This window comes from Eleginops maclovinus, chromosome 8 (genome assembly GCF_036324505.1).
Source record: "Eleginops maclovinus isolate JMC-PN-2008 ecotype Puerto Natales chromosome 8, JC_Emac_rtc_rv5, whole genome shotgun sequence".
NCBI classification, from domain to species: Eukaryota; Metazoa; Chordata; class Actinopteri; order Perciformes; family Eleginopidae; genus Eleginops; species Eleginops maclovinus.
Window position 1 is genome coordinate 1,745,776 of NC_086356.1, and position 71,026 is coordinate 1,816,801.

Sequence of the window (71,026 nt, forward strand, 5' to 3'; positions counted from 1 at the left end):
ATTGAGAGTGAGCTTTCACATTACATTTGCTGTCCAGAAATCAGATTTGACACACATTTGATCCAGCGTTAGTATGAAAGTATCGACTATAGGGCAGCTTTAATACACAGCTGTGTGACACTACATTTCCTCGGGTCAGGTTTCTTTTCGGCGTATCGGATGAGGACAGAATATTCCTGCCTGGAAACTACTCTCTCTCTTCCTTTATATAAATATTGCTGTCTGAGCCTCCAGATTGATCCGGGGTGATGTGCTGAGCTGTGCTTTAAGACTTCTTCAAGAGGCTTTTTAATTGATGGAATCTGTCCTGTCAGATTTCATGGCTCTTCCATCACTCACTCCTCTCCGGGCTTCACTCTATCCACCTTGTTCCATCACTGCCACATTTATTTTTGTAGCCTCAGCTCAACTTGAGCCTCGAATAAAAAGGATCTCCTCCCGTTTCAGAGCAGGAAGATCCTCTTGTCACACCTGAAAGCAGCGTGTCGGGTGGAGGTAGATGGAGCGATAAGTCCTCCCCTGACCAGACGGACAGCCGTATATAATATACTGATATTTCTCTTCCTCACGTTTCTCTCTGAGCCGTCATCTCTTCCCTTTCCTGCAACATGAGGAAGGTCTTCAGAGCAGACACCCTCACCTTCAGGTTGCCAATCTCTCCAGATGAAGCTGCCGTTAACATTTCCTTTATTCTCCCCCTGCTCTGCTTCTCTCATCCTTTCCCCCTGTCTTCTTCTTCCTCTTCCTCTCCTTCTCCTTCTGTTTCTTCTTCCTCTTCCGCTCCTTCTGTTTCTTCTTCTTCTTCCTCTTCTTCCTCTTCCTCTCCTTCACCTTCTGTTTCTTCTTCCTCTTCCTCTCCTTCACCTTCTGTTTCTTCTTCCTCTCCTTCTCCTTCTGTTACTTCTTCTTCTTCCTCTCCTTCAACTTCCTCTTCTTCTTCTCCTCCCCTCTTCATCGTCCTTCTTCATATCCTGCTCCTCCTCGTACTTCTTCTTCTCCTTGTCATTCTCTGACTTGTTGTCCCCCTTCTTCTTGTTATTCTTCTCCTCCTCTTTCTCCCCTCTGTCGTCCTTCTTCTTCCTCCTCTTCTTCTCCTTCTTCTTCAACTCCTTATTATCCTTCTTCTTTTCTTCCCCTCTTCATAATCCTCCTCCCTTCCTCTTCTTCTTCTCCTCCCCTCTTCGGCCTTCTTCATTGTCCTCCTCCCTTCCTCTTCCTCTCCTCTGCCTCCTCCTCCTCTTCCTCTCGGTTTCTTAACTGATGAGGTTTTGATCCACACCATAAATAAATCACTGAGAATAACCGGATACCTCTGGATCATTCACGCGTTGTACAGTCATTTAAACGTAGTTTGTTTGAGAATCAGGTCAATACGGACGCCGTTGTAGCTCCAGGAAACACCTTATTATCGCTCCAGCGTAATAAATAATAAATGAGTGTGTAGGCGAGGAAGCACAGAGCAATCAGTCCACACACACACACACTGCAGTACACAGTTAAAGAGGCTGATGATGGATCCTGGCTTCAGTCATTTGGTTATGCTTTCTCAGAGTTATGGTATAATTTGGAGGTGTTTACACGAGAGTTTTAATAATCAGAGATTACACATAATGCAATTTCTTTCTGAGACGAACATCAACAACCACATCAAAAACTACCTGGAACACCTGTAGCATACACAGGGCTCCTCGTTAATCGCCCACTAGAGGATCACATGGGAAGTACAGAGTCCTGGTAACACGATTTAATAACAACAGAGTTTGTAGGAGACAAAATTACGGAGGCCCACAACACTTCCATTTGGAGAAAGACGCAGCAGATTCAGAAAGGATGCAAATATAGAAACACAAATGTTCCAGCGTTTACTACAAGCTGCGTGCAAGGAGCACAAAACACAAAGGAGACCAGGGGACACTAAAGAGTGACGCACACAGCTGGGACCGGAACGCTTGGTGACGTTCAGGATCATAAAGGGTCGATCTCTGATTGGACGCTTGCACTGATCTGATGCTTCTTAACCTGAGAGCAGTTTAACAGCGGAGTGAAGACATCAAACTGAGGGAATCGCTGTTGATTTATTGATGCATCCTCTAAAAAAATGGTATGCATTTATAGGAAACATTTGATCATTATCTCCAATTCAGTTTTATTATGAACAATAAAATGAAGAGACAGATTTAATGTCTGTCAGCAACATTTAAGGAAAAGGTCGCCCATTGTTCTTAAAAGTCCTTGCTTCCTCTCTCTTCCGTTGGTTTCCCTGCATCTCTCTGTGCATCCCTGGTGGGAAGGACTAAGCGGCAAGGAAAAGATGCAAGTGAAGGAAGCAGGGAGGCAAGTGAAGAGAAGTAGGATGCAGGTAAAGTTGGACAACTGTCACTTCCTTACTACGACAACACCCAATTTAAACACATTTTGCTGTATGAAAACACACACACACACACACACACACACACACACACACACACACACACACACACACACACACACACACACACACACACACACACACACACACACACACACACACACACACACACACACACACACACACACACACACACACACACACACACACACACACACACACACACACACACAGAGAACAAAGTGTCACTGCTGCTAATAAACAAACAAATAGATGAAGTGCGTATTTTCCTTCGTAATCCATAATAAATAAATTGCCTCAACTGAAATGATATGATACTTTTCTCATGTGTCAGGCTTTACAGGTTTAATCTGAAGGTACTTAAGGAATAGTTTTGCATGTATGCACTCCCAATTATCATCCTTATTCCTCCTCAGTCTGCAAAATTTACTTTTTTCCACCAATTTGTTGCTTCAAATCTCCCAGCAGAATGAGTATGCATTAGCTCTGTGTGTGTGCGTGTGTGTGTGTGTGTGTGTGTGTGTGTGTGTGTGTGTGTGTGTGTGTGTGTGTGTGTGTGTGTGTGTGTGTGTGTGTGTGTGTGTGTGTTGCTGTATTTGATGCATCTGTGTGTGTAAAATAAGAGACACAAAGGAAAGGGGGAGGGAGGGAGTGGGCACACGGGAGCACGGCTTAAATTGGTGTTCTTGCTCACCTCATTAAATCTGAGAGAGGGAGTCTCTGTGTGTGTGTGTGTGTGTGTGTGTGTGTGTGTGTGTGTGTGTGTGTGTGTGTGTGTGTGTGTGTGTGTGTGTGTGTGTGTGTGTGTGATAGGTCTTAATAAATAATAACTGTGTTAAGTGATCAAACCTGCAGCAGCGGTGTGTGTGTGCGCAGCGAGCGGTCGTGCGATAATATCAGGAGCAGTGGCGGCTGGTGAAAAAAAATCTTGGTGGGGCTAGTGTGCCAACAGATTTCCCTGCCTAATCTAGCATAAGCATTCAAATGAACAGTCGGAAAATGACTACAGTTCCACAATAATAATTTAATTTCACAGTTTCCAGCTTCACAGAAAAAGTTACAATGTACAGCTATATTAGACTTTATGCTATCAAATACTATACAATACAATCAAGGGATAAATTAACAACAAGGGTATGATTTCAGCTGAATCTATACAAATCAACAGTGAGTGAGTGAATGAGTGAGTGTGGGTTGAGAAGAGAGAATGAAACAGAACTTTCCTATTAAAATGTAACATATACAAAGAATTTAGAACCAAGTTATTTTCAAAAAAAATTACATAAACAGATTATTTTAATACCCTCTCTCAAGGAAAAATGCATTTACTTGGAGAAAACAGCATCAGTGCCATACAGTTGTCATTGCATGTCACAGCCTGAGAGAAACAACAAAGTGTCGTCGCGCGTATTTTTTCCCCACGTAGCGTAGGACAGAGTCTGGGAGTCGCACTACGAAAAAAAACTATCGCTGGCTCCTTATGTAGCTACAGCAATCCTAAACCTTCACGCATTTTACGTAGCAGTTGGGGCTAAATTTCCAGCGCCCCGCCGCCGTTAAATTTGGCGACGTTGATAGGCCAATTATTCATAATTTCCCCCTAGCAACCATAACCGGATTGGCTGTTTAGCTGCCGGTCAGGGGCACTTTGCCGATCGCCCCATGAGAGAATGATACACTGTCTGTCAGTGGAAATTCACTGTTTAATGAGTGTTAGTTGGTGGAAATGTTGTTTAAATGATTTAAATTGCATGTAGGCACACACACTATTAAGTAAAACTGACATTGATTTAAAAAAAATATTTTTTCCCCTCAACAGCTGGTGGGGCAGAGCCCCAGCGCCCCCTATGGGCCAGCCGCCTCTGATCAGGAGTCATGTGATCACATTGTTAAAATGAGTCCTAGCTGTGTGCGACACTTTATAGCGTCCCCGTTTCATTTGCATGTGTTTTGGCACATCTGTGTTTTTGTATTTGCATATAGTTTCCTCCTAAAGTTTTGGTCTGTTGTGATGCGTTTGCACCTGCGGGCCACCGTACCTGTTTGAGTACTAGATGCATTTTTAAAGCTTATCAGACCGAAACACTGAACAGCAGTTTATTATTTCAGTGGCACAGGATTTTATAGTTCGTGCTGCACCCGGCCGTCAGACAGAGCAGAACGACAATCCTACCGAGCCGTAAAAACCCCCAAAAGTGACGTGATGCAGAACGACAGCGTGATACACCGAGACACGCACTGCGCTCTCTGGGCTCAGATCTGGTACTGAAGTAAAGTACAAGTACTCAAATCTGGTACTGAAGTAAAGTACAAGTACTCAGATCTGGTACTGAAGTAAAGTACAAGTACTCAGATCTGGTACTTGAGTAAAAGTAGAAGTACTCAGATCTTGTACTTGAGTAAAGTAGAAGTACTCAGATCTTGTACTTGAGTAAAGTAGAAGTACTCAGGTCTTGTACTTGAGTAAAGTAGAAGTACTCAGGTCTTGTACTTGAGTAAAGTAGAAGTACTCAGATCTTGTACTTGAGTAAAGTAGAAGTACTCAGATCTTGTACTTGAGTAAAGTAGAAGTACTCAGATCTTGTACTTGAGTAAAGTAGAAGTACTCAGGTCTTGTACTTGAGTAAAGTAGAAGTACTCAGATCTTGTACTTCAGTAAAGTAGAAGTACTCAAGTCTTGTACTTGAGTAAAGTAGAAGTACTCAGATCTTGTACTTGAGTAAAGTAGAAGTACTCAGGTCTTGTACTTGAGTAAAGTAGAAGTACCAGAGTGTAGGAATACTCTGTCACAGTGAAAGTATTCTAAATGTTCCTCCAGTGAAAGTAGAAAGTACTCTCCTCTAAATGTACTTAAAGTAGCGACAGTAAAAGTAGTCATTGTCTGATTGGTCCATTTCAGAATAATATCTCTGATATGTTTTATAATGATTGATCATTAAAGTGTTCTCAGAGCTGGTAAAGGTGCAGCTAGTTTGAATGGCTTTGTATACTGCAGGGTAGCTGCTGGATTTACTGCAGGTGAACTACAGTCTGATTTAAGAATGTAGTGGAGGGAAAGTACGAAGTAGCAAAACATTGAAATACTCAAATAAAGTCTCTCAAATTGCTCTAAAGTACAGAGTAAATGTCCTCAGTTACTTCCCGACACACCGTGCACGTACCTGTAGATGATGCAGGCGCAGTCCCTGCAGGTCCCACAGTTCTCAATGTCCTGTCCGGTTCGGTATGAATGTCTTCTGTGGAGAAGCATTGAGATGACATATCAGGGGTAAAAGAGAGGTGTCGTGCGTGTGCGTGTGTGTGCGAGCTCAGAAACCAGCCTCACCATAACAACATAGTGTCTTTGACCCCAACCATGAATACAAATCAGAGGTACTTCACTACAAAAACTGGAAATCTTTATATATTTGTAGTCAGAGTATGTCTTGATTTGATGCGAGACTTATAACTTAAGAAGAGGGTGTTGTTTTTAGACAATGCATCTTAAATATCTCAAAGACTTTTGAAAACATCTTGTTTTTCATTTGTATTGGAAAATCACCAACTTTTGAGCATTTATGGCTCATTTTCTAACACAACTTCTCCTGATTCTGGTCAATATAGTTCAGAATATGTTTTCCCAGCTCATTATAAGCTCTGATTTATCTAAATATCTCGTCTTAATTCAAGAAACGTCACAAAGCACATCTTCACTTGTTCTATTGGCAGATTTATTCACTTATTACAAGAGAAAACACTTTGTTTTTATTATTCTTTTACTTGATTTTGGAGCAGCATTTTATCCAGAGCAGGGTCCCACAATTTAAATTGAGACTCCTTTGTGCACCGGTCCATCCTCAAATTAAATACAGAGTTAAATCCCAGATCAAATGTACGATAGAGGGTCTTTTCAGGGACTGATGTTAAGTTTCTGTATCATGTCTCAGTATTTGTCCTTGTTTGATGATGAAAATGGAGCTGCTGTGATGATAGTTTTATCATTAAGACATATTCCTCCAAACACTCCAATCTATTCCTCTCTGAAATCACCCCTGATCATTCTTTAATGAGCAATCCCCCTTCCAACACGCTCTGGCTCTTACGTAAGACAATGAGTCACTGAATGCCTGCAGGCACAATGCAATGCTTATAAAGTAAAAATCAAGTCTGCATGCATTCTCTGACTTCCTATGCAGGGACACGTGAAGATATGTCGCTTCACGAGACGCTCACATGTTCAAAAGGTCTGCAGAGGATACCGTTGGCATTGAAGCATGTTTTGGATTAGGCCGCTCAGATTTCAGTCCTCGGATTCATAGACATCCATCCATGTTTATCTCGTCCTATCCGAGAGCTCTCACGTCGTTTCCAGTGCGATAAGGCGGAGGGAAATTACTAAGCAGCTTACAATGTAGGAAGCAGATTAATTAAAGACTTGATGAGAATGGTGAAGGGTTTACACTGGTTGGAAAGCAGCAACATGACGACAGCTGATTCCTATCTGTCTGCCGCTGAGAAGTGGGTGCAACTGAGCTCCCAAAACGCTCCCCGAGGTCTGACATGACATAAATTCTGCAGCATGTCAGGAGCTGAGGCTGAGACGGAGGGCTGACTGACGTGAGACTTCATAAAAATAACTACAGACGCTCCTCTGCCTCCTGCGCTGTGTTCAATCTTGTTTTTCCTCTGCCTGCTGTTTGCTACTCTTGTCTTCTCCTACCAAATTGACATTGTTTTCTGTCTGTGCCAAAGTATTTACAATGCTGGCCTTGGCTATAAATAGAGGGGAGAAGCCTAGGCACCACAAACATCTATCTGTAATCATATTCAGCACAGCGTTGTGGATATTCCCAATTTGAAGGATATTCTTCTGCCTACAACAACCCACATGTGCTCTCCTCTCCAGCAGAGAGAAGGCACTCTGTGATCACATTATAATGTCTGCTCCTCCTCTGTTTCCGTGCGGAGGGATCCAGATTCTAACTTGAGAAATGAACTGTCTGGGAATAAAACAGCAGGCATTTAGGCTGCATGCTGACATTTACTTTCCAAGTCTCCCAAATACCAGGGACTCATAATTCACCTGGTCCAACTGTTCAGCGTTCTCTTCTCCACTGTTTTCTAGCTTGATCTATCTATCCATCCATCCATCCATCCTTCCATCCATCCATCTATATATCCTTCCATCCATCCACAGATGGTGTACCCCACTCCCCTTGGCCCCGGGCCCCCCGTTAGCTCTGGGTTTAGAGTTCCATTAGCCCACGGCTTGCAGACATTTCACATTTATAACTTCAAACGCGTGTTGGTTCGTCTTTTGTTCCTCGGGCGTTCACACAAACACTTAAACTCTGACAAACCCTGCTGAAATCCCCCCGGGCTGTGCAACATTTCACAGCGCCGCTAACGCTACCTTTGAACGACACCTCGGACATGAGTAAGGAGAAGCCAGAGGTGGGCAAAGATCTGAATTTTGAAATACTAAACTGTACTAAAGGACACAAAAAGTGGTATGAATTATAAAAGATCAAGGTGTTCATGGACCTATTAGTGTGGGTGTGGTGTTTCAGGTGTTGGAAATATAATCCAGGAAGGCCTGTTTACGGTGACAGGTGCAAAACACTTCAATCAGGCTGCAGTTTCAGCTCTTAAAATCTGACAGGTGCAAAAAACCTTTTACACCTGTCAGCCACCGTACCTGATTGAGAAGTGGATCCAATTTTAAAGCTTATCAGAACTGAAACTGAAAAGCAGCAGTTCATAATACAACGACATGGGATTGGAAAGATCTGGAGAGTTATCTAACATGCATTGTTTATCTTTTGTCATTGGGGTAAACAGCAACAAACTACTCTCTGCATCATCGGCTCTCTCCACAGTGTTTAGTGGTTAGCCAAATTCGGTCTAAATGTTGCCTCAGGTCAGTCCTGTGCCGAGTAAATCAAGCATGAAAATCCTTCAGAGCAACTGAAGTCAGGAGAGGGATGTTTACGATCTTATGGTAATAAAGGGAGCACGCTGTTGTGTAAGTTCTGATTGAGCTCTGTATTACCTTATAATTAAGCAGTGTGAAGGGACAACAAATGAAATACTGCCTCACCCGTCTCTCTCGGCCTCTTTCTTCTCAAGGTCTTGAATGACATCCAGCAGGACCTTGATGGTGTTCTGGCTGGTCTCCAGGACCCCTTCCAGGCTCTGCAGCTGGGTCTGCAGGGTGCGGATATCATGCAGTGGGCCGTTCGGACCTAGGAGCTTTTCTGTCACTTTAGCCGGGTCCAGTTTGCACCTGGCCCCCGACACCAGGCCACCCAGTATCTCCTGGACTTGTCTTAGTGTGTCGGCCTGGGTGGCGGTCAGGGGCCCCGCTGTGGGTCGGCCCCCGGCAGCAGAGCAGCCCCTTCCTCCGGAGCAGTTTGGAGGCAGCGCTCTGTTGGGGGTGCCAGGCCTGGCGTTGGGTCCTGAGCAGAGCATTTTGTGCAGCACCCCGAGCTGAGCCTGGGCTGAGCTGAGGCAGCTGGACTTAAAACAGGCCTTGGCAGGAGAGGAAGAGGAGGAGGAGGAGGTCGGTTTCTCCCCCTTCATCACAGCGACAGGTGGAGTTCGAGCTCTGTGCTTCAGAGAACTGGATCTCCCACAGAGTCTGGGGGAGTCTGTATGTTTCACATCTTCCTTTTTCTCCACGTCCTTATCCTTCTTTTCCGCCTTGCTGTCTGCCCTGAGCATGGGAGTCCGAGTCGCACCGGGAGGATCATTTCCCTTTTTGCGCGGCGTGTAAGGCGGAGGTGGAGGCGGGGGAGGAGGTGGAAGTCGGATGCCCCTCTTATCCTGAGCCTGAGCGGGGGGAGTGTACGGCGGCGCGGCGCGAAACGTGGAAGAGTAAAGAGGGACAGCTTTAGTCGGGGTTGCATTTGGAAGATTGGACAGTTTCACCAGTGGAGGAGATGTGCAGGATCTGAGTTTGGGCACCGGGGAGGAGTAAGGGGTGATTCCTGTGAGGGAGGCGTTCTGCAGAGGGATGTTGCAATGGGACACAGTTTGTATGAGAGTGGCGTACGAAGGCGTAGTTTGGTGAGGTGCATGGAGACTAACTGAATGAGTGGTGGAGTAATACGTGATGGAGGTGCAGGACATGGCGGTCTGAGTTACAAATGTGCACGGGGTTGCATTTGCAGTAGGTGTAGCATTCTGTGTTGGAGGTCTCATAGGATCACAGGGGGTATTAGGTATTACAATTGGGGTAGGGGTGGAACAGGTCCAAGGAGCTGGTGGTGCTAGGTTTGGGACAGGGGAGGTGCAGTTTGGGGTGATGCATGATGGTGCATTTGCAGGACCGTTTGACGCATTGTGAAGCTGGTTTGTAACATTTGTGGCCGGGCTTTGAGGTCTAATAGGGTCACAGGGGGTTGGGGTAGGGGTGGAACAGGTCCGAGGAGCTGGTGGGGCTAGGTTTGGGACAGGGGAGGTGCAGTTTGGGGTGATGCATGATGGTGCATTTGCAGGAGCATTGGATGCATTGTGCAGCTGATGTGTTACCTTCTTGGCAGGGGTTTGAGGTCTAATGGGGTCACAGGGGGTTATATTGGGGGTTAGGGTTGGAGTAGGGGTGGAACACGTCCGAGGAACTGGTGGTGCTAGGTTTGGGACAGGGGAGGTGCAGTTTGGGGTGATGCATGATGGTGCATTTGCAGGAGCATTGGATGCATTGTGCAGCTGATGTGTTACCTTCTTGGCAGGGGTTTGAGGTCTAATGGGGTCACAGGGGGTTATATTGGGGGTTAGGGTTGGAGTAGGGGTGGAACACGTCCGAGGAACTGGTGGTGCTAGGTTTGGGACAGGGGAGGTGCAGTTTGGGGTGATGCATGATGGTGCATTTGCAGGAGCATTGGATGCATTGTGCAGCTGATGCGTTACCTTCTTGGCAGGGGTTTGAGGTCTAATGGGGTCACAGGGGGTTATATTGGGGGTTAGGGTTGGGGTAGGGGTAGAATAGGTTAGGGGAGCTGGTGGTGCTAGGTTTGGGATAGGGGAGGTGCAGTTTGGGGTGATGCATGATGGTGCATTTGTAGGAGGCGTAGCCTTTGAAGCATTGTGCAGTTGATGCATTACCTTCTTGGCAGGGGCTTGAATGGGGTCACAGAGGGTTTTATTAGGGGTCACAGATGGAGTAGGGGGGGGACAGCTTAAGGGAGAAGATGGTACTAGGTTTGGGATAGGGGAGGTACAGTTCTGGGTGATGCATGATGGTGCAATTGAGGGAGGACTGGAGAGAACAACAGCTACATTTGGAGACGCAGGTGGCGACACAACCGTATAGTAAGGGATCGGGTGATGGAAGACAGAAGGTGCAGAAGTGGAGCAGGGAATGGATAGTGCAATGGGTGGAGGTGGAGGTGCAGTAGAGCAAGGGGGTTTGGCGCAGTGTTCAGGGGTTTGTACAGGTGGTGGGGTGGTACAGTAAGGCACAATAATTATTTGGGAGGCGAGAGTCGGGGATACAGGACTCTCGGACCGATTTTGCATGGAGCACAGAGATACTGTCGGAGGTGGGGAAGCACAGGGGCTGCAGGTTTGTGTCTGGATGGTGCAAGGTTCATGATTTGGAGGCGAGTCTGTTTGTTTTTGGGTGGTGCACTGCTCAGGGTTGGCGGTTTTAACTGTGCGTTGTTTCTCAATCACCGGGGGAGATTTCGTTTGGTTGTCAGTTTGACTTTGCACGGTGCAGAACTTTGAGTTTTGCTGCGGGGAGGGGCTCTCCGTTTGGACTTGAGTGGTGCACAGTTTGTTATTTGAAGGAGATTTTCTGGGGCTTTCAGTCTGGGTGGGAGTGGTGCAGTGGAGCACGTCCTTGCCAGGATCGCTCGTCGTCCGGTTAAATCGTTTTCTCCTCCGGATCGCTGCAGGGGTGCTGCTGCCCTGGCGCTTGGGTCCGTCTCGACAGGGAACCAAGGAGCAGTGAAATGCGTCCACGTTGGAAAGCGCTGACGGCGGGCAACTGTGGCGGGAGTTTTTCACCACGCTAACAGCCGATTTAAAGTCCGTCCTGGAGGGTTTTGACCTCCGTTCCACCACCGTTTGATCCCCAGCAGGACCGTTATGTTCCTTGGACGCCGACACGTGGTTGTGGCTGAGGTACTCATCCTGCGAATCGTGTTCGTCGTCGCCGTCCATCCCCCGCGAATCCCCAACGCTGTGGCTACGAGTATGTGAGGACTTCTTCAGGCATGGGGAGGTTTGGATGGCGGTGCTGGTGCTGGTGCTGGTGCTTGGCCTGCGCGTCATCGGTAAGGTCAGGAAGTTCGCCTGCGGTGGAACCCAGCATCGACGCGTCGGCCCTGGAGTCAAAGGATGAGGCGGGGCTCTTGCTAAGAAAGCAGCCACCACCTCTATAGTACTCGCCATATCCCCGCGCACAGCCCCCACCACAGACGTTTGCTCAGGCAGAGTCCGCGGTCCATCCCTGTCGGACCACGGCTTCGGCGACCTGTGTTTGCGGAGAGGATGCGGGCTGTCGCAATCAGGCCTCGGATGGCTGTTGTGTTCCCCGGTGCCGCTGTTCCCGCTGCTGCTGCTGCCATCCTCCAGGTCTTTGAAGCGGACCTGGTGGGTGCGGCTTCGGCGTCGCTTTAGGCGGCTCTCGATGTCTGGGGAGTCCCGGTTGAGCAGCACCGAGCGCACGGTCATCGTCCCGGGAAGCTTGTCGGCCAAGGTGGTGCTCTTGCCGTTGGTTTGGCCCGTGAGCACGTGGTTGGGCTCTTTGCTCACCATGTCTCTGGTTTCTCTCGCTGCCCCAACATCCACAGTCTGTTTGATGTCGTGAAGGCTTAGATGTGTCAGTGCGGCAACAAAGAAGGCAATCTCCCCTTTTCTATATTGTCATCACAGCAGTGAGAGGAGACCTGAACAACTGATTGACTGAGTTTCATCACAGAATTGAGTGCAGGTTTTTCTCAAATCTGCACACCAAGGACTTCCCTCTGCAGCTAAGATTGTCCTCCGGAAAGGATTCACAGTTCCAGATGTAGATAGTTTAAGCACAGCAAGTCAAAATTAAGCATAGATCTACGTGATAAAAGCTACCCCCGAGCATTTATTCACCTCGTACAAAAATATATGCAGCATCGGATACTCTTTAGCATGTACGAAGTGTCCGTTCACTCCTATATCTTCTCAGGTTGTCCACTTATTTCTCTTTAAATTTCCAGGGAGACGAGCTCTTCAGGCCGGCAAATAAGCAGGGGGGAAGGAAATGCAGCCTGTCCATCCTTTCTACGTCCGTCACGTCGGCTTGTCTACTTGGCAGCTCCTCCTGCTTTGTCCCCTGGGCCCTCGGGTGATTGGATGGCCAAAGTATGGGATGGGCCTGCAGCCTTCCCCATAATGGCCTATCTATTTAAACTACTTTTTTTTGTTCTCTCTTTGGACTTTATCTAACTCTCTTCTTTTCTTAGCTCTTCTCTCGATGACTCATCCTCTCATGGTTTGAAGACAGCGTGAGTTCCTGAAGAGAGAGCAGAAACAAAAAAGAAAACGGAGGGTAAGACACTGTAATTGTTTCCATATTATTGCATTTCCATTCAAACCCATATCGCGCCGGCTCTTGGGGGACAATGGAGATATAAGATATGGCAGCTATTTTAAAAATGCATGAGAACGAGGTCAACACATGAATGGGGAAAGAAGACATCAATCCAGGAAATGTAATGAAAGGACGTAGGTGGCAGGAGAAAGGAGAGTATAGCAAAGAACACACGAGGTATATCATCAGCGATAGAAGAGTTTCCACCAAAGACAAAGAGAGATTATAATCAGGGCCTATTCACAACGACTGAAGGTGACACTTATGTATTTTATATTCCCTTCGGTTAGGCTTCCCTTCTACATATCTCACGTCTGTCTTTTGTATGTAGGTATGCAGGGTTAGAAGGGTTACTTACTAGATACCTGATTGCTCCGTTTCTTTGGGATGAACTCAATATTAAATGCAAATATATACAAATAAATAAGGTGGGTTTTTTATATTTAGGATCAAAAATGTGTCCTCTACTCAGATATTTGTATTTATAGGAAAACCTGCCTTTACTTAAAGAGGCCCCATCATTGGGAGATGTCCCTTTTCCTGTAGTGTGTTTTAAGGTTTTAGTGCATGTAAATGGTCTGCAAATGTTAGAATCTCTCCCACACACTCCCCCATCCTGCCTGAAACGCCTTCTCAAAGCATGTCAACGTGTCACAGTAGAGGAACTAAATACTAATATGAAACTGAAGATGAGGAACTTTGGGATTTGAGCCTTTGCAGACCATTTACATGCACTACAGTATATAACACACTACAGGAAAGGGGAGAACCAAAAGAGCACAATAAGGGCCTCCTGAAGCTCAATCTCATTACTCTCATGATGTTGTCTTTTGTTACTTTGAAGTGTGTTCTAAAGGTTTTAGTGCATGTAAATGGTCTGCAACGGCTTACATTTCTCCCACAAACTCCCCCCTGCCTGAAACGCCTTCAAAAACCATGTCACAGTAGAGGCTTTAAATACTAATATGAATCTGAAGAGGAGGAACTTTGGGATATAAACCTTTGCAGACCATTTACTTGCACACAAACCTACAGTATAAAACACACTACAGGAGACGGTAAACCGAGAGAAACAATAGGGCCTCTTTGAGCTCAATCCCATCGCCCTCATGTTGTTGTCTTTTCTAACTTTTTATACATGAGGCCTTATTCTGCTTTTAGGGGTTTTCCCTTTCCTGTTTTGTGATCTAAAGGTTTTAGTGCATGTAAATGGTCTGCAATGGTTAAAATCTCTCCCACACACTCCTCCCCCTGCCTGAAACACCTTCTAAAAGCATGTCACAGTAGAGGGACCAAATACTAATATGAACCTGAAGATGAGGAACTTTGGGATTTGAACCTTTGCAGACCATTTACATGCACACAAACCCTTACTTTTATACAACTGCTTCAGAATTCCTGTATCCAGTTACATGTATTCCGCCCACCCTGTATGCATGCACTAACTTCAGCGTCATTCATTGTTGTTTGCTGCTCAGGGCTCAGTGAGTTATCTTTCTGTGTGTGTTTGTGTGTGTGTGTGTGTGTGTGTGTGTGTGTGTGTGTGTGTGTGTGTGTGTGTGTGTTACAGATTTCTCTTCCCCTCCATGCTGAACAGTCTGTGGCCCTGTTATCAGTCCTTGATGATGTGCCATGGTGACATCCTTTCTGATTCATCCGGTCACTGTGCGACAGCCTGCCTGCCTCGCTGTATTTAGTAGTATGTTCTCGTCAGTCTGATTCTGCGGCCTGCTCCTGACGATCTACGGCCTTGATACGTATATATATAAATCACTTCCCCTTCCCGTCCGCGCCACTGGCAGTCGTTTTGCTGTGCACCATGTATGGATCCTTGTTATCTCCTTGTGATATCTGACAGTGACAGGATAACAGTGCATGCCGTTTCTCTACCTCCTCTCTTTCGTTGAGGGTTAATTAGTGACTCCTTCACAGATCCCAGGTTATTTAGGGAGAGAGACACCCAAAGGGCTCTGCCACTTTTATTTACGTCCACTGTTTTCCTCTCTTTTCTTTCTCCGACTCTGAAGAGGAAGATCTTTGTCACACTGTCAACCCCTCTCAAAAAACATGGTTATTAAGATTAATTATGATTAAAGTCACAGCCGACAGAGCCTCGAGGGGAAGTATCAACTCTCAGACATATGAATGCCATTACAAACAAACCATGGGATTCCTTGTCATGTTACTTTCTTATCAGTAAGCAAATGGAAGACAGTACACTGAGAAGATATAGGGGTTAAAACACAGAAGCTAATGTATATTCAAAGCGTACTACAGTCCGTCTGTATGGAGGCCGACCTGTGCAAACCCGCAACGACGGCCCAAATCAATTCATTTAGGAGAGACGTGCAGCAGCTTAAAAAACGATGCAAATACAGAATCATCTTCTCCAACTTGAGGACACATTTACTAAAAGCTCTGCAAATACAAATCTCTGCAAGAAGTTCAAAACACAACGGAGACCAGGGGACACTAAAGAGAGACGCACACAACGGAGACCAGGGGACACTAAAGAGAGACGCACACAGCTGGGATCGGAACGCTTGGTGACGTTCAGGATCATAAAGGGTCGATCTCAAGTCTCGTATTTGTGGTTTCCCCCCTGGTCTCTATTTACTGTCCCCTGGTCTCCAGCTGTGTGCGTCTCTGTTTAGTGTCCCCTGGTCTCCAGCTGTGTGCGTCTCTCTTTAGTGTCCCCTGGTCTCCAGCTGTGTGCGTCTCTCTTTAGTGTCCCCTGGTCTCCAGCCGTGTGCGTCTCTGTTTAGTGTCCCCTGGTCTCCAGCTGTGTGCGTCTCTCTTTAGTGTCCCCTGGTCTCCAGCTGTGTGCGTCTCTCTTTAGTGTCCCCTGGTCTCCAGCTGTGTGCGTCTCTCTTTAGTGTCCCCTGGTCTCCAGCTGTGTGCGTCTCTCTTTACTGTCCCCTGGTCTCCGTTGTGTTTGGAGCTTCTTCGGTGCGTACCTGTTGGCCTCCGTACATTTGACCTTAACGATTTCTATCCTATTCCTCCTTTTTCCCAACATTCACCATGACAGATTTTCCTCCGAGCTTCCTCCACCAGTCGCAGGACCATTAGCCTTCTCTTGGTGCCATCCTGATCCTACCCTCTTTCTTCACCATCGTTCCTCCATCTGCTCCTTTTTATCCACCACTGTCACTTACATCTTTCTTCCTCTTCCTCCACTATCACTCGCTCAGCTGCAATCTCCCCCGCTGCCTCTTTTTGTCCTTCCTCTCACAGTTCTTCCATCTCGGCCCACAAACTACCTTCGGATCAAAATTTACGCTGACAGTTTAATGAATCCGGACCCTCTTAATGCTGCACGGGCTTCGCTCCTGTGGTTGAGGCTAGCTCTTTCCCACATGTGACATTTTCATGTTGAGCTTTATTGGCAGACAAGAGATAAATCACCCAGCGGGAGGAGGAAGGTGTGCAAAGGCATAATGCCAGCAAGGGTCATAACTCTTTTTCCGTTATTATTTAAGATTTACCACGGACTTGCTCGCTGGCTGCGTCTGAGAAGACTTCACTGTGAATATCAGCTCACATCCTCGTCTCTGTGTGTGTGATTTTATGGTTATGCGTGTGTGTGAGGATAAAGCTAAGGTCAAGTCTGATCTCAGCGTGCTGAGCCACACTGACACGATTGCAGTGTTTCCACTGCATGCTACGACACGGCTCATCTCATCTTGACTCACTGTTCTTAGGTTTATCCTTTAGCAAATGTTGTAAATAGTACCTGGTTACTATTTCAATGCTGCATACAGGTGGAGGTTAAACCCTGAATCATCACTGCACTGTTGTTTAATTGAGTGAAATTTCCACAAATAGGATAATAAAAAAAGAACCAAACCCACCATCTTTAAATCGCCCTGCTATATTGAATAGTTACCCACCACATCCAATTTTGTATTCCCTCCACCAAGATTTAAAAATATGCCTAAATGCATTTGGGGTTCTCCCTTTCCTGTAGTGTGCTCTACAGGTTTTAGTGCATGTAAATGGTCTGCAAAGGCTAAATTCAGCCGGAGAGGACTCTTTTAAGTAGAGACACTACATACTGATATACACCTGAACATCAGCAGGAGAGGACTCTTTAAAGTAGAGACACTACATACTGATATACACCTGAACATCAGCAGGAGAGGACTCTTTAAAGTAGAGACTCTACATACTGATATACACCTGAACATCAGCAGGAGAGGACTCTTTAAAGTAGAGACACTACATACTGATATACACCTGCACATCAGCAGGAGAGGACTCTTTAAAGTAGAGACTCTACATACTGATATACACCTGAACATCAGCAGGAGAGGACTCTTTAAAGTAGAGACTCTACATACTGATATACACCTGAACATCAGCAGGAGAGGACTCTTTAAAGTAGAGACACTACATACTGATATACACCTGAACATCATCAGGAGAGGACTCTTTAAAGTAGAGACGCTACATACTGATATACACCTGAACATCAGCAGGAGAGGACTCTTTAAAGTAGAGACACTACATACTGATATACACCTGAACATCAGCAGGAGAGGACTCTTTAAAGTAGAGACACTACATACACCTGAACATCAGCAGGAGAGGACTCTTTAAAGTAGAGACACTACATACTGATATACACCTGAACATCAGCAGGAGAGGACTCTTTAAAGTAGAGACACTACATACTGATATACACCTGAACATCAGCAGGAGAGGACTCTTTAAAGTAGAGACGCTACATACTGATATACACCTGAACATCAGCAGGAGAGGACTCTTTAAAGTAGAGACTCTACATACTGATATACACCTGAACATCAGCAGGAGAGGACTCTTTAAAGTAGAGACACTACATACTGATATACACCTGAACATCAGCAGGAGAGGACTCTTTAAAGGAGAGACACTACATGTGTTCTGATGCATCTGAAGACCCCCAGCGTGCGGTTGTGCAGATGTAATAATGTTTCTTGATATTTCTCAGGAGTCTTTCAGGGAAGTTGAAAATTGCCTCCATGCCAATAACACACCTTTGAGTCTCTGTGTGCCGCAGCGCAGAGGAAGGTGCCGTGGATTGAATTGTTATGTAAAGCCATGTCAGATCGCATTGTCTAGGCTACACTTAAATTTGTCAGACAGGACTGAGATGAAGAGGAGGCACAGGAGGAAGAGGAGGGTTATATTTAGAGATGCTACTGTGAATGAAGGAGGAGGAGGGGGAGGGAGGAACCCCTGGCAGCAGTGGAAATGTCATGGTTAGGGTTCAGTGAAGTGGTAAATCACGAGCATCAGCGTGTCGGGGTGTTTAAGGGTGAACCGGAGAGGAACAAAGGAAAGCTATATGATCAGCGATTGGCCCTGCGAGCAAAGGGAGGGTAAGAGCAATACCTGCGCTCTGACACAGGGATTCACCGTTCACACAATGCATGCAACGTTGGTTCAAACACATCTCACACTCAGGGACAACTCCTTGAGAGTCGTCCACAGAGGGACATTCTGTGAGGTAATCAGAACAGCAAAGCACAGCGCAGCAGTGTCTCAAACAGAAGGGTTTTATTTGATACAATAAAAACCAGCAAGCACATAAAAAAATGCAGATGTAAACCCATAAAGGCCGTCGCAGGCACAAAGACGTGCATGGAAACAGAGCTGGAGCAGGAGAACCCAGCTTTAACGAACTGCTTATGGATTTAATGCAAAGGAAAAGCATTTAATAAAAACAACACGTCGTCCACGGTGAAATTCCTTCACTGAAACTGTGCTAGTGAAACAGCCGCCTCTGACTGATGAAATCTAAAGCCTGATCGTGCTCAACAGCAAATTAAATGACACAAACAAACACAAATTAAATCACGATTGTTAACTCATTATACCCGAGGCCACGAGCATTGTTATTCCTGTCAGACAACTTGCTCAACAGCAGCGAGACGTTTGTTTGTGTCAGTAATCACAGGAAGCCATATTTACCAGACGTACTTTTGTAGTCGTAATAGGAGAAGACGTACGATTGTATGCAGCAAAGGTTTTTCATTCCTGCAACAAAATACAGCCATTAGTTTGCAGCTCTAGACTCCAGATACACCAACGTTTGAGAGTGAATGGTCTGCAAAGCTCCAAATCCCTGCGTCCATCGCTGTATGTCTCCGTCCCTCTCTCACCTCCATTACTCTCGCTGCCCCGTCCTCCAAACAAACACAAAGTCACCGTCCCTCTCGTCACTTCAGGAGGACAGCTCGGCCACCGACTGCTTCCCGTTTCCTTGAAGGAGGATGGATTACTTTCCACCCTCGTGTGCCAGCAACGGTTTGTTCCATCTGTCCTCTTTCTGACCAAAATCCTCTGACTAATATGCAATCCCTGAGTGAAGGCCAATGGATTGTGATAAGCACACTTAGCCAACTGTGAGCAAATTTGAGGATGCACGGGAATCTGAGGAAGAGTAAATATTGATTATTAAGAATGTAAAGCACTCTATGCTAACACTTCTTTGTTTATTTACCTCATTTAAGTAAGGCCAGTTCTGCACATTTGTACACAAGCTACCTCTCTCAGTATCTGCACAGCTCTCCACCTTTCATTACAATGCTGCACGTATTTTATTTTACCTGATGTTCTTACCTCTTATCTCCTTTAACTGTGTATGCACCAAGGCCAATTCCTCCTAAGTGTAAGCCTACTTGACCATAAACCTGTCCCTGATTCTGTCTTGCATGCAGACTCAGAGAGGTTCAATCGTCCAGAAGCCTTCCCTATGAAGGTGTAAATGTTTCCGGTGCACAGCAGCATGCACGTACATACAGTGCACTACGTTCCCACAGGGGGGGGTGTTTACTCTCTGCTGCAATGTCCCTGTCCAAACTAATGTCCCGGGAGTGCATCACAGTGTGTTCCTCAGCTGCTGTCCGTCCAACAGAGGCACCTGCAGGTTCATCGAGCGTGCAGGAAGGGGAAGACCCTTAAAGTTAAGGAGTACATTAACTTTAAATTAAGTGGTGGAAGACTTAAGATTTATAAGCGACGTGTGAAAAGGATGCTGAGAGATGGAGGACAGCTGATCCTTTAAAACAGGGGTGTCAAACCTACGGCCTGCGGGGCAAAACTGGCCTCGAATTTACTGCAGTTTGCACTACTTTTATGCATTTTGTATATAAATGTTATTCATTTACAAAGCAGGGGATGAGTTAACCTTCTTCCTTAACAGTTCCCACTTCAGTCTGTATGGTGGTGTGTCAGGATGTCTGCACAGATGTGAAATCATTCCTAGATCTTGTTGTTGTTTTGATCATAAAGGAAATAACTGAGTGTTCAGTTCCAGAAACCTGAGACTAAATGTTTTCGTAGATAAACTGGGATCTGTAAGCTGAAATGCACATGATTAGATGATAAACTGAGGCATAAAATAGTTGAATGTGCACTTTTGTTGTTGTTCTCTTTATTTATTAGGTTATAATGCTATGATTTTACTGATCCAGCCCACTTGAGATCAGATGGGTCTGTCTGTGGCCCCTGAACTGAAAGGAGTGTGACTCCCCTGCTCTAAAACATGATAGACGGTGCAGTGTGGAGGACAGAGGATTAATAACACAGCGTTTCCTCACACCTGCGCAGGGAGCGTGCGTGCATGCATGAGAGAGTGTGTGTGCAATTACATTTGTATCACGCGTGTCAATGACAAGATACGCTACGAGAGTTAATTGAGGCTCGTGGAGGGCGTGCAGATGTAAACGCATACCGTAAAGCCCTCTGATATTATGGAACACACACACACACACACACACACACACACACACACACACACACACACACACACACACACACACACACACACACACACACACACACACACACACACACACACACACACACACACACACACACACACACACACACACACACACACACACACACACACACACACACACACAGAGATCCATGGAATTCCCTCACTCAGTGCCTCCTCCTCCTCCTCCTCCTCAAACTTTCTGCGTACCACCCCCCCACCACACACACACACACACACACACACACACACACGCATTCATGACAAATATGCAATGAAAGCACGCTGCAGGAATCTGTAAAGCTACATCACCGACACACCGATGTAAGCTGCTCACTCTGAAAAGCTCCTCACAGAGCTGCACAGTCTCAGGGAAATAACTCCCACACCTGCAGTAACGCAAATCCAAACACACACACACACACACACACACACACACACACACACACACACAGGAAAACAGTTTTGTGTTTCAGGTCTTATGTATATCATTGCCTTGCTGGAGGAGCTGGGACTACATGGTAGCTGCTGAGCATATCACAATAAAGCCTTTGGATCTATAAATACAGTCTCTCACACACACACACACACACACACACACACACACACACACACACACACACACACACACACACACACCTGCCAAACACATAAACAAAATGCATGCACGTGTGTGTGCACAGGAGAGGACGTGCACTGCCTCCCGACAGAAAGTAAATACTGGTTGCTCTGCAGGAAATAAAAACAGGTGCTCGTGTTGTTATCTCTATGGTGATGCTGAGAGGAGGCTGGAACTGAGTCCTGGAACTGGCACATACCTCATCTTTCTCCCCCCTCTGTGGCTCCTCTTCCTCCCACAAACGCTCCTCTTCTCCTCCGCTCTTCCTTCACGTTTCCTCCATCCCTCCGGCGTTCATGTTTGCTCTTATTCCCCACCTCTCGGTCACAGCCTCACACCGTTTCCTCCCCTCTGTTTGCAGTCCATCTGTCTCCCCCTTTCCCTCTCCCCCTTTCCTCTCTGCTTTGTGTCTTCTTCTTTTTCTCCTTCTATCTCCCTTCCTCCCGTGGATTCCTGGCTTTCACGTGGGAACCTTTTTATCCATCCTGCTGCCTCGCTGCTGTCTGTAAGTGGAAGTGAACGGACAGGAGGGGGAGCAAGAAGACAAGAGTGAGCAAACAGCCAGTTATCCTCTCACTTCCCCCCGTCTTCCCTCTCTCCCCCTTTCTCTCTGCGTCTCTCCATCATGACCTCCCCTCCGTGTCGCCATGCAAGCCCCTGTATCCTTGTGAGGGAGGGAGGGAGGGAGGGAGGGAGGGAGGGAGGGAGTCGGAGGTGGAGCTATAGAGAGTCGGTCTAATTAAAAAGCAGAGTATGTACAGCTGCAGAGAGGGGAGGAGAGAGGGGAGGAGAGGGATCCAGGGGGCGGGACTAAGGGACAGAAAGGGGGAGGAAATGAGCAGCGTAGGGAGGGGTACTTTAAAGTGTAATCTGTTACCATAACTAGTTAAAAGTCCGAAGATGAACATAAAAGGTGTAATAAATGCACTTTACAAGTCAAAAAATAAAAGTAATCTGATTACTTTGTTTTGGATTACCTCGATTTCAAATGCACTGCCAATAAAAACAAGAAGAGGTAAATAACAACAAGACAGAAAAGAAGAATCCAAGACATTTCTTCAACATGCTGTTTAAGCTGAATACATTAATCTAAAGTACAGAGCGTATTTTTGTGTCAGACTTAAGAAAAAATGGATTTAAAATAAAGAAGAATTCAGAGTTCGTCTACCCGGGTCGGGAGGGTGGCTGAGGTCATCTTCAAATCTAAATATAATACAAAATAATCTGATTAATTCATTTTGGATTACCTTGATATCATTTTTAGTTATTTCAGGGTAACCAAAGGTGTATGTTGTTATGTTTGCCTTGTAATCAAATCATTTATGAATACAAAAATACAAATAAGGAGAAGCAGGAACTCTTACCGGTCCCACAGACTCCCAACGGACTTACCCACCTTTAATAAATCCATCTTTATTTCCTAAATATATTTAGTATTATTTACAATCGCTTTTTAATCTTGAAACATGAATTAAAAGCATCGTTTAATTACTCAGCTGTCGTACTTCTGCATTCATTCATTTATAATTAATTGGTTGTTGTGTTTTCTCCTCGTCTGTGTTGGTTTCGGGGATTCTTCTATATTTTGGCTCAATTTCGTTGGTTCTGTATTGCCTTTTATTTGCTGAAAAAGAGAGTTGAAAGAAATGTACTTAAATATAAACCATAATGAAAATAAGTCCCTATAATGATCACCCTTTGTGTTTCCTGCGAGCAATCTTTTTAATGTAACTGTAATCAAACACAGCTCCTCGTTTGTATCCTCATTACGTAATCTCGTGGTGTGAGGTGAGGAAAAGGGGGGAGTCGACAGGAAACCAAGGTCAGCAGGAGCGACTGCAGAAAGGTCGTGCAGAGAGGGGGGGGTGAGGAGGGAGAAGGAGATAGGAACCGACAGATAGAATTATTCTACAGATATCTCCCATATGAGGTGGGGGAGGGGGGGCAGGGTAATGGAGACACCAGAGGAAGGTTAAACAGCTGGTCTTCATTAGCATGCGGGTGTTGTGCATGCTAATGAAAAAGCTTTAAATGAATCAGAGTTTGGATCGGGGGGTTTTTCAGTTTTAGCATGAGCGTTTGGTCCAGGCTGGTCGACTACGACACACTGATTTATTGATTAATATTCAGGATTATTTAAAGTTCTGCTTCTTGTTTTACATTCTCTGAGCCAATGGACAGGACCTCAAAATCTGCGCTAAACTCAAACACTTCCCAATCCCGGAAAAATCCTGATTTTGCAACCTTGTTGAATTAGAATACGGTATGATTGCACAGTGTATATACAGTGAGCTACTGCTGAATCCATTTGTAAATTTCTGTATGTGTTATTGTGACTTTGTTAAAATGGAAAAATGCTAAAAATGTCAATAAATTATTTAACTTATTAAAGAAAAACATCCCCAGTGGAATATGTTTTTCAGATATATATTTTGGAATATATTTTCACAATATCCAGCTGAGGTTGAAGGGGCCCTATTCTGCTACTTCTCAGGTTTCATTGGTAGTATTTTGTGCCTCTAATGAAACATGTTTCCAAGCTTTTAATGTTCAAAAAGCTTTGTTGTGATTGGTCAACGGTGTGGGAGAGAACTTCACTCTGGAGGGAACACAGATTTTCGCCTTTGCAGACCATTTACATGCACTAAAACCTATAGAACACACCACAGGAAGCAGAAACCCTTACAGTGGAGGAGGGCCTCTTTAATGTATGTGCATGCATGGTTCTTGTTCAATAAAGACATGAAGAAGAGTCTCTCATTGCCGAACATGGAGCCGATCCTGAGGCTGAGAGGACACTTTAAACACACGGAGAGATAAAGTCTACACCTCCACGCCTGAAGGGCCGAGACATCTCATCGGCTCTGATCACTTATCTTGTCCCATCTCCTCTCTCTCTTCTCTCTCTGTCTCTGTCTCTCTCGAATCTCATTTTTAGATCTCTTACCGTGTTCCACTTGGCTCAGACCTCATTTCTGCGAATCAGCGTTTAAAATGGATTTCAAATAGACTTTCATGGAAAGAGGAACGATCACTCCCACATGTTTTAAAGCAGCTGAGTGAACATGATGCATAAAGGGGTACGTCTATGGAACACTAGCCATATATTTATATAGAGTCAAGCATGTTATCTATGGAAATAACCCACACACTGCAAGGATCACTTTGCATATATCAATTTACGCACACATCTTAAACTAGGGGTGGAAATCACAAGGATTCACGCTAATCTGAGAAACGACAGGGATGTGTTGAGCTAAGATCTGTTGGTATCACAAGGTTAAAACAGACTCAATTAGTATCTAGAAATTAAGATAAAGCAGATCTCAATGTGATCCAAAAAGCATGACTTTATCTGGATATCATTAGTAAACAGAGTCTGATGCTGTTCATACTGGAAGCTACATCTGTACGCCTACTGCAGCAATTTGCTCCCTGTTTGGTTCATTTGCTCTTTTTTTAATTCAGTAGGCGAACGTATTTGTTAATAGTGTGTGTGTGTGTGTGTGTGTGTGTGTGTGTGTGTGTGTGTGTGTGTGTGTGTGTGTGTGTGTGTGAGCTTAAAAGGGCCCTATTCTGCTCAGTTTCAGGTGTATATCAGTATGTAGAGTCTCTACTTTAAAGAGTCCTCTCCTGCTGATGTTCAGGTGTATATCAGTATGTAGAGTCTCTACTTTAAAGAGTCCTCTCCTGCTGATGTTCAGGTGTATATCAGTATGTAGTGTCTCTACTTTAAAGAGTCCTCTCCTGCTGATGTTCAGGTGTATATCAGTATGTAGAGTCTCTACTTTAAAGAGTCCTCTCCTGCTGATGTTCAGGTGTATATCAGTATGTAGTGTCTCTACTTTAAAGAGTCCTCTCCTGCTGATGTTCAGGTGTATATCAGTATGTAGTGTCTCTACTTTAAAGAGTCCTCTCCTGCTGATGTTCAGGTGTATATCAGTATGTAGTGTCTCTACTTTAAAGAGTCCTCTCCTGCTGATGTTCAGGTGTATATCAGTATGTAGAGTCTCTACTTTAAAGAGTCCTCTCCTGCTGATGTTCAGGTGTATATCAGTATGTAGCCTCTCTACTTTAAAGAGTCCTGATGTGACTGGTCAACCGCTCAGAGATGTCCCGTACAATGTGTCGGAGCGCTAGCCAAAAGAATCCAAAGTGTTCCGTAGTGATGTCATCGTGTTCCGTAACTTTAACATTGTAGCCTCTGCAGACCGTTTACATGCACACAAACCTCTATAACACACTACAGGAGAGGGAAAACCCCTGAAAGCCGAATAGGGTCTCTCTCTGTAAAGGGTCTCTCCTCCCCCATCCACTCCTCCATCGCAGGATGTGAGGAGTGGATGTTCTTGTCTGTCGGAGGCTGTCAGCAGGGCGCAGCAGCAGATGGAGGACAATGAAAGCAGAGCAGACTCTGTGAGGATCGTAAACAGCCGGCAGAGTCCACAGAGAGGACCTTGAGTTTACAGACGACAAAGAGCTTCTGCTGCCACAGTTTACAGCCGCTGTTTGCTTTATCATCCATTATATTCTGACGATGTTTGAAGCTCTCTCTCCTCCCGCCTCTGCCGTCCTGCTGGTGATTAAAGTGGAGCCGTGTGAGGCTCGGGGCATCTTTGAAGAGCCAGAGAGAAAAAGAGTTGGAGACGAAGACACAGCAGCTGTCTGAGCACCGTTTGAGGGATGAAAGAGAGAAGAGAGAAGGCCACGACAGACCGCTGAGCTTTTCTTGAAAGAATTAAAAGGGTACTTGGTCGTGATGCTTCAGAAATAATACTAGTTTTATCTTATTAGTTTAAGGGAGTGTTATATCCAGTGAGGGAGGTTAGCTGCCTAGGTACAAGAAGAAAGAAGAAGAACAACAACAACCAGCAGGTGAAGAAGAGAGAAAACATCTCAATAAATCCCAAAAATTCAGTTTAAGCAATATTGGCGCAAAAAGGCACAGATGAGCTTTGCTTTTAGCCAATAAAATATGTAAATTACGGATTTCTTCCTAATTTGTTTTGTATTTCATGCAAGTTCGGGCTTCTACTCTCATTATAATGTCTATAAATGAAGTAATACACACATTATTCCGGGGTTTGGTCTCAACCGGGTAACAGGGTCTCTGCGCCCTCAAACCAAAATGCAGATTCCCCCGTAAAATGTTGAAGTGCTGCCAGAAAACAATCTCTTTGCTGGTCAGAAAGGGTTTACTGAGTCCAGAGATATGGAGATGGGGTCAGGTGTCTGGTCAGACGGCAGAGACAGCTTACGGAGAGTAAATAGGGGATGGATGTCCGGTGGGTCTGCGGGGGACGAGTGGCAGGCAGCAGGCTGACACTGAGACTGAGATTTCTGATCCTTTCTTTACTCTCCTTTTTTCTGGAGAGGAAGTAAAGAAACTCTGGATTTATTTGTTGTTGGAGGAGCAATATATGACTCAGCAGCTTTAAGACATGAAGACACGATTATTTTCCTCTTCACTCTCATGCTGGACTTACACCTGAAAGTGGGCGGGGCTTAATTTTGTCAGGAAGTGCTGTAATAGTGTAATATTGAGATTAGTGACAGCTGATATTATACTGTAATGAATGTACTGAATACTATTGCTGTCACAAACACGTCTCTCTAAACTTAAAATAGAACTCAAGGGTTTCTTTATGGATCGAGTATTTCTTTCCAATTTGTCTCAGCCTAATTAAACCCAAAATGGATTATCTTCAGATTGCATTATCATAACATTTGCAGACATGTTTATGGTCCCAAGAGGATGAAACCATAAGTGAAATGTTTCATCCTCTATTGGAGATATGATCATGAAATTAAACACACACTTTGTCCCTTCAGAATGAATCATCACAACCATAGCACTCCTCTGACGTTCACACAGCTCCATCATCAGGTTTGGAATTTTAATGTGCTCCATTCTTTGATTTTTTAAACCCAACACCAGCAAACATAATGACATTCTCATCATCAAACAACCCCCTAAAAAAAAGGCTCCCTGCATATATCCGATCAGATCTCTTCCTCACCAAAGGAGCGGCCCTAGTTTCACAGCGCTCATTAATCAGCTCTGTCTGACGGGCTACAGAAAGTGAATTTTAAGCAGCTCCTTTAATGTACACTCAGATCAAGTCATCAATCAATGGCCTAATACAAGGTTGAAGGAAAAGGGGGACGTGCCTAATGGCGAGATCTAACCGTGGCCATTAACTGAAAAGGTTTTTATTATTTTTGCTATCTCAGTTTGAAGCATGATGGATGGCGGAGGTGTGCAGTTATTTGCAGGAACCTGACTCTCGTCTTTGATCCGAAACCGGGGGCCCGGGACATTGTCAGAGATCTTACGCTCGTTTGATGGATGAGGGAACTTTTTGCTGCTTTGTTTCTGGGCCGAGTAATGACTTTGCTCGCCCGTCCTCTTGTCTGGAAACAAGGCTGGAGGTCAGGAGAGAAACGCTGCTTGGCACCGTAATAAATTGGGCAGAAGATGGAGTGTGAGAGCAGGGAGATTTCTGGCTGCTGCCGCTGTGCAACAGAAGGCACTAACAATACATCGCATCGGTCTTAATACTCGCTCCTCTTGTCCACCCGCAGATAACTCTTGGAAAGTGACTTACAAAAAAGTAGTAAAGCAGTTACAATACATCAGAGAGGAGCTGGGTAGCATTAGAGATTTAACTTTGGATGATAGATGCATTAGCCTCAGGATAAAAGGTGCTTTCCTGTGGGTCTCTCCCTCCACCAGGTGGGGATGTTGTTCCTAAAGTGTCAGGGTCAGGTTAAACAACAACAAATCTACTTCCCTCAAATGCTCAATGTCTTCCTGTTTGCGATATCAGAGTTAAACTTATGTAAACTTATCATTATTTTTTAGGAAAAAGGGATAGTTTGACAAAATAATCTGACATTTAAAAAAGTCAGAATTTGAAAAGAACTCAGAAATTTTAGTAAAAAGTCAGAATTTTGAAAAATGATCTAAAATTGTTAAAATTCAACATTCAGAAAAAAATCTAGAAATTTGAAAAAAAAAGTCAGATCTTTTAGGATTTTTTAAAAATATTTTTAAATAGTCGGAAGTCGAAATTTGGAGAAAGAAAATCTGGACATTTAAAAAAAAAGTCAGAATTTCGAACGAATAATCGGCCCAAGTCGAAATTTTGAACAAAAATCCAGAAATGTCAATAAAGTCAGATCTTTTAGGAAAAAAATGATGATTTAAAAAAACCAACATTCAGTCGAAATTGGGAGAAAGAAAATCTGAAGTTTGAAAATAAAATTGGGAGACAAAAGTGAATTCATCCGAGCCACTGGAAGGAGAAGTTTGAATAATGAGAAAATGGTGGGACATTTTTTCTTTTTGGGGACACAAACTTAAATAATAAGTAAATATCTTTGTTGTGCAAATCTGTTTTTTCTCACATTGTAATTCTGGAATTTTTTGATGAGTTTCTATTTTGCAATTAATCTGACATGAGAGCAAGCTAGATCTTAACACGTGAACTCTCCACCAGCAACCCACTGGGATTATGATGCATAACTAAAGAACTTGTGTAAAGACTTACAGGTAGCAGGTCCCCGAATCATGATCAGGGCAAGGGCTGAATCCAATGGAGATAGTCCAAACTAATCCAGAGGGGGGGGGGGGGGGACAGGAAATCTAAAATGTTTTATAACAGACAGGTAATAAACCACAGGTAACTGAGAGGCTGGAAACAAAGCACATTGTAACTGTGATGATCAAACAGGAGCGACGGGAGAACAGCTGTTTAAATACCTGCAGGGCTGATGAGGAAATGGGGAACAGGTGAGCAGGGGATGGATGGAGGGGTCATGTGACTGGAGAGAAAGTCAGAGGCCACCTGGTGGACAGGAGGAGAACAACAACTGGATGAAATGACCAACAACTAGGTTTCAATATCTCTAACTGCTTTGTTCCCAATAGAATGGATAAAACCGGCCAGATAACTTTGTTGTTGTCGTTGTTGTTGTTGTTGTTGTGGCGATTAGATTAAGTAACCAAAAGAAGAGGGTTGCATTTATCCAGAGGACAACAGGAAGTATAACTACGCAATCATTTTAAGGATATTCCTTTCAGAAAACCCATTTGATAAAGAGATGTGTAAAAGGACATTTATTAGGGGTACTTTTTGCTTCCCTCTCTTTGTTGTCTGTTTACCTGCTGATGTTGTTTTGTTTACCTCCTCCCTCTGACACGTGGGGAAAAGAGGAAGGAGAGGAGGGATAATACTCGATAACAGTTGTGATCATTTTGTTATTTTTATGGAGATTATATGAAATAACCAGCACTAAAACATGTACAATCTGGGTCAGATTCGACATGAGGACAACCGGAAGCTCAGTATTAGTTTCTTACATAATCATACTATAGATATTTATTAGAAAACCACAACTTTATATTTCCTTTTTGACTAAAAGATGTGCTTAAGGGACTTAGGGCACACTTGCCACCCTCTCTTTGTTGTCTGTTTACCTGCTGATGTTGGTTTGTTTACCTCCTCCCTCTGACACGTGGGAAAAAGAGGAAGGAGGGAGGGAGGATGAGAGGATGGGGGGGGGGGATTAGCGCAGAGTCGGTGACTTTTTTAGACAACAACAAACACAAAGACTTCATAGAGAAGTCAGAAACCATCACTCCTCTTCCTCCATCCTCCTCCTCCTCGGTCACAGTCAGCTTCTCTCCCCGGGATTCCTGCACCTCACCCCGGCGTCACAGCATGTCTCAGCCCGGCTCTCAGTCGCCAGAGGACGGACTCTACGGTGAGTGATGGCGGCTCTTTGTTCAGCTCTTATATAACGACGTGTCCTGTACAGTCGTGATGTGTGTGCAGACAGAGCATAGTGTGTGCAGGAATCGATAAGAATATCAAGACTACGTGGACAATTTAAACCGTCGTGCAGATCTGAGAGTGTGTGTGAGCAGGTGTGTGAGGATGCTCGGGGAGTTGTGTGTTGTTTCCACCCTGTCATTGTGTAAACGGATTCCCTGACTCACCTGTTTGTGTCTCTGTAAGCCAATTAAGAAGTGGAGATTTCCTGACGCTTATAGCTCGTCTGTGCTGCACCTTGCCTGGCACAGAGCATGCTGGGTAAAAAAACAACATGTGGACCAGTGTGATGGGAGCAGGACAGTGAGGGAGTGTATGCCAATGATGTGTCTGTTATAGTTTTACAGACAGGCTATAGACTATTGGTTGGGACATACTGTATATATCACTGCAATAAGCTGATTTATTTGGCCAATTTCTCACTGAATTTGTTCATATGCATATTTTTATAGGCAACATGTAAATATCTATAGAATATGTTGTCCTCTCCTTACAACATGTACAATGCATGCTTGTAGTCCATTGCACACACACAAAAGTCTCATTTTGCAGGAACAAAGGTGAAATTAAACATACATTTACAAAGACACAAAAAAGCTTCTAGTTGCTTGTTTGTAATTTCTGCACAGTCTAATGAGCTGTGTGCTGCCGTTCAGTTACTCGTTTAGTGTCCAGCTCGGGACAAATGATAAGGTATTTTATTTTACCCTCCCCTGTTCTTCCACACACTCCCTTTATTTTAAACTAGACAGAAACGCCTCATGTTATCTAATACTTTCTGCAGACCATTGCAAAATAATAAAATAACACTCTGATTGTTTTCTGAAGCGTCCAGCTCTTACATGACTCTGGTTTGGCACAGATGTGTGTGTACAGGATTGCACCATTAACCCTGGTTTAGCGCTGCAGATAGATCAGTCAGGAAACAAGGCAGTGGTTATGGCATAACTCCTCTAAAAAAATATCTAGGGCAATGGCACAGTTTCCCATCTCCCCCTCCGTGTCCCCCTCTGTGTCCCCCTCTGTGTCCCCTGGGATTAAACACATCAGATGCACAGAAAGCTCTCTCTGTTGAACAAGAGGTGTGGATATTAAGTGAACGCTGCCCAGGTCACAGAGGGATACAGACGAGAGGGGAGGAAGCGGTGAGGGAGGTAGGAGGGAGGCTAATCTCTAACAGAAATAAGAGCTTACGTAAGCATGCATGCTGTCGGCCTGCGTTCACCATGCCCTACTATTGGGCTGCGAGCGTGCACACCAAACACACGAGCGTGCACGAGGAAATCTCTCCCAGCTCATGCACCCGATGAACCGGGGTGTCCACTCATTCATAAACTGTGTGTGTGTGTGTGTGTGTGTTTACTCATTGATGGAGAGGAACAGGCTTTAGCTTCTCGTCTAAACAGGTATTTAATTTAATCCAAATTCAGAAATCATTTGGGTATTTTTGGAGGAATTATCGAAGTGTGTTTGTGTGTTTGTGCAGACGTCCTGCAGGTCATCTAATGTCTGGTCAGGACATCGAGGAGCTGCTGATAATTCACCATATGTCAGCGCACAATAACACACTTACTGTCTACACTTAACACACACACAGTTCCCTTCTTGCATCATCACTCTGAGCCTCATTAAGGGATTCACGGGTCATTCGGGGACATCAGAGGCTGCCGTGGTCAGTGATTTATAGCAAAGGGAAGAAAACTCTCACAATGAAACGGTACGACCGCTGAGCTCTGTGGTGGAGAGACTTTAACGCTGAAGCTGTTTCTGAAATAACTTCACTCTAGTTTGACTATTTGTAAAGCAATCAGCTAACATAAACATCTGCAAAAAAAGGCATCAGCTGATTAATCTGGCCCATCTTTTGGTTTAGATTCATAAGACAATGGAACAATCATTTTAAGACTTGTTTACTTTCCTCATCAGGACTCCAGTGTGGCTGAGCATCATCTCAAACTCTGCTGCTTGTTGTTGTTTTCCTCATCAAAGACTCAAACGCTTTGTTTGTCATGTGCACAACGGCTACAGCATGAAAGCAAAAGACTTCAAACCGTGCAATAGACCAAATGTTTGAAGTCATTTGCAGGAGGAAGAAAAATATGCTTGGCAGCTCCGTCATAGCTCCAGTCTCCACCCCCCTCTGCAGAGCCTCGTGGTTGAGGGTGGTGTCACTATAGGCCGTGATGCAGCCGGTCATACACACTGTGGTACACCTGTAGAGGTGGCAGAGGATCGAGATTATTATGACGCTAAATCTCTCGACTTTTGCTTTAAAATCACTGAAAATGAAGAGGGTAGCTTTTTTCCGTTTGCTAAATTAAAATATCCATAGAAATAGAAGCTGAATTTTTCTGAGAGTGTTGTCCTCCTCAAGCATCATGCACAATGCACCCTCTGTAGTCCAGGACACCATGTGGTTTCCTCGTGTCATCTCCTCACTTCTTACATTATTTCCTCCTCCCTTCTCTCTGTATGTTGTTTCCTCCTCCCTTCCCTCTGTATGTTGTTTCCTCCTCCCTTCTCTCTGTATGTTGTTTCCTCCTCCCTTCTCTCTGTATGTTGTTTCCTCCTCCCTTCTCTCTGTATGTTGTTTCCTCCTCCCTTCTCTCTGTATGTTGTTTCCTCCTCCCTTCTCTCTGTATGTTGTTTCCTCCTCCCTTCTCTCTGTATGTTGTTTCCTCCTCCCTTCTCTCTGTTTGTTGTTTACTCTTGTTGTTCCCTTGTTGTTCCCTCCCCAGGCTCCTGGGTGGAACTGGAGGAGCTGATGGCAGCAGTGAGCAGCAGGGACAGTCTGACAGGTCAGGACAGTCTCTCCTCCTCCCTGCAGGGGGAGCTGGAGAGGATCCTGCTGGAGGCGCAGCTGGAGTGTGAGAGGAGTCGAGACAGGTAAGGCTGTACTTTGTTTGTGTGGGTTTGTTGTTGTGTTGTGTTGTTGTGTTGGGGGGCTGAGCGGCACAGCGGGGCGTCAGACTCATTTGCACAGTAATGAGTTCCACTCTGTTCTCCACGATGTGTGTTTACTGTCTCTGTGTTTGTTTGTTCTGACAGCATTTGTGCACATCTTGATGGTAAAACCACATTTTAAAAGACTGTTTATTTTCCCCAGTCCTCCACAGGAGGGGACTCCACCCTCCCCTGGTTCCCCCAGACCCAGCAGTGAGCATGACAGCGACTGCATCACCATACAGGTACTGACTCCTGACAGGAACATCAGCTCTTCTTTTGGGTACCTTCGATGCAAAACAGAAATGTCTGAATGATACAAGTGTGTCGTGAGGACCGCAGCCTACTGGAGTTTTATAAAACGTTCTGTTGACAGTTTTCTGTCATATTTGTAAAAGAGACTTAAAAATGCATTTTAACATCCAGATTGTTGCTCATATTTTCACTTGATGTTTCATGTTGTTTTTTGATGAAATCAATGAGAAACAAAGAGTAAACTACAGATCAGATGAAGCAAACATTCATTACATTTTATTTCACATTATTTCTGGCTCAGAGAAAAGGCTGCATCTATTCTTACATGACGATGTTTAATTTCAAGCATCTATTAAATATCAGAGGTTGCTCTCCTGTGTCTCTTCCTCTACATCCTCTGATCCTGTGTTCGTGCTGCAGGAGGAAGCTGACCGGAGAGGAGACACTGACTGGGTGTGGGACTGGTCCAGTAGACCTGAAAATATGCCCCCAAAGTAAGAGCAGCTGGGTTTGACTTTCAGCAAAATAAGAGAGCATTGGATTTAGTTGTGCATGTTGCTAGCTGTGGACGGATTATTTTTCACTTCTGCAGTACAATATTTAACAGGTCGTTGCTGTAAAGGGTGTCTCAGTGCTACGTCTTGTCCCCTAACTGTTTATTGTTTCCTTTCTATCCTCACCTGCTGCAGAGAGTTTGTGTTTCAGCACCCGAAGCAGCAGGGCTCCTTCAGCGTGAGGAAGACAGAGGTGATGAAGAGAGGAATCTTTTCCTCCGATGTTCTCCTCATCCTCATTCCCTCCCTGCTGGCTTCACACCTGCTCACACTCGGAGTCGGGTGAGACACACACACACACAATAACTTGAAGGGAAAATGAGCTGAAGTCCTATCAGTGTTGATGCAAGAACAATCCTCAGAAGTTCAGTTTCCCTGAAAACGTACATTTTCCAGGCATAGATGAAGATTCGATTAACTTTGAATTTTGGGGGGTTTGTTGGGTTTAATGGCCAAGTGAAACAAAGAGGACATGTTGGCACCAATGGCCTTAATTGACTACACTTACCATCCAGACTGATTGAAGAACTTTCCCGTAAAACATCTGTAGAGGAACATGTAGAGAAGCTAACATGCCTGCTAAGCTAGCTACAGATGCTAAGCTATTGCTGCTATTTGTGGGAGGGAGAAAATTATCTCTTCTTTCTTCCTCTCTTTAGGATCTACATAGGAAGGCGATTGGCTGCGTCTACAACCAGCACGCTGTGACGTCGGTTGTAACCCTGTGCCCCCCCCCCAGTCCTCTCTGTTAACAGTGGGGTTCCTTCTTCCTCCTCATCCTCCTCCTCCTCCTCCTTCTTCTTCGTCACGGGGAAACCTTTAGGACCTCTGAACCTTCGCCTCTCCGTCCATCTGTTGGAGTTCAACTCTGAAGTCTCATGAATCAGAGATCGCCCCGGATGCACGAAAGAGAGAGTTAGAACAATACGACCCTGTGATAGGAGGAGATGAAAACGGTTTCCAAATGAGAAATATAATACGTGGTAGCTTCCTCGCCCGAACCTTTGACAGAGCTGAATGTGTATCATTTGTCAGGAGTAATGACCCTCTGTAACACCGAGCTGCTGGAGAGCTTCTCTGTGTTTTTCTGTCTGTAAGGTGGAGAGTTTTAGTCGGCTGAGGGAATGTAGGATCGACTCTAGTTGTGCTTTTTTGTCTCGTAAACCAATTAAATGTTCGACCTCCAACAAAGACAATCCAAACCCCATTAAAGTTCACTCCTCAAACCCTTTGATGTGACTCTGGAGCCTTTCATTCTTCCCTTTCCCGTCTCAACCTGCAGGGAACAAAGATAAACCCTGAACAAAGCTGGGGTCATTAAAGAGGCCCTATTATGCTTCGTGGGGGGGGGGTTTCCCTTTCCTTTAGTGTGTTATACAGATTATAGTGCATGTAAATGGTCTGCAAAAGCTAAAATCCCAAAGTTCCGGGACACAGTGGCATCATGCTTCTATTGGCTAGCGCTCTGACACATTGATAGGCTAAAGGAGGCGGGACATCTCTAAGCTGGTTGGCTAATCACAACAGAGCTGGCCAGCTAACCAATCAGAGCAGAGTGGGCTCTGGTTTCAGACAGAGGGTGAAAAGAGGAGCTGCAGCACAGGCAGTATGAGAAACATGAAGAACTGTTTGAACATTAAAGCAGGGAGACATGTCCCAGGAGAGGACTCTTTAAAGTAGAGATGCTAAAAACTGATATACACCTGAACATCAGCAGGAGAGGACTCTTTAAAGTAGAGACACTACATACTGATATACACCTGAACATCAGCAGGAGAGGACTCTTTAATGTAGAGACACTACATACTGATATACACCTGAACATCAGCAGGAGAGGACTCTTTAAAGTAGAGACACTACATACTGATATACACCTGAACATCAGCAGGAGAGGACTCTTTAAAGTAGAGACTCTACATACTGATATACACCTGAACATCAGCAGGAGAGGACTCTTTAAAGTAGAGACTCTACATACTGATATACACCTGAACATCAGCAGGAGAGGACTCTTTAAAGTAGAGACTCTACATACTGATATAGACCTGAACATCAGCAGGAGAGGACTCTTTAAAGTAGAGACACTACATACTGATATACACCTGAACATCAGCAGGAGAGAACTCTTTAAAGTAGAGACTCTACATACTGATATACACCTGAACATCAGCAGGAGAGGACTCTTTAAAGTAGAGACGCTACATACTGATATACACCTGAACATCAGCAGGAGAGGACTCTTTAAAGTAGAGACTCTACATACTGATATACACCTGAACATCAGCAGGAGAGGACTCTTTAAAGTAGAGACTCTACATACTGATATACACCTGAACATCAGCAGGAGAGGACTCTTTAAAGTAGAGATGCTACATACTGATATACACCTGAACATCAGCAGGAGAGAACTCTTTAAAGTAGAGACTCTACATACTGATATACACCTGAACATCAGCAGGAGAGGACTCTTTAAAGTAGAGACGCTACATACTGATATACACCTGAACATCAGCAGGAGAGGACTCTTTAAAGTAGAGACTCTACATACTGATATACACCTGAACATCAGCAGGAGAGGACTCTTTAAAGTAGAGACTCTACATACTGATATACACCTGAACATCAGCAGGAGAGGACTCTTTAAAGTAGAGACTCTACATACTGATATACACCTGAACATCAGCAGGAGAGGACTCTTTAAAGTAGAGACTCTACATACTGATATACACCTGAACATCAGCAGGAGAGGACTCTTTAAAGTAGAGACACTACACACTGATATACACCTGAACATCAGCAGGAGAGGACTCTTTAAAGTAGAGACACTACATACTGATACACACCTGAAAATGCAGAATATGTCCTCTTTATTTAAACTATATGTGTAAAAGTTGAAGGAATACTTTGAGAACCTGCACATCTGTTTGAGTTTAGTCCCTCTTCGGGAAAATGCCTGAAAATCACTGTTTATTTGTTCAATTTGAAGCGTCTTTGAAGACTCTTCCTCTTGACATCACGTCTCCGTCCATCTGCCTTTGTCGTTCCTCTTTGAACAAAAGTCTTTTCTCTTTCTTTTTTTAACAAGCTCCTGCTTTGACCAGGCAAAGGGTTGACATTTTATTGCCTCCCAGTAAACCAGAGAGCCATTTCCTCTTAACATCTCATGAAAATATCTGGCCTGGGTTTGGGGACACGGGGGCAAGTACAATATCTGAGTACTTCTACTTTTACTGAAGTACAGGATCTGAGTACTTCTACTTCTACTCGAGTACAAGATCTGAGTACTTCTACACCTCTGGTTGTCTTTAAACTTTGCCATTTGTTGTCCGGCCGCCCGAGTGCTCCTGTCCTTTGATGTGCGGCTCCTGCTGAGCTCGTTAAGCTTCCTCGAGACACACAGAGCTGACGGTGCAACAACACGCCTGTGTAGGCATGAAGCACAGAAGCACCTGGTTCCCATTCACACACATTAACACACACCACACACACACACATGCTCAATTTGCCCTGGTACTAGAGCGTGTTTCTGCATCGCTTTGACATGAAAAGGATAAACAGGAAGTACTGTTGCTAGGTGAAATGTGCTTAAGAGGTTTCCATTTATCATCAAACACACACTCCCTGGTTTTATTTTTAGTTTAGCATAACTCACAGAACCAAACGTCTGCGGTAGCTCAATCAAAAAGGAGCAAAGGGACAGATTTATAGGCTAAATGCATCCAATGTCCCAATAAAAATGCTGCTAGAAAGGAGCTGGGACCATGAAAATAGACACTCAGATCAGTAGTGAGAAGGTAGGCTATTATGCCCCCACCTGTGACCATCATAACTGCACACAGAGGGAGACAGCTGTAGACTTTATGTGGAATAAAAACAGACCAACAACTAGAAAAATGCCCTCAGTAGAAATCCTTTCTCCGCTCCTAAGAAGAGTTAAGTTTCCTTCAATTGTCCCTCCTGGCTTCCTTACTTTCAGAATAGCGGGTTTATTCATGTCCTATCATGCCTTACTTTACTGGATGAAAACAAATAAGGTGTGGAGAGAATCTGTGCAAGCTCAGGATCAAAATAAGATCATGCTAAAGCCCAAGATATGGCCTGCACCAGAATAGGTAAGACCTGTGTTTAGCCTAACAGATCGCAGGATAATCACTTTTGGTACTGAAGTAGTTGAGTCAGCATTCAATGACCGGAGAAAACTGAAAGTGAAACAGGTTTTCCAAAAAAATTGTGAGTCACTAGAGCCACAAAAGATCCCTGAGCAAACCCTCACACAAACAGAATCAGGCTGCTGGGTTCAGAAGTATGCATGATGAGCTGCGGACACACACACACACACACACACACACACACACACACACACACACACACACACACACACACACACACACACACACACACACACACACACACACACACACACACACACACACACACACACACACACACACACACACACACACAATGATCCCTGCAGGCTCACGACTGGCAGAGATAATAATCAATTTCACTAAAATGTGACTAAAACACTTCAAATGTGTCACGCCTCGTCAGACGGCATTACAGCGCTCTGTCTCTCCCTGTCCCTAAATATAAGCGATGGTTTTAATTAGCACAGTTTTATCACAACGGGGATAAATCACAGTGAGAGCTATGACAGCACACCAGAGCTAACCTAGAAGCTACGGCTGCAGATTGTCCCTTATTCAACCCCAAAATGATCCTCCGTTTGGGGCAAACAGGCACAGGTCACAGGTGGCTGTAAATCACCAGGTGTTCCCACAGCCTCAGTCATAGCAGGGGACGGTGCTAAGAGCAGAGAGAAAGGGGACGATTACTACGGTGCAAAGCCTTGAATGCCACATGGGTTTTCTGTGAGTTAAAGCAGACTGTCAGCAACATCAGAATCAGAATCAGAATTCCTTTACTGGTCCTGCATGTGCATTATTCCAGGGCAGATAGAGCAGGGATTGCACAACGCTTTATATTTACCGGCAGTCTTATGAAAGATCTTGAGGGTAAAGGACACCGAGACATCATGTGGAATAAATCTGCTCACTTCCTGCACCGACATTGGACATCTGTCTGTCTGTCTGTCTGTCTGTCTATCTGTCTGGGAAATGCATCATCTCCCCGCTCCTATATAGACAGGAAATAAGAGTCCAGTTTCAAAGAGTCTTTGGATGCAACAAAGTTAAATTCAGTTCAGCTGGCACGCCGCTCACATTCAGAAAACATCACTAATTTCAGCCTACATCTCCAGTGACTTCACTTTACCACATGTGGCCACTTCCCCCCCTCGTGAACCACTTATTACTGGGAATAGTGGGTTACAGTTTCACATGACTGAAGGACACAATCCCACTCAAATATCTGCACACTCCTACATTAGTTTTGGTGATACAGATGCCACAAGAAAAAGTTTGGCTTGTACCTGAAAGTTATATTTCCAACAAAAAGGTGTAATGGATATTAATATATAAGAGTCTCTACTTTAAAGAGTCCTCTCCTGCTGATGTTCAGGTGTGTATCAGTATGTAGAGTCTCTACTTTAAAGAGTCCTCTCCTGCTGATGTTCAGGTGTATATCAGTATGTAGTGTCTCTACTTTAAAGAGTCCTCTCCTGCTGATGTTCAGGTGTATATCAGTATGTAGAGTCTCTACTTTAAAGAGTCCTCTCCTGCTGATGTTCAGGTGTATATCAGTATGTAGAGTCTCTACTTTAAAGAGTCCTCTCCTGCTGATGTTCAGGTGTATATCAGTATGTAGAGTCTCTACTTTAAAGAGTCCTCTCCTGCTGATGTTCAGGTGTATATCAGTATGTAGTGTCTCTACTTTAAAGAGTCCTCTCCTGCTGATGTTCAGGTGTATATCAGTATGTAGTGTCTCTACTTTAAAGAGTCCTCTCCTGCTGATGTTCAGGTGTATATCAGTATGTAGAGTCTCTACTTTAAAGAGTCCTCTCCTGCTGATGTTCAGGTGTATATCAGTGTGTAGTATCTCTACTTTAAAGAGTCCTCTCCTGCTGATGTTCAGGTGTATATCAGTATGTAGTGTCTCTACTTTAGGAGATTGCAGACTCTCCTCAGATGTGATCCCCCTTTCAATAAATGCCCCGCCGGAAACTTTTCCAGACGGTGATTCTTGCATTTTTCATGCGCTCTGTCACTCCGGAGAATCTGCACAAGTGACCCAGTGTGCTCTCTCTCCCACTTTCCCAGCGCACGGCCGACCTCTCGGGTCCAGACTCGCTCGGTGTCAACGTGCCAGAACTCTGAAGGATTAATGGGAGCACCTGGGATAGGGCTCAACGGAGCACAATGCGCCACTGTTCAGACTGTGTAAACAAGGTGTGTGTTGTCCTCGACATCCTGATTGTTTAATACTTGCTTTGAGGAGTGAAATGAGAGATGTGTTCAGGAGAGGAAATGAGACAATAACTGGCAGGAGTGTGTGTTGCTACGCACCTTTCCTACATCAGAAGTTCTGTTCTTGACCTTTACGGTGGCTTTCTGCAAACACCTCCTTTACGACCCTCATGAAGGACGTTCTGAACTTCTGTTTTTGGCTCGCTTTCTTTGTCCTCTACACAGATACTCCCCTCAAATGTGGACGTTCTGTATTTATTTTGTACGATGCGGTTGGACAAGAGTGCAGAGTGAGGGACGATGACAAAGTGCACACTGAGAAGAAGTGGTTCAGCTACTTCATATAGCAGTCAGCGAGTCTCCTAAGTTAACACAGAGATGATATACGTTTGTTAGGGTGTGGAATGGAAACAGCTTCAACGATAAAGGGAAATAATATATGTTCAACAATGACAGTTAACAAATGTTTTGATCCAAATAATCATAATAGTTCTTGGTGTCTCTAAGGACCCAAACAAGAATCCAATACTTTCTAAATTCAAAAATAATAATTAAAAAATTGTAAAGAAACTATTTATATTTCTGTAAAATCAAAAAAAAGAAAGTAAATCCTGATAAAATAAATTATGTTTAATAAATTATAATAAATATATTTTAAAAAGAAAATAAAAGAAAGAAAGACGTTTAAATAACGAACAGGAACGATTTAATAAACGAAAAACTGGAATCAAAAATGGACTTATCACGATCAGTAATCTTTTTCTTAGACATGACCTCACTGATCACTGAGCAGACACTGGGAAAAAATGCTCCAAAATCAAGTGAAATATAATAAAAAATAAGGTGTTTTCTCCAACAGAACAAGTGAACATTAGCTTGGAAAGATTTCTTTGAATACGACGAATGTTTAGATCAATCAGATCTTGTTATTAGCTGGGAAAATGTATTCTGACCAGAATCAGGAGATGTTGTGTTAGAAAATAAGCCAGAAATGCAGAAAAGTTTTCAGATTTTCTGACTAAAGTGTGTTTGCTAAAGTCAAGTTGGATTTATGTCTTGAAACACATGATGATCCATCTTCTACAGACACCACAGCAGCTTTAAAACCTAGAAATCCAACTCAAAATAAGATGTTTTCAAGCCCTATATCTCCCTGCATTGTTACTTCTTGAGTTATTAAGTCTTATATCAAGTGTAAAGACATATTCTGACTAGAAATGATACAAACATACTTGGCGGCATGACGGGTTTTTGCAGTAAATTAGTACTACTGTCAGTATTGCTTGTATATTTTAGCCGAGGCTGACGGGAACCTTGTGCATTTTGCAAATATTTAGTGAGAAACCAAAGTCTTGGAATAATTGGACAACTGAGAAATCACTTCATCAGTCTATGTACCAACTTCTGTGGAAATCCATCCAAAAGTTGCACGCTACACCTCGTCCTCACGCTGGAGGAAAAGTCAGGGGATCGTTTCAAGGTTCATCCTCTGGGGAACACGAATGCCTGCACAAAATGTCCAGTCTATCCAACTGTTGTCGAGATATTTCAGTCTGTATCCAAGTTGTGAGGATACAGTAAAAGGAGATGGAGGAAGGTCAGAAAAAACAGGAGAAGATTTAGCCTTCTGCGATGCGTGGGTGTGAAAAACAAAGAGGGATTAACTGGGCTGCAAGGCTGATGGGTGTCAGGTATCTCTATTGAAGAGTGACTGCGGCTTCCCGCTATAGATGATGTGTGTAGGTGAGACGCTCGATGAGGTGGAGTGTGAACACATCCAGCTGTGTGTGTGTGTGACTGAAGCGGCAGCTGGAGAGACGGAGGGTGAACTCACAGTTTACACATGGCAAAACAATCAAGGCTTCGCGGGGGCTTACATTACGTACCCTCGCTTAATGCTGAGAAATGCAGTGAGACACTCAAACCACATTGTTGTTTCGGTCCCCCCACCCCCCCTTTGTGCACGCATCATCAATCTTCTGGCATAATGGTTGTGTTTTTCCAAGAGGGGCGTTTGAGGTTTGTGTTACAGTGTCTACAACCGAAAACATCTTGAGTGATTTCACAGAGTGTGTGGGAAGGCGGGCGATTCGGTCAGGTAACTGGAATGGGAAATGTATTGACGGTGTCATTTTGTTTCCTGTAGCCTAATTCTGCGCCTTCTGAGGAAGAGAACAATCTGTTTCTTTTACTCAAAGCTACGGGGGCCAACAGGTCAGGAGAAATGTGTTGCGGCTTCAGGAACGATGCAAAAAAACAGATGCAAATGAAGAAACATCTTCACCAATTTTGAAACAGAAAGCGTTGTAAGAATCTCAAAACAACGGAAAGGGGACACTAAAAAGTGACGCACACAGCTGGACCAGAGCGATTAGTGAAGTAGCTAACCTAGTAATATTGGAAGTATTCATGCTGATAAATACATAATGAGGAGCTTACGTCACTTCCGGACAAAATCACGGCCCTGCCGACTTTCCAGTGAAAATCCTGCATTAGAGAAAGCCGAAAATAATAGTGTCTCCAGGTCTTAAAGCTGCTGAGTCATATATTACACCTCCAACAACAAATAGACCCAGAGGTTCTTTACTTCCTCTCCAGAAAAAAGGAGAGTAAAGAAAGGATCAGAAATCTCAGTCTCAGTGTCAGCCTGCTGCCTGCCACTCGTCCCCCGCAGACCCACCGGACATCCATCCCCTATTTACTCTCCGTACGCTGTCTCTGCCGTCTGACCAGACATCTGACCCCATCTCCATATCTCTGGACTCAGTAAACCCTTTCTGACCCACAGAGAGATTGTTCTCTGGCAGCACTTTAACATCTTACGAGGAGAATCTGCATTTTGGTTTGAGGGCGCTGAGACCCTGTTACCTGGTTGAGACTCAACCCTGCTCTCACATCGTTAAAATAAGACGATAAAACTTATATTTTTTATGTGTTTTCGCCTTTTTAAAGAAAAATTCTATTGTTGTTTGGCCAATGTTTGTAGAAAACTATACCCTAAATTACAAGGATTCTGGATTTCTGGTATTATTTGCACTTTTTTGATGTATTTGTTTTAATTTTTACTAAAAGTATTTACCTTTTTAATTCAGTTTTTTTTCCTGTTTTATATTTATTATTATTCTTTAATTTATTATTAGTATTATCTTGTGTTTTCATTTATTTAATTATTGAGTTAGCGTTTCCTCCCCTTTAGGCCTCTTCTTACTCGGTTGTTTAGACTTCTAAAATGAAGCATGATATCCGCCCCACAGGACTTAGTATTCCTGCTGTACCTGTGCTTCCTAATACAGACATTCAAAAGGGACCAGAAACCTAAGTTAAGACAGAAATTAATCTACAATTACAACAAGCAGGGCCTCGTTTCGACAGACTCTCTCTTCAGTATTAAACATTTCCTGATTAATTTGGAATCTATAACATTTGATGTATAATTTGTATTCATGCCCGCTGCGCCGCATTACCGGATTCCAGGAAAACTCGACAGCTTTATCCACCATGACGTAGCAATTTGGCTGCAGAGTTTGCAGAGTCTAAATACGCTGCAGGATGTGGGTCCGTTTATTAAGCCTCAGCCCGGAGTTCAGAGTCTGTCTAACCCCAAATATTCAGGCAATTTAATGCAGTAATTTAGGGGTTGGGAGTGAGACGGGGAGGAGGTTTTGATAGATGCTGCACATTTAATGAGGTGTCGGATCAGAGCGCTGGGACTTGGTGACGGGCGGCCGTTATGTAACTCCGTCAGGTAGGACAGTGAGCAGCTTGTAACACGTAGCGTCCCACAGAGTAATGAAGCACTTAAGCACTCAGCGCCACGGCGAGGAGACTTATGGTCACCTCCAGCTGTGATTTGCAGTGTTGTAAAAAGTCTGAGTCCATTCCTCAAACATGTGGGCTCTGATGTAACTCGTCTTTATGAAAGAACGTCTTGTGAAGAGCAACCTTTATGTGGTGAATTTAATTATTTTCTACATTCAACTTTTTCCCCCTCCGCACCCATTTCTGCAAATCTTTTCAATTTTGCCAGGAAATCTAATTAAAGCAACAAATCATATATTTATGAGGTCGATTTCTGTAATGTATTCTATACTTGTAGGGCAAAGTGAGGAGGCAAATGAGTAGAACTATAAATAGTCCAGAAGTAAAGCATTTCTGCAGAGCGTACATGAACAAAACCCCCAGAAACAGACACAACAGGGCCTCTTTAAAGCTCCTCTTCATCAACGATATCTTCCAGGTCTCAGATATATACAGAGCCTGTCTCTGATTGGCTGAAACACCAAACAGATCATCCCATAATCCCCTCTGTTTCAGCCCTGTTCCAAAAGTGCTGATTCTGTGTCTGTAGCTTTAAATGCTAATGAGCTGCTGCTGGCCACGCCCCCTCCGAGAGGTGATTGGTTATAAAAGACATGAAAAGGTGGATTTTTGCATCATAGGTCACCTTTAAACTATTCAATTATACCAGGAGATATAATTGAAGCGACAAATCTTATATTTTTGAGCTCGATTTGTGTTATATATTCTATACCTACATGTTAGGCAATGTGACAATCCATAAAACTACTATAAAGGGTCCAGAAGTAAAGCATTTCCGCACAGCATACCAGCACAAAATACTCTACGCAGGACTGAACAACAGGAATAAAATAATAATACAAAATAAAGAACAAATTAATTAAATAAATAAATTAGAATAATAAAATGAATACATTAATTAAATTATATTGAATAAAGTAATTCAATTAATAAAAAATAAATGAATACAGGATTAAATTATAAAAATAATACATAAAATTAAATTAGAATAATAAAATGAAGACAGTAATTACATTTTATTAAATAAAAATAAATAAAAGTAATACATTAAATAATAAATTAAGAATAATGAAAAGGAATAAAATACAACTCAGTTAGAAGCCATTAAAACAATCGAGTCTCCAGTTTTTTCTTAAATGTACGAATGCTCTCGGTGTCTGCACAGCATACCAGTACAAAATAAGTGCTTGGAAAATTGGTCATATAATAATAATGACTTATTTAGATGAAGAGATGTGGACAAAGCTGACAGACAAAAACAGCAAAGCTCAGAAGGGTAAAGTCCCTCATTTAATGAGAGTAAATACAGTCAATAAATTCTTTGCAGGTCATGCTCCTTTCCATCCCCTTGGATACAGCAAAACAACTTCCTTTTTTAGCCATTAATGTGCCACATGCTTCCTATTAAGCACCTTTATTCCTTCAGACCAGTTTTCTTTTTTTGGTTCATTGGATTTTCAAAATGCTAATTATGTGACCTCCTCAAAGAGCACAAGAAGGCCTTTCTGCTTCTTAAGTTCAGCTGCGCATTACTCATCGGTAACCCAGTACATTTTGTTGGAATTGTGGGTAAAAAAAGAGCAATAATCTTCAGGGTTTCTGCCGCCAACATATTGAGTTATGAGAGTGAATGTCAGCCGCTCGTACTGGTATCACGATTAAAAATAGACGTGGTGTCAGAGACTTTTGAGGTCTGGTTTTGCCTCCGAGCCAAATGTTGCGTTCACTGTCTGACCTCATCCAGCGCGCCACGGTGTGAGTCACAGCATCCTGCAGCAGATTGATGCTGACCGCAGCTGCACACCATGCACGGAGGTCTATCTGGGATCCAAACCCCCCCCCCCCACAAAAACGGCTGTAAAGCCTTAGTCTGATGGCATATAGAACTCTGGGTGTCCTCCTGCTGCACAACACACACTAACCATAAACACACCTGTGGGATGGAAACTGTGAGTCATGTGCTACCGGGATTAGGGAGTAATGGATTACATGGAACGGGTCATCAAATCAAAGCTAACTTATTTCATAAAGCACTTCTCACACACAAAGGCAACTCAAAGTGATCCATAAACCAAATACAGGGACAATCTACCAAATATAACACATGGTTTTTCTGGTTTGTCTGAGTAACAGGAATAAAATAATAAGACAAAATAAAGAACAAATAAAATAAATGTAATATCATTAAAATTAATACATTAATTAAATACAAAAATAAAATAATACATTAAATTAAATTAGAATAAAAAATTCATAGATAAATTAAATGTTATTAAATAAAAATAATACAATAAATTAAATAAATAATAAAACAAATTAAAATAATGAAAGGAATAAAATAAAATTCAGTTAGAAGCCAAATTAAAACCATCGACTCTTCTCGTAAATGCACAAATGCTCTCTGTGTTATGTAATCAGGATACAAAGAACGCTTACCGTATTCCCGTGGTTGCTCCGGATACTTGTGTTTACCCTTTTAAGTGGGATCTTGCAGCCACTGACTTAGGCTTTTCCTGAATTGCCCTCAAAGGCAGAATAAGGGTCTGTTAACTTTAAAAATAGGATGCAGCACGGTGGAAAAACAAACATCATTACGGTCTCCTCATCTCTTCCAAATGTGGCAGCTCTCCTGGTGCCAGACTTGCTGACGACCCGAAGCTCCGCTGGCGGGTTCACTCGGCTTCTTAAGAAATGTGCAGGATGCTCATTTCCTGACGGCAGGGGGAAACGAGGGCAAATGGGGAAAGGTGTCACATCTGATACCTGGGAGGAAGGGGAAAACATCCCCCTTTGAAATGTTTCATGAAAGAACGCCTTGTGAAGAGGGACCCTTATGTGGTGGTGACATTTACGAGGCCCTATAACGGTTTGTGGGGGTTTTCCCTCTCCTGTAGTGTGTTATACAGGTTTTAGTGCATGTAAATGGTCCGCAAAGGCTAAAATCCCTGTGTTCCCACCAGGGGGGTTTCTCTCCTTGCCTGAAACGCCTCCATTGGACTCCTTTGTTTACTTCCAGAACATAGTGACATATGTAACACTCGCTCTCCTATTGGCTAGCGCTCCAACACATAAAGGCTAAGGGGCGGGACCTCCCTGAGCAGTTGACCAATCACAACAGAGCCATTACTTGTTAATTGGTTTATTAAGTGCTTCCAGATTCAGACTAAGTTCTACTTTCTTTCCTTGATTACTGAATCAACAATTACTGTATATCCAATTAAATAATGTACCCTTTTTTCTGAGTTCTGCACCCGGAGAACTTTTGGTTTCAGTAGAGTTAAGATTGCAGAAATTGAGCTTGTATTTCTTAACAGGCATATTTCTACTTTTCCAAAAACGTCAAACAATCTCCCACCTCTTCAGGGGGAAATGAGGTCTCATGGTAAAGGTGTCACACGTAATAAAAGTGAAACAATCTCCCCGTGTCTCAGACATTCTCAAACAAATACTCAACGTCTGAAGGGGGGAATTCACCTCAAGCATGAACTCAAGAGTCTAAAAATATTCCCGGGATCACGATTATTCGAGTGAGCCAAACATGAGTTCCCACTCTGGATCATTAGCTTCTCACGTACAGCACATTTGTGTAAGAGCCTGTGGGAATCGGTAGCAGCAGAAGGAGCCAATGCAGAGAGCTCCTTCAGGTCACTCCTTCTCTACATGGGGCCGTCTGAGGAGGCTTTTTAAAAAGCAGGTTGTGGCCCTCATGCTCCGCCCTCAGCAAGACTCCTGTGATCTTAACATCCACACACGCCATTCAGACAAAGACAGACAGCAGCAGCTTCCACCCGGCTTACCATGTCTGACTTCTGATTCACAAAAGGAGGAAAACGCCATCAGTCACTACAGAGAAACTGCTGATCTGGGACCAGCTAACGAAGGACAAAATGGGTCTCTGGACAGCCCTGATTCTGGCCTCACATCTGCTATTAAACCTCAGCCTACATGTGGAAGCCCAGGCTTTGGGTAAGTTGCATAAATGACTCAAACGTCTGAACAAAACGTGTCACTGATCGAAGAATCTTTTTAAAGAGCTTGTCGGTTTGAATTTCTTCACACGCACGAGGAGGAAGATGTCTCTGATTTAATTTGCACTTTTTCTGACAACCTGCCTGTGATGTAATCCTCCATTTTCATTATCTGTCAAATAAGATTTAATGGCTCCACTCCACTGGGGATTCTTACACACTGTATGAGTTTTGATGCATAATGGATAAAGCAGAGCGCTGTGAAAGAGAATATCATATGCAGAGCCAAGGCACACAAAGGATTAGACAGGGTGTATGATACTCACTGAATAAAATGCTAAATATCCCCGTCAGTTCGGGAAGATATGGAGCAGTTTAATGCATTTTCTGTGGAGTAAAGCCACCGTGCTTCACAGACAGAGCTGTGTGATTACTGAGGCCCGGCGTCCTGGCTCGCATTAGTTGAAACAATGTCCCAGCTGGGTCACACACATGGGAATAATCAGGGATGATCTGGGGGCAATATTGCACTTCAAGTCGCACAAAACTCTCACGCACATTTGGCTCAAGGTCGCACACGAACCGGCTGCATGTAGGAACAGTTGTGGAGTTGAGGGTTTATCAGCTCTCCTGTGATAAATGGAATTCCTTTCAGGCAGCCATTAATCTCTGCAGACTCTGGGCTACGGAGGCCTGCTGGTGTTTATAAAACAAGTCCAGAGTAATGGAGTTCATCATCTATCATTTCCCCCGTTTGCAAATGACTCATTGTATGCATGACTCAAAAGGAGCGGGAGCGATGTAGAACAGCAGTACGTTGAATATCGCAGCCTCCGTCTCTGTAGAGGGTTATTGAGCAATATGAATACCTGGAGCTGGAATTAAAGGAAACTCAGTTCATACTCTGCGCACAAAGATAAGACAGGGCCCCCCTTTGGATCAGACGTAATCCATATTTCTATAACCACACGGTGAAAAGAGGTGCATTCAGTGATAAGCCTGCAGAGGATTATCAGCCTTCCTCTGAGAAAAGCTTTTTACTTTCAGCTCTTTGTTCAACTTCTTCACTGTTTTGGTTCGCTTTCACCGCTCTTATGGCGGAAAAAGTCTTCGTACACGACATCCTGATCACTGTGAACATCAGACAGACACAGTGAGAGAGTGGGTAGGGAACATAGTGAAGCATCTAGAGGCGGAAGTTTCCCTGAGGAGGTGGAGACCAAACTCAGAGCAACAAATGGAAGAGAGACTCCCCCAAAAAGTCTCTGTAATTATTGGAGGTAAAATCTGTCATGTTAACTTCAATAATGAGGATCACAGCTTGTTTCTGCTTCCACCAAATGGCAAAACTGAACGGTTATTGGAGACGTTTTCATCTCAAAGTAAAAATAAATGCAAATGAAAGTGAGATTTTAGATCTTCAGTGGATCTCGGCTCCCGTTTGGCAGACTGCTCTTTAATTAATTGATGTTAATTGGCTGCTGCTGATGTTTTTCCTCAGTCATTACCGGTTGATGTTTAATTCAGTACGTCCAGTGGTGGAAAGAAACTGAGAACATTTAACTGAGTGAGTGTACTCCATGTAATGCTGCGAGGCGAACACTGTAGCCTGACTTCATTTTATTTGCTTGGTGGCTTTTCACATTTCAGATTCAGATTACAAAATATTTGAAAACATAAATAATAGATTTGTAGTTTGTAAACAACAAGGTTTCTATTGATCACCAATAGAAAATGTCCATGCTACCCATCAGTATCAAGAAGTACTCAGATCTTGTACTTGAGTAAAAGTAGAAGTACTCAGATCTTGAGTAAAAGTAGAAGTACTCAGATCTTGTACTTGAGTAAAGTAGAAGTACTCAGATCTTGTTCTTGAGTAAAGTAGAAGTACTCAGATCTTGAGTAAAAGTAGAAGTACTCAGGTCTTGTTCTTGAGTAAAGTAGAAGTACTCAGGTCTTGTTCTTGAGTAAAGTAGAAGTACTCAGATCTTGTACTTGAGTAAAGTAGAAGTACTCAGATCTTGTACTTGAGTAAAGTAGAAGTACTCAGGTCTTGTACTTGAGTAAAGTAGAAGTACTCAGGTGTTGTACTTGAGTAAAGTAGAAGTACTCAGGTCTTGTTCTTGAGTAAAGTAGAAGTACTCAGGTCTTGTTCTTGAGTAAAGTAGAAGTACTCAGATCTTGTACTTGAGTAAAGTAGAAGTACTCAGATCTTGTACTTGAGTAAAGTAGAAGTACTCAGGTCTTGTACTTGAGTAAAGTAGAAGTACTCAGGTCTTGTACTTGAGTAAAGTAGAAGTACTCAGGTCTTGTACTTGAGTAAAGTAGAAGTACTCAGGTCTTGTACTTGAGTAAAGTAGAAGTACTCAGGTCTTGTTCTTGAGCTCAGGTCTTGTACTTGAGTAAAGTAGAAGTACCAGAGTGTAGGAATACTCTGTCTCAGTGAAAGTATTCTAAATGTTCCTCCAGTGAAAGTAGAAAGTACTCTCCTCTAAATGTACTTAAAGTAGCGACAGTAAAAGTAGTCATTGTCTGATTGGTCCATTTCAGAATAATATCTCTGATATGTTTTATAATGATTGATCATTAAAGTGTTCTCAGAGCTGGTAAAGGTGCAGCTAGTTTGAATGGCTTTGGATACTCATATACTTTACAGTGGAATACCTACAGTACTTCAAAACACAGAAGCATGATATATAAATCTTGACCGTGATGGATTTATATTCTGGAGTTAAGGAGACACAGGACTACGGCTTCAGCTGAACTAGTTTTATGAGGCTTGAAATGGGAGTTTAATCAGGGGCTGAAATGAGGCGGTTTCTCAGGATCTCTGGTGTAAGAGGACCCTGACCCCACAAAGCCCTCAGTCCTCAAGATTTATGATGTGCAGGACTCTGGGCCTCTGTCCGTGTCATTGGTTCTCCTGATGTTTTGTTCAGTTTTGGAGTCAAATGAATGAGGCGTCAGGAGTTCAGTGGTGGAGGAAGTTTTCAGACACTTAAAGTACTAACACAACATTGTATTCATGCATGACTGTCTGTAAAATCATATACTTCTTCTTCATACTGCAACAGACAGACGTGCTGCTATAATTATAATTAGTAAAGCAACCAAATACATCAGATAAAACGTACTGGAGAAAATTAGGATAATTCCATTCAAGATGAATCAGGAGAAAAGAAACAACTCAATTAAAGTACAACTAACTCAAAGTTGCCCTTAAGAAGAGTCAATGTGCCGACTACACATTTCACCACCTGTCTCTCTGAGTTATCTTTGGAATCACAAATGCAAAAGAACGAGAATTCAACGAGTCATCGAGGATTTTTTGGGGCCAATTCCTCTTTTTATTCCTCCATTGGACTCCTTTGTTATGGCTAGGCTTCAACACATTGTAGGTGATAGGCAAAGGGGGCGGGACATCTCTAAGCGGTTGACCAATCACAACAGAGCCAACCAGCTGTAACCAATCAGAGCAGACTGGGCTCTGGTTTCAGGCAGTATGAGAAAAATAAAGAGCTTTTTGAACACTAGAAGCATGTGATACACACATGGAAATTAGCAGAATAGCTCCCTTTATCATCTTCATTTCAAGGAGGTTTTGTGTATACTGCCTGTGTCGGACAGAAACACAGCACAGAGTTAATAGAAAAGTTCATCTGGGGATCAAGCTTTGCAGTCTTGGCTGACACCAAACCGTCTCTGGCAGCATTTGGGAACAATTTGAGTCCCTTCTGACTCCGGGCCCTATAGACTGCTTGTGTATTCATGATGCGTGCAGATGGTGGACTACACATTCCCTGCACATCCTCTCGTGGTCTGCACAGCTCCCGAGTCACTTTATTAAAAAAGGAGGACGACTCCGGCCATGAGTGTGCAGCGTCCCTCTGGCTCTCTGTCAAACCTCCGCCTGTGAGAGGAATGGATGAACTGGGAAGCACTTTATCAGCTGAGCAGATTGGGAGAGGATACATGAAGAAATACAGCATGCAACTAACTAGGGCTCTATAGATATCAGCGTCAAAATGTACTCAAAGTACAAGTACTTCTCCTCATTTCAGAATAAAGTAAAGCAGTATTACCAGCTAAATGTGCTTTGTATGTACTAGAATGGATCTTTTTCACAGTATTACATTATAATGGTTGGTATATTATTCTTTTTTATACATATTAGAGCATTTTAGTGTTGCATTTTGTCAATTTGGACCAGAGTTAGAGACTAGAAGTACTTTTTATGTTAGTAGAACAGTACTGCATTATACCATATCAGCTGTTTTTATGTACAAAGTGATTGTGAGTGTTAAAGTATGCAGTATTTGCATTTGAAATATGGTGGTGTCGAAGTATAATGTATATTTAAATGGAAATAATCAAGTAAAGTACAAATATGTCAAAAAGGCCCAGCTTGATTTGCTTAGAAATCCACATTTTCCTGATTTCCCTGCTAAATGTGCACAGACTGACTGATCTTAAAGGGTCAACATCATCCTCATCTCCTCAAACATTCATGCATCCCATCATGCATTACTCATGTGCATTTACCTCCCTCCACAGTGTATGATCTGCTCACCTCTCCGGACTGCCTGCCCGACCTGCTGCAGGGCGGCTTGGCTGAGCAGGGTGTGAACGAGGCTTTCATCCTGACCACTTTCAAGCTGCAGCCCAAGACCGGAACCACCCTATTCTCCCTGTTCAACCCGCGGGACAACAGCAAGTACTTTGAGTTCACCGTGATGGGGAAGCTCAACAGAGGTAGGAGGCCCTGAGAGAAGAGGCTCTGCTTTCCTCTACTCTTCCGGGACTTTAAGGGACCTTCTTAAGCTCCCTAAGTCTTGTTGTTTGGATGTCTCCCCCTCCCTCTTCTTATATCTCCCTCCATCTCTTCCCCTGTCCTCTCTCAGCCGTGCTACGCTACCTGCGCAGCGACAAGAGGATGAGCTCGGTGACCTTCAACAACCTGGTGCTGGCGGACGGCCAACAGCACCGGCTGCTGTTCCACCTGAAGGGGATGCAGCAGCAGGGGCCGGGGGGGGTGGAGCTGCATCTGGACTGCAAGCTGGTGGAGACGGTCCGGGATTTACCCGCCGCCTTCCAGGGCTTACCTGCAGGCTACGGCACGGTGGAGCTGAAGACCATGCTGGCCCGAGACCAGGTGATCCTTCACTTACAGTAGAGAGTGGTGCGGGAATGAGTCCTAAACCCAGGAAATGAGTCAGCATTTTTGCACTTTCTGGTTCCCTTGTCTTGAAATCAATGTTTTTTCTGATCTTTTTTGGGTTAGTGCAAGCTCACGAGAGTTCCTTTATAGCCCAACATTAGCCACCTTTAGCTTAGCGGTGGTGACGTGAAGTCATGTGACCGTGCTGTAGTTCCTTTATAGCCCAACATTAGCCGCCTTTAGCTTAGCGGTGGTGACGTGAAGTTGACCAATGTTTTATTCAAACAGGAGACTTTAGACGAGCTGAAGCTGGTGGTCGGGGACACGTTTGAGAACGTAGCTTCAATACAGGACTGCCACTTCCAACAGAGAGACTCCGTCCAAACTCTGGGTAAGAATCTTGTTGTTAAAACTCCACAGAGAGTCAAACATTTACTCAGTCACTTGAGAACCGGCTCAAAGACCCCCTCCCAATCCTCTCAGCTTTCTTTAGTGTCTCTTAGTAAACAGTGCCTTTCTCTCAGGGGTCAACACGAAGCAGCTGTCCAACCAAATGCTGGATCTAACGAAGGTGATAAATGAGCTGAAAGACGTCCTCATTCAGCAGGTGACTTACACTAACAGCCCCACTGAGACCACTTGATCCCTGTTCCCTCACCACTGACCCCCCCCCCCCCCCCCCCCGACAGCTTTACTCCAAACAACGTATTTATGCTTCACCTTTCCACAGGTCAAAGAGACTTCATTCCTCAGAAACACCATCTCTGAGTGTCAGGCCTGCGGTACGACAACTTCTATTAAACTCTCCTTATTTTTAACCAACAAAATAAAATGTCAGATGATTTAAATGTGTTATATCTTAAAGGTCTGGGGGGGACCGAGGTGGTGAAACCCAGGTGTGGTCCAGGTGTGTGTTTCCGTGACGTACGGTGCATAGAGACGGCGGACGGTGTGGAGTGCGGACCGTGTCCCGACGGATACACCGGGGACGGATTCAACTGTGATGACGTGGACGAGGTAAGGCTCTGGGAGTGTGTGTGTGTGTGTGTGTGTGTGTGTGTGTGTGTGTGTGTGTGTGTGTGTGTGTGTGTGTGTGTGTGTGTGTGTGTGTGTTACATAAATACAATTAGTTTTTTTATTGGATTTTTAAAACATGCCAACATTTTTATGTCTTGAGGCCAGCAGCTCCAAATTAGTTCAGAATAGAATTTGAGCTTATTGATCAGATTAAAGGCAGGATTGTGTTAATATTTGTAAGTCTGGCCCTATGTATACACATATGTACTGTATATTTTATCTTTTGAAATCTCTTGAACACTTATATTTGGATAAATAAAGTCATTGTAAACTAGAAAGACAATCGGGGAACGGGGAACCACGCCATGCTTTCCGTTTAATATTAAAAATGTATATACGGTGAGGATAAGATTTGTAATCCTACTGGACATTCATCCTAACAAATAACAAACAAGCAGTATATTCATATTCTTGTTTGGGATTGAAAAGGCATTGGAAACTAGAAAAGGCACTCCAGAGAACGCACATCTCCACCAAGGCCATGCCATGTCCTCCAGCATGAATATCTGCCCTGTGATTCAGAGCTGCTTCACAATGTAACGGGTTATTCCTTGGCTAATGCGTCACCTTTCCACCAATTTCCATTAGAATCAGGCCCATAGTTTTCCTGTAACCCTGCTGACAAACAAACAAACCCGTACCAAACATAACAGCTTGTTATTCTCACCCTTTCCTCCAGTAAAGGTCAGTAGCAGAGGAGGTCCAACACCCTCTACCCATTGTCCAATCCCCCAATTAGAGGACTAAAAACAAGATAATTAGACGTACCAGGCCCTGATTAATTGGGATTTCTTTTTTTATATGAGAGTATTTTGACTCTCAAACAAGCGTTGGCAGCCGAGAGGTGACAAGAAACGAGGTGAGACAACGGGAATAAAACTTCACAGGAGCTCATCGGGTGTGTGTGTGTGTGTGTGTGTCTTCTAGTCTTTGCACTCCACCCTCTTCATAAGGTCTGACCCCGTTAGCATTACGTTTATAGCATGAGTCACTTTGAAGGCTTTGGTTGGTAAGCCGCCCTGAGAGAGAGAGACACGTTTTGCAGCTTTTTTACCATCCTCATTTCCTCCTTCCTTCCTTCCTTCCTCTCTTCTTTCCTTTCCTTCCTGCAGTGCCAGTTCAACCCCTGCTTCCCCGGCGTGAAGTGTGTGAACACCGCCCCGGGTTTCCGCTGCGACGCCTGTCCGCTGGGATACTCCGGCCTGGCGATTGAGGGTGTCGGCATCGTGTACGCACAGACCAACAAACAGGTAAGAGACTGGATCAAATATAGAAAAACAAAGCGCCTTGTCCCAACAATCACCCCACTACTTTTAGTTCTGTTGCTCGGATCAAATTCATTTACAAACTCAGACCTTATGTGGATCATAGCTACACACCTGAGAAGTTCAGTGACTGAGTCTTGCACGTTTGTGGCGCTATAACAGCGACAAACATCTGCCTCCATGCAAACACTGAAAAAACAGCTTCAATGGTTCAGTAAGTGTCTACAGGTCGCACACACACACACACACACACACACACACACACACACACACACACACACACACACACACACACACACAGTTAAAATACCAAGCCCCTGCGGTCATTTCTGGTTAAAAACGGAAGCAGGTAATGAAGAAGATGCATAAAGTAGCTGTAGCTTTAAAGAAAGTGCATCTATAAAATACTTGTGGGATCCATCTGTTGATCCAAACTGATATAAAGGGGATCGAGAACAGCAATTATATCATCAGATAGTAAAGGATTACTCTCTGAAGAGTACTAGAGTGGTTTATATACAGCATTTTGCACAAAAGCACATTACTCACTAGCAAATATAATCACTTTTCACTGCTTATTTTATGTATTTCATGTGGTCCAACCCTCAAATCTATAAATTAGCAGAGTATTTTCTATACAAAGAAATGTAAATTGTCTGGAAAACTAAACGTTGCATGACTTCACATTAAATTCTTCCCTTTAGGTCTGTGACGACATCGACGAGTGCAAAGGACCCAACAACGGAGGCTGCGCCGCCAACTCTGTCTGTCACAACTCTGTGGTAAGACAATAATCCCATTAACACTTTCACAGAGAATTATCCCAATCATGGGGCTCCCCAAAGACACCTGTCTCCTGCTCAGGGCTCGTATCACTGCGGCAGCTGCAAGACAGGCTTCTCCGGGGACCAGGTGAAGGGCTGCAAGCCGGAGGTCAGCTGCGGGAACAGCCTGACAAACCCCTGCGACATCAACGCTCTGTGCACAATGGAGAGGGACGGCTCCGTCACCTGTCAGGTAGGATTTAACTCATATATCTATGAGTATTGCATACTGCATGGTACGTGTCCAGGATGTGGTCCAATACAGACACACAAGACACGAACGGAAATGGGTTTAATTGCAATATAAATTACACTTTTTTCTTGGTGCATGAGTTGCAGTGTTCGTTCCTCTAGATCTGAAACCATGAGCAGATAATTAATTCATTAATAATTGCATTCATATTCAAGCAAAAGCACCAACATTTGTCTGGTTTCAGCTGCTGCAAAGACAGGATTTGCAGCTTTTTATATCATTGTAAACTTATCTTGGCCTGTTAGTCACGCTGGATTTAACCGGAACATTTTAAGGGCGTTTTTATCGGGTATTTTAGAGAAAAGAACGATGAATTGCAAAGATTCTTGAGTGGATTTACAGAAGTGTTTTTCCCCCGCTTTAAAGTATAAGTCTACCCTTTAGTCTATGAATCAGCCTTCCATAATAACCAGTTTACATTGTCTCTCACCACCTCAGTGTGGAATTGGCTGGGCTGGTAATGGATATCTGTGTGGGAAGGACACAGACATCGACGGATACCCGGACGACAAACTCAAATGCAAAGACTCCAGCTGCAAAAAGGCAAGTGCAAACTCTCTGCAGGATTTTATTCAAAGTCATGTTTGTTGGTTCTTCTTCTTTGCCACTTGCAACTCATTCCCCCGTTACATCCCTTTGCAGGATAACTGCATGTTCGTTCCCAACTCGGGTCAGGAGGACGCCGACCGGGACGGACACGGAGACACGTGTGACGACGACGCAGACGGGGACGGCATACCGAACGAGCAGGTTGGTGCAAGGGTTTTTAAATGAAGGCTGCAGCTTACCTGTGATATTTTCTAGACGCTTGTTTAGTTTAAGGTCAGGAAATAATGAAATATAGACACAGCAGTTTGTGTCCTTACACTGTCTTAACGTTTCAAGAGCTCAAACCTGACAGCCACAGGTTGAGTCATACTTCCTTTAAGCACCATCTGCCAGAAGCTGTCCTACTTTTAGTCCACCCCAGTTCACCAGCTGGTTAAACCTCCTATACGTTGGAACGACGACCAAACGCTAAATGCATCCTATCCTAAAGCTTTGGATATCTTATGTGGTTGTCCCCTTCCACATATCTCCATTCGGTCCCACGACTGAACGAGGCCTTTGTGTCCTTTGTGTGCTTCAGGATAACTGCCCGCTGAAGCCCAACCTGGACCAGAGGAACAGCGATAAGGACAGCCACGGAGACGCCTGCGATAACTGCCGTATCGTGGAGAACCCAGACCAGAGGGACACGGACAGCGACGGCCGGGGGGACGCCTGCGATGACGACATGGACGGAGACGGTACGGAGACATCCCTGACTCTGACTGAAGCTTATGTAACCCGCAGTGAATGCACCCTCTGTTATGGCTCTCCTGCACACCCCTATAACTCATGCTACAGAAACAGGGCTGGGAGAAGTTCTCTTGAGTAACAGTGGGGATTTATTCCGTGCATTTAAGTCCCAAGTGAAGATTTAACAATATGCAGTGGATTCATAAACAGGCCGAGGCGTCTGCTGAATACACATATTACGTCCAGTTGCAATCTGACCCGGAGCGACAGCAGCTCAGAGTCCCTCCGGAGAGGAGAGGGTTTCTCCTCCATCGCCGCTGCATGACCTTTGTGTTTCTGAGGGTCTGCTGCTGCCCCCCTGCGCTGAATACAAAAAGCATCTGAGCACAGAGCGCTGTTCGCATGCATGGGAAATACAACAGTGCAACCAAGGGGTGGAAGTACAGATTACACGCTGTCGAGGAAAATGGGTGTAAAAATGATCTCTATGAGTTAATCAAATTGAAATTGCGTGATTGACTTAAATCAGTGTTTCTAGATAAAGGACAGACAACATATTTCCTACTGTGATTCACAAATATATCATATTAAAGAATCTGAAACTCAGGATTTTGGGGCATTTTAGGAAGTGTTGCCGGTCACTTGATCAATTATAATTTAAAAAATAAACTTTATATTAAAACTGTTCTAGATGAACGATAAAATCTCTAATAAAATGAATGAAAAAACTCTAATAAAAAAGCTTAAATTAAATCAATTTAAATTCATTTTTAAAAGTCATTAAAAAATGTTTGGATTCATTTAAAAATAAACTTGAATTAAATCTAAATTAATAAAAAAAACACTTGTAAAATAATTCCATATTCATTTTAAAAGCTATAATTAAAATAAAACTTAAATTAAAACATTTGTAGTTGAATTTATTTAGAAGCTATAATTAAATAAATGCTCTACTTCAGTAAATATCTTCTCATCTACTACCTCTGAACTTATCGTACAGACCAATAATCTATATTCCTTGTTTAGGAGTCACATTGAGTCCTCTTGTTTTCTTGCACCAGGCCTAAAGAACTTCCTGGATAACTGTCAGCGCGTCCAGAACCGAGACCAGCTGGACCGGGACGGAGACGGAGTGGGAGACGCCTGCGACAGCTGCCCCGACATCCCAAACCCGAACCAGGTCGGATTCAGACTCAGAAATTAACCAGGGACCCAAATAACGTGGGCAGAAAGTCTGAAAATAAATCCAAATCTGTTCAGTTGTTTCCTTCTTCCTGCTCCTATTTCATCCCTAGATTTATTTAAGAAAGATTTGAAATGAAGGATCTTTTGTTCTACTAAAGTAAAGAGTCACCTGAGTCCTTCATGTGTGAGATAACGGGGCTTTCAGTAAAACCTCTTCTCTTTTTCAGTCTGACATCGACAACGACTTGGTTGGAGACTCCTGTGACACAAACCAGGACAGGTATAATAACCCTCTCTGTTCCTGCAGATTAGTGTTGTCACGATACCAAAATTATTGTTTCGATACCGATACCAAGTCAAGAATTGCGATTCCGATACTTTTTCGATACTTTTCCTGAAAAGGGAGAAACACTCTCAAATATCATTGATGTGCTTTATTTTAAAACTGGGGCAACATTCTTATCATAACACACTAATAAATGAACATATGAACAGCAGATATATTAAACATTTGAACAAAATATGAAATATCAAAATATAAAAAATAAATTAGAGCAATGACACTCAAGGTAAAAAAATAAATAAATTTAGCAGCATTATCTCAGTCATAAGAAACACAAGCGTTACCAGTAATAAACATAAATAACAAATTAAAGCAATGGCATTCAATTTAAAAAAACAAATAAAATGTAGCTGCATTATCTCTTATACTCACAACTGAGTTTAAAAAAACAAATAAAATTTAGCTGCATCATCTCTTATACTCACAACTGAGTTTAAAAAAACAAATACAATTTAGCTGCATCATCTCTTATACTCACAACTGAGTTTAAAAAAACAAATAAAATTTAGCTGCATCATCTCTTATACTCACAACTGAGTTTAAAAAAACAAATACAATTTAGCTGCAGCATCTCTTATACTCAAAACTGAGTCTCTTAAGAGCATTAGCCCTAGAATGGCCAGCAGATATTCATTTCTTACACTTATTTAAGTTCTTGGCCAAGAACACTAGCATGTCTAAATGTTCTTCAGTCAGCCTGGAACGTCTTGGGCTACAGATATTTCCAGATGTGCTGAAGACTCGCTCTGAAGCACAACTTGATGCTGCAATGCAAAGATAGTTCTTTGCAAAGTGTGCCAGGATGGGCAGTTGTGCCTCATGTTGACTCCACCAGGCCAGGGGATCCTCTGCAGGGCTGATTTCTCTCAATTGTTTGTATTCAAGAAACTCAACATTTAGTCGTCTATCTGTGGGTGTTGCAGGTGTGGGAGAATGGTGCCTCGTTTCAGAATTATCTGCCCCTTTCTTCTCTGTGGTTATGGTGCAGAGCAAACTTTTTAAGTCTCTCTTATTCCTCTTTGGTGCAGCACCTGTTCCTCTAGGGTCCACTGGACTGTGGGGTGGAAGCTGAACGGCCTCAGATTTAAGGAGCAGCTCCCTCTTGATATCCTCCTCCATTGTTACAAAAGTATCTTTAAATCTCGGATCAAGGAACGTAGAGGTGTTTAGGGTCATCTGCAGGTTGTGGTCATCGTACCTTTTCTCAAAATCTCCTCTAATTTTGTTCTTCATTTCTATGGCCAAGGGGCGGTCGCCTTCCTCTTCTATTAGGCAGGCTTTGATTTTCCACATCAGTGGCAGGACTGATGATATGGTGGTTTCTTTCTCTCCACTCAGGGCATCAGTGAAGTCACTGAGTGGAGCCAAGACATCCCTCACTATTTCTATAGTGGTCATGTCTGTGTCTCTGGGCATCAGGTGCCACTTCTTCCGGTCCTCAGCCAGAACCGCAGAGACAGCTTGCTGCTGCTCACAAAATCGTTCCACCATGTCATAGGTGGAACCCCATCGGGTGGGCTCATCATGGATTAATGTATGTTGTGGCAGTTTTAAAGACTTTTGTTTGTCTTTGAACAGTCTAGACATCTTGTTTGATCTGGAGAAGCCTGACACAGTCTTACGGAGCCTGGACAGACAGCTTGCCACACGATCAATATCTATGGCTTTGTTCACTGCCAAATGCAGATTGTGCCCGAAACAGGGTATCCAGGTGTATTCACTGAAAGCTTTGCGGTTGTTTGACGCATTATCTGTTGTCATTCCAGCCATATTGGCCATGTCTAGCCCCCAGGAATCTGTGATAATTTCCTCCAGGGTTTCCTTTAGAGTGTCGGCTGTGTGATCAGAATACAATGCAGAGCACCCTAAACACCAGGACTGCATCTCCCAGGACTGTGTAATGAACTGGAGTGTTACTGCCATGTAAGTGTCCACAGTTCTGCTGGTCCAGAGATCAGTGGTGCAGGAGAAAAATGTATTCGGTGTGTGACTAAGTTGGGCACTGATTATCGCTCTTGTTTCATTGTACATCTTGGGAATTTCATTGTACATGAAAAAATTCCTGGATGGGACGTCATACCTTTTGTCGAGATTTTGCATAAGGTTTCTAAACCCAGCTTTTTCCACTATATAAACTGGCACTTGATCCAGACAGATGAATTCTGCTACTGCCCTGTTAAGCCGTTTTACCTCCTTGGACTCCCTGGGGTACTTGTTGTGCTGCTCAAACATAGCTTGGAGGGTTGGCTGCTGGGTTGGCTGCTGCCTTTGAGGAGTTGCTCTTCCAGAGCCCATAGCTGCAGACCGCTGTAGCAGAAGAAAATGGAAATATTTAAAATATGATGGTGATAAATGTGTCATAACGGAGGACCTAAATAGTTTATGTGTGATAGTAACAATAACTTGTGACTAACTTAACATCTCTATGCAGTGGTAGTGATAATTGCTAACATTCACTTAACCATAACATTACCATTATTCATAGGATATAATGAGTTAACCTAATGTTGTTTAAACTGTGACATGGATTAATATAGGCGTTTCCTGTACTTCAATGTCTGATTTCTTTGATGGTTAACTTTATATTTGAGTCCATAATTTCTTACAAGGCAAAGGTTTCATATAGGCCTACACCTCCTTTGCGTACAGCAGGTTCATGCTCTTTAAATGCTGTAACCCAATACAGGCTAAATACATCACTGACAAACATGCACATGCTGTGATTTTTATCATATAGGCTAATAAAGGCTATAGATCATTTTAGCTGATGTTTTGTATGCTTTATTTTAGCAGCTTGCGAATTATTTACGTCATCTATGAAAGTTGCGTTTTCAAAGAAAGATGCTGAACTAGCGTTAGGCAGGCTATTGTGGTTAGCCATGAGGATAATGCCCATAGTTAGCCTGCTATTTCTGTAGATAGCCTGGTCAAACTACGGTGGTGCAAAACAGTGACTTGTCACAAAATAAACTATAGCCTTCTCATTTGACTTGTTTTAAGGGCATGAAGTTCATGAACGTGATGATACATGTTATATTTCACATACTAACCTGTCGGTCTTTAAACTCCTTGTGCAACTCGGCGTGCTTGTCGGCCAAGTGTTTCGCCAGGTTCGAGGTGTTGGCTCCCTTAGTTTGCAATTGTTTGTAGCACTTACGACAAACAGGTCTCGACATATCGGTAGCTTTGCCCTCACTGTCAGCAAGGTAGGCAAAGTACCTCCATATCTCACTCCTCGCGTCATCTTTATCAACCAGCCGTGGACCGGCGGCCACAGTATCACTCGCACATGCAGCCATCTCTCTGTAGTGTTTGTTAAATGACAGCAGCAGTGCAGCCTCTTGCTGCGTGCGTGAGGAGAAAAAACACGGACGTCCATAGGGAGGCACTCGAGCGTGCGTTGCACACACCAACATGAAATATGTCTCTTACAAATATGGAACACGGACATTCTAGAAGTATCGATACTAATAAATTTAGGAATCGTGACATTTTTAATTTCCAAGAATCGCGGTGCTTTTGAAGTATCGGTACATCGTGCAACACTACTGCAGATATATAGACTGCTTCTTCTCCTTCATCCTTTACTGACATCTCATCATGTCTCCCCCCTGCAGTGATGGTGACGGGCACCAGGACACGAAGGACAACTGCCCATACGTGATCAACAGCTCTCAGCTGGACACGGATAAAGACGGGCTCGGAGACGAGTGCGACGATGATGACGATAACGACGGGATCCCCGACAGCATCCCACCGGGACCGGACAACTGCAGGCTGGTGCCAAACCCAGACCAGATCGACGACAACGGTGAGTCTCAAATACACGAAGTCCCAGAGGGAAAACCACCTTTATAAAATCCGATCCAAAAAGTTTCCTCTCATGTTCTTCAAATATTTAAAAAAAGGTGAAAACAGAATCTTTCCTAATTCCTTTAGAAAATATTATTCAATATTGTAATAATAATTCCCAAGAATTCCTGGTAAAAGGTTTTCACAGAATAGTCTTCTTTAATTCCATAAAATATTATTATATATTAAATATTATTAAAATAGTCCCTGAAAAATTCTGGGGTAAAAAATGTTGACGTGGAAAAAAAAATAGTTATTAATTCCTTTTAAAAATATATTATATATTATTATAATAATGCCTATTAATGCATGGTAAAATAGTTTGGCCAGAAAAGGATAATAATAATAATAATAATAATAATAATAATAATAATAATAATAATAATAATAATAATAATAATAATAATAATAATAATGATAATAATAATAATAATAATAATAATAATAATAATAATAATAATAATAATAATAATAATAATAATAATAACAATAATGATAATAATAATAATAATAATAATAATAATAATAATAATAATAATAATAATAATGATCCCTTAAACATGTGTTATAAAAACTGAGGTGGAAAAACCAACATTTTGGAAGAATAATCTCCTTTAATTCCTTTAAATATTAATATATATTAAATGATTATTCTAATCCTTATGTTAATGCCTAATAAAAAAACAATAGTTTGGCCAGAGAAATGTGTCTTAATTCCCTAAAAAAGGATAATAATCCTTAAAACATGTGTTATAAAAACTGAGGTGGAAAACCAACATTTTGACAGGATCATATTTCAGAGCCTCACCTTTTACTCTTTAAAGCGACATGTTTCTCCCCTTCTCGTTGGAGCTCATTCACAGAACTGTTCATCACGACCCCGATAAGTATTTTCAGACGAAGCAAAATCCAAACAAGTGCTTCAGAACTCCAGGGTGATACTTTTTATAAAGCAGCATTTCTATTCTGAAAACACACTCACACAGCAGGGGGCAAACCACAGGGAGCTTCAATAAAAAACACCCAAATAAACAACAGCATCTCAGAGAGATTTTTAGCTGCATATTTTGGATGTTTCTGCCCCCTTTTAGTCTAAATCCTCATCACAGGATCACAGGTATTTTAAATCCTGGATCATGAATCGTCTTTCTAACTTTAAGACGGTCTGATTGAACCCTGAATCCTCTCCGTTGTCCCTCAGGTGACGGCGTTGGAGACGTGTGTGAGTCGGACTTCGACCAGGACAAAGTGATCGACAGGATCGATAACTGTCCGGAGAACGCGGAGGTGACGCTGACCGACTTCAGGGCCTATCAGACGGTGGTGCTGGACCCCGAGGGCGACGCTCAGATCGACCCCAACTGGGTGGTTTTGAACCAGGTGAGACTTTATATCATGAAGGGATCAAATAACAGCTAACATGAGAGGCTTTGCCTGCTTTGGAGAATAATTACTTGAATGTGTTCTCTTAAAGTGATTGTTTCTTTTAGCTAAAAAGCTCTCCTAATGTACACTACACTACTACTACCTGCTCAGAAGCAAACAGAAGACAGAGATGGAGTCAACGTGATGGAGAAAAGCAGAAAATGTACACTCTATAGAGACAATCAGGGGTTGGTGGAGACCAAAAGCAGAGCTAGAAGAGAGTGGCTGTTCCTATATAACTTGTGAAAATGGGTAAATTAGCAACGATTTACTATCAAGTGGTGTGTTTACAGATCATTTGTTGCCACAAGTTGCCCAAAATAATCAGTTATTACAGATTTCAGAGCTGAAAAGCAATGAATTGCAGCAAAATGCATAAAAAAACACTATATCCGACGTCTAAATGGAGCATCTATTGCAATGCATGGCAAATAAAGTGTTATAAACCTCAGATATAAGTTGCATAGTTGCTCAGACGTCCCCATTAACATCCCTCTTTTCCTCACACAGGGAATGGAAATCGTGCAGACCATGAACAGTGACCCAGGTCTTGCTGTCGGTAAGGATCCTCTCTGATTTGCCACAAAAAATCCCAACGTCACCAACCTCAAAACTAAACTGATTCCACTTCCTGTCTCCAGGCTACACTGCGTTCAGCGGCGTGGACTTTGAGGGAACTTTCCACGTGAACACGGTGACCGACGACGACTACGCCGGCTTCATCTTCGGCTACCAGGACTCGTCCTCGTTCTACGTGGTGATGTGGAAGCAGACGGAGCAGACGTACTGGCAGGCGACGCCGTTCAGGGCGGTGGCCGAGCCCGGCATCCAGCTCAAGGTGAGAGAACGACAGCATAAAGAAACTGTGATCTTTTCCACTCGATGCCTCTCTCCTGACTCTCCTCTCCTCCTCTCTTCTTCAGGCGGTGAAGTCTCAGTCGGGCCCCGGGGAGCACCTGAGGAACTCCCTGTGGCACACCGGAGACACCAACGATCAGGTGCGTCTGCTGTGGAAAGACCCCCGGAACGTGGGCTGGAAGGACAAGGTGTCGTACAGATGGTACCTGCAGCACCGCCCGCAGGTCGGATACATCAGGTAGGACAAAACCCGAGCTAGATACTCAACGTTTTGACTTCATGCAAGGACATGATGGAAGCTAGAGACGTCCGGGGGATGTCCAATTAAACTACGGAGTCTAAATGTGTTGTGTTTTTGTTTTTAGGGCGCGGTTTTACGAAGGAACCGAGCTGGTGGCGGACTCTGGAGTGACGATCGACACGACCATGAGGGGAGGACGACTCGGAGTGTTCTGCTTCTCTCAGGAAAACATCATCTGGTCCAATCTGAAATACCGCTGCAACGGTACAAAAAAGCCCACTTATTTAATACTTATTCACATCTTATGACGATGCATTTAAAGACTTCAGGTGTGAATATTATCACATCGTCCCCGCTCGACTTTATCTTAAACTTCTTCTCACTTCCTCAGACACAATCCCCGAGGACTTCCAGGAGTTCAGCACTCAGCACGGCGGTGACGCGCTCTGAAGGACTCTCTAAAGACTGCTCCTCAGTGTGTGTGTGTGTGTGTGTGTGTGTGTGTGTGTGTGTGTGTGTGTGTGTGTGTGTGTGTGTGTGTGTGTGTGTGTGTTTAACCGTCTCCTAAAGACTCCAGCTGAGCTCGGTATGCTGAACATTGTAAGTTATAAGGATTTCTACTGAGCGTAAAGCAGCATCACATGTGGTTATCAACGGATATATTTTCAAAATAAAAAGAGACCATCTTTATAAAACAGTATTTCCTCACACAGGTGTGTTTAGCTTTACTTTTGGGAGCATTATACACATGTTCAAACAGCTGGAAGGAAACGTTTAACTTTGTTTTTTTACACATTTTGATGCAAAAAGGTTGTTTTTGTTTTGTACGATTCACATTTCAAACAGTGCCTTCTGTCTCACTTACTGTACCAGATTATTAAAGCTCCTGTTTCTCTTTCCAACATCATGTCTCTGTGCTCATGAAAAGTGCTTTAAAGAGTCCTCTCCTGTTGATGTTCAGGTGTATATCAGTATGTAGAGTCTCTACTTTAAAGAGTCCTCTCCTGCTGATGTTCAGGTGTATATCAGTATGTAGAGTCTCTACTTTAAAGAGTCCTCTCCTGCTGATGTTCAGGTGTATATCAGTATGTAGTGTCTCTACTTTAAAGAGTCCTCTCCTGCTGATGTTCAGGTGTATATCAGTATGTAGAGTCTCTACTTTAAAGAGTCCTCTCCTGCTGATGTTCAGGTGTATATCAGTATGTAGTGTCTCTACTTTAAAGAGTCCTCTCCTGCTGATGTTCAGGTGTATATCAGTATGTAGTGTCTCTACTTTAAAGAGTCCTCTCCTGCTGATGTTCAGGTGTATATCAGTATGTAGAGTCTCTACATTAAAGAGTCCTCTCCTGCTGATGTTCAGGTGTATATCAGTATGTAGCGTCTCTACTTTAAAGAGTCCTCTCCTGCTGATGTTCAGGTGTATATCAGTATGTAGAGTCTCTACTTTAAAGAGTCCTCTCCTGCTGAACGACCCAAAGCTACCTTCTTGAAATTGGCACCCTCCCTCCGGCTCAGAGGGTGATCCTCCAGAAAACAAAGGCCTCTGTTTTGCTGCAGCAGGAAATGCTTTCCTCATAAGAACAGTCTTATCCCTGATTAGCTGCAGAGATGAATGGAGAGACTAGTGTTGCACGATGTACCGATACTTCAAAAGCACCGCGATTCTTGGAAATTAAAAATGTCACGATTCCTAAATTTATTAGTATCGATACTTCTAGAATGTCCGTGTTCCATATTTGTAAGAGACATATTTCATGTTGGTGTGTGCAACGCACGCTCGAGTGCCTCCCTATGGACGTCCGTGTTTTTTCTCCTCACGCACGCAGCAAGAGGCTGCACTGCTGCTGTCATTTAACAAACACTACAGAGAGATGGCTGCATGTGCGAGTGATACTGTGGCCGCCGGTCCACGGCTGGTTGATAAAGATGACGCGAGGAGTGAGATATGGAGGTACTTTGCCTACCTTGCTGACAGTGAGGGCAAAGCTACCGATATGTCGAGACCTGTTTGTCGTAAGTGCTACAAACAATTGCAAACTAAGGGAGCCAACACCTCGAACCTGGCGAAACACTTGGCCGACAAGCACGCCGAGTTGCACAAGGAGTTTAAAGACCGACAGGTTAGTATGTGAAATATAACATGTATCATCACGTTCATGAACTTCATGCCCTTAAAACAAGTCAAATGAGAAGGCTATAGTTTATTTTGTGACAAGTCACTGTTTTGCACCACCGTAGTTTGACCAGGCTATCTACAGAAATAGCAGGCTAACTATGGGCATTATCCTCATGGCTAACCACAATAGCCTGCCTAACGCTAGTTCAGCATCTTTCTTTGAAAACGCAACTTTCATAGATGACGTAAATAATTCGCAAGCTGCTAAAATAAAGCATACAAAACATCAGCTAAAATGATCTATAGCCTTTATTAGCCTATATGATAAAAATCACAGCATGTGCATGTTTGTCAGTGATTTATTTAGCCTGTATTGGGTTACAGCATTTAAAGAGCATGAACCTGCTGTACGCAAAGGAGGTGTAGGCCTATATGAAACCTTTGCCTTGTAAGAAATTATGGACTCAAATATAAAGTTAACCATCAAAGAAATCAGACATTGAAGTACAGGAAACGCCTATATTAATCCATGTCACAGTTTAAACAACATTAGGTTAACTCATTATATCCTATGAATAATGGTAATGTTATGGTTAAGTGAATGTTAGCAATTATCACTACCACTGCATAGAGATGTTAAGTTAGTCACAAGTTATTGTTACTATCACACATAAACTATTTAGGTCCTCCGTTATGACACATTTATCACCATCATATTTTAAATATTTCCATTTTCTTCTGCTACAGCGGTCTGCAGCTATGGGCTCTGGAAGAGCAACTCCTCAAAGGCAGCAGCCAACCCAGCAGCCAACCCTCCAAGCTATGTTTGAGCAGCACAACAAGTACCCCAGGGAGTCCAAGGAGGTAAAACGGCTTAACAGGGCAGTAGCAGAATTCATCTGTCTGGATCAAGTGCCAGTTTATATAGTGGAAAAAGCTGGGTTTAGAAACCTTATGCAAAATCTCGACAAAAGGTATGACGTCCCATCCAGGAATTTTTTCATGTACAATGAAATTCCCAAGATGTACAATGAAACAAGAGCGATAATCAGTGCCCAACTTAGTCACACACCGAATACATTTTTCTCCTGCACCACTGATCTCTGGACCAGCAGAACTGTGGACACTTACATGGCAGTAACACTCCAGTTCATTACACAGTCCTGGGAGATGCAGTCCTGGTGTTTAGGGTGCTCTGCATTGTATTCTGATCACACAGCCGACACTCTAAAGGAAACCCTGGAGGAAATTATCACAGATTCCTGGGGGCTAGACATGGCCAATATGGCTGGAATGACAACAGATAATGCGTCAAACAACCGCAAAGCTTTCAGTGAATACACCTGGATACCCTGTTTCGGGCACAATCTGCATTTGGCAGTGAACAAAGCCATAGATATTGATCGTGTGGCAAGCTGTCTGTCCAGGCTCCGTAAGACTGTGTCAGGCTTCTCCAGATCAAACAAGATGTCTAGACTGTTCAAAGACAAACAAAAGTCTTTAAAACTGCCACAACATACATTAATCCATGATGAGCCCACCCGATGGGGTTCCACCTATGACATGGTGGAACGATTTTGTGAGCAGCAGCAAGCTGTCTCTGCGGTTCTGGCTGAGGACCGGAAGAAGTGGCACCTGATGCCCAGAGACACAGACATGACCACTATAGAAATAGTGAGGGATGTCTTGGCTCCACTCAGTGACTTCACTGATGCCCTGAGTGGAGAGAAAGAAACCACCATATCATCAGTCCTGCCACTGATGTGGAAAATCAAAGCCTGCCTAATAGAAGAGGAAGGCGACCGCCCCTTGGCCATAGAAATGAAGAACAAAATTAGAGGAGATTTTGAGAAAAGGTACGATGACCACAACCTGCAGATGACCCTAAACACCTCTACGTTCCTTGATCCGAGATTTAAAGATACTTTTGTAACAATGGAGGAGGATATCAAGAGGGAGCTGCTCCTTAAATCTGAGGCCGTTCAGCTTCCACCCCACAGTCCAGTGGACCCTAGAGGAACAGGTGCTGCACCAAAGAGGAATAAGAGAGACTTAAAAAGTTTGCTCTGCACCATAACCACAGAGAAGAAAGGGGCAGATAATTCTGAAACGAGGCACCATTCTCCCACACCTGCAACACCCACAGATAGACGACTAAATGTTGAGTTTCTTGAATACAAACAATTGAGAGAAATCAGCCCTGCAGAGGATCCCCTGGCCTGGTGGAGTCAACATGAGGCACAACTGCCCATCCTGGCACACTTTGCAAAGAACTATCTTTGCATTGCAGCATCAAGTTGTGCTTCAGAGCGAGTCTTCAGCACATCTGGAAATATCTGTAGCCCAAGACGTTCCAGGCTGACTGAAGAACATTTAGACATGCTAGTGTTCTTGGCCAAGAACTTAAATAAGTGTAAGAAATGAATATCTGCTGGCCATTCTAGGGCTAATGCTCTTAAGAGACTCAGTTTTGAGTATAAGAGATGCTGCAGCTAAATTGTATTTGTTTTTTTAAACTCAGTTGTGAGTATAAGAGATGATGCAGCTAAATTGTATTTGTTTTTTTAAACTCAGTTGTGAGTATAAGAGATGATGCAGCTAAATTTTATTTGTTTTTTTAAACTCAGTTGTGAGTATAAGAGATAATGCAGCTACATTTTATTTGTTTTTTTAAATTGAATGCCATTGCTTTAATTTGTTATTTATGTTTATTACTGGTAACGCTTGTGTTTCTTATGACTGAGATAATGCTGCTAAATTTATTTATTTTTTTACCTTGAGTGTCATTGCTCTAATTTATTTTTTATATTTTGATATTTCATATTTTGTTCAAATGTTTAATATATCTGCTGTTCATATGTTCATTTATTAGTGTGTTATGATAAGAATGTTGCCCCAGTTTTAAAATAAAGCACATCAATGATATTTGAGAGTGTTTCTCCCTTTTCAGGAAAAGTATCGAAAAAGTATCGGAATCGCAATTCTTGACTTGGTATCGGTATCGAAACAATAATTTTGGTATCGTGACAACACTAGGAGAGACTTTGCTCCACAGGCAGGGGTTCCTCCG

The 71,026-nt window shown here is 43.4% G+C and overlaps 4 protein-coding genes across 5 annotated transcripts; 3 read left to right on the forward strand and 1 right to left on the reverse strand.

Annotated features, from left to right (window-relative positions):
- The first annotated feature begins 29,873 nt into the window (after positions 1-29,873).
- zgc:73226 (uncharacterized protein LOC402792 homolog) lies at positions 29,874-35,155 on the forward strand. The gene is made up of 6 exons (XM_063889899.1): positions 29,874-30,103; positions 32,910-33,057; positions 33,278-33,359; positions 33,790-33,863; positions 34,059-34,205; positions 34,583-35,155. The coding sequence occupies exons 1-6, from the start codon at positions 29,884-29,886 to the stop codon at positions 34,629-34,631; spliced, it is 720 nt and encodes a 239-aa protein (XP_063745969.1). The 5' UTR covers positions 29,874-29,883; the 3' UTR covers positions 34,632-35,155.
- A 12,682-nt stretch (positions 35,156-47,837) lies between these two features.
- Positions 47,838-66,744, forward strand: thbs4b (thrombospondin 4b). Of its 2 annotated transcripts, XM_063889257.1 has the most exons (22): positions 47,838-48,076; positions 52,633-52,830; positions 52,980-53,230; positions 53,525-53,627; positions 53,761-53,843; positions 53,967-54,018; positions 54,102-54,253; positions 55,426-55,563; positions 56,283-56,360; positions 56,443-56,595; positions 57,094-57,198; positions 57,298-57,405; positions 57,785-57,944; positions 58,998-59,116; positions 59,349-59,401; positions 63,082-63,275; positions 64,518-64,696; positions 65,252-65,300; positions 65,383-65,579; positions 65,665-65,837; positions 65,965-66,104; positions 66,232-66,744. In XM_063889257.1, the coding sequence occupies exons 1-22, from the start codon at positions 47,998-48,000 to the stop codon at positions 66,288-66,290; spliced, it is 2,823 nt and encodes a 940-aa protein (XP_063745327.1). In that variant the 5' UTR covers positions 47,838-47,997; the 3' UTR covers positions 66,291-66,744. The 2 variants fall into 2 exon arrangements, with proteins under 2 accessions (XP_063745327.1, XP_063745326.1); XM_063889256.1 differs by having other exon boundaries at positions 57,094-57,405.
- LOC134868261 (E3 SUMO-protein ligase ZBED1-like) lies at positions 59,541-63,012 on the reverse strand. Its single transcript, XM_063889258.1, has 2 exons — positions 62,515-63,012; positions 59,541-61,771 (listed from the first exon to the last, which is right to left on the reverse strand). Exons 1-2 carry the CDS (start codon positions 62,878-62,880, stop codon positions 60,095-60,097), a joined length of 2,043 nt encoding a protein of 680 aa, XP_063745328.1. The 5' UTR covers positions 62,881-63,012; the 3' UTR covers positions 59,541-60,094.
- Positions 66,745-67,466: 722 nt separating the features above from the next.
- On the forward strand, positions 67,467-70,881 carry LOC134868262 (E3 SUMO-protein ligase ZBED1-like). The gene is made up of 2 exons (XM_063889259.1): positions 67,467-67,960; positions 68,704-70,881. The coding sequence occupies exons 1-2, from the start codon at positions 67,595-67,597 to the stop codon at positions 70,378-70,380; spliced, it is 2,043 nt and encodes a 680-aa protein (XP_063745329.1). The 5' UTR covers positions 67,467-67,594; the 3' UTR covers positions 70,381-70,881.
- Positions 70,882-71,026: the final 145 nt, after the last annotated feature.

Coding starts and splice junctions, on each gene's coding strand:
- thbs4b (XM_063889256.1), top strand. CDS start 47,998: ATGGGTCTCTGGACAGCCCTGATTCTGGCCTCACATCTGCTATTAAAC. Junction 53,844..53,966: donor AAGACGTCCTCATTCAGCAG/GTGACTTACACT, acceptor ACCTTTCCACAG/GTCAAAGAGACTTCATTCCT. Junction 54,019..54,101: donor CTCTGAGTGTCAGGCCTGCG/GTACGACAACTT, acceptor TATATCTTAAAG/GTCTGGGGGGGACCGAGGTG.
- LOC134868262 (XM_063889259.1), top strand. CDS start 67,595: ATGTTGGTGTGTGCAACGCACGCTCGAGTGCCTCCCTATGGACGTCCG. Junction 67,961..68,703: donor AGGAGTTTAAAGACCGACAG/GTTAGTATGTGA, acceptor CTTCTGCTACAG/CGGTCTGCAGCTATGGGCTC.
- LOC134868261 (XM_063889258.1), bottom strand. CDS start 62,880: ATGTTGGTGTGTGCAACGCACGCTCGAGTGCCTCCCTATGGACGTCCG. Junction 61,772..62,514: donor AGGAGTTTAAAGACCGACAG/GTTAGTATGTGA, acceptor CTTCTGCTACAG/CGGTCTGCAGCTATGGGCTC.
- zgc:73226 (XM_063889899.1), top strand. CDS start 29,884: ATGAGAGGATGGGGGGGGGGGATTAGCGCAGAGTCGGTGACTTTTTTA. Junction 33,360..33,789: donor GCGACTGCATCACCATACAG/GTACTGACTCCT, acceptor TTCGTGCTGCAG/GAGGAAGCTGACCGGAGAGG. Junction 34,206..34,582: donor CTGCTCACACTCGGAGTCGG/GTGAGACACACA, acceptor TCCTCTCTTTAG/GATCTACATAGGAAGGCGAT.